This window comes from Castanea sativa, chromosome 1 (genome assembly GCF_040712315.1).
Source record: "Castanea sativa cultivar Marrone di Chiusa Pesio chromosome 1, ASM4071231v1".
NCBI lineage: Eukaryota > Viridiplantae > Streptophyta > Magnoliopsida > Fagales > Fagaceae > Castanea > Castanea sativa.
In genome coordinates, this window is record NC_134013.1 from 28,796,637 (window position 1) to 28,864,504 (window position 67,868).

General features: G+C 33.5%; 9 protein-coding genes across 14 annotated transcripts in view; 5 read left to right on the forward strand and 4 right to left on the reverse strand.

Moving 5' to 3' along the window:
• The first annotated feature begins 6,821 nt into the window (after positions 1-6,821).
• LOC142613408 (protein KINESIN LIGHT CHAIN-RELATED 1-like) lies at positions 6,822-11,307 on the forward strand. The gene is made up of 3 exons (XM_075785774.1): positions 6,822-7,872; positions 8,759-9,667; positions 10,822-11,307. Exons 2-3 carry the CDS (start codon positions 8,787-8,789, stop codon positions 11,051-11,053), a joined length of 1,113 nt encoding a protein of 370 aa, XP_075641889.1. The 5' UTR covers positions 6,822-7,872; positions 8,759-8,786; the 3' UTR covers positions 11,054-11,307.
• LOC142624295 (protein KINESIN LIGHT CHAIN-RELATED 1-like) lies at positions 7,178-7,780 on the forward strand. Its single transcript, XM_075797825.1, has one exon. The coding sequence runs from the start codon at positions 7,178-7,180 to the stop codon at positions 7,778-7,780; it is 603 nt and encodes a 200-aa protein (XP_075653940.1).
• Positions 11,308-22,517: 11,210 nt separating the features above from the next.
• LOC142617634 (bidirectional sugar transporter SWEET7) lies at positions 22,518-26,815 on the forward strand. The gene is made up of 5 exons (XM_075790581.1): positions 22,518-22,661; positions 22,854-22,890; positions 23,832-24,210; positions 25,200-25,319; positions 25,622-26,815. Exons 1-5 carry the CDS (start codon positions 22,619-22,621, stop codon positions 25,808-25,810), a joined length of 768 nt encoding a protein of 255 aa, XP_075646696.1. The 5' UTR covers positions 22,518-22,618; the 3' UTR covers positions 25,811-26,815.
• Positions 26,354-30,662, reverse strand: LOC142617624 (protein NLP6-like). Of its 4 annotated transcripts, none has more exons than XM_075790545.1 (6): positions 30,305-30,662; positions 29,780-29,905; positions 29,113-29,678; positions 28,867-28,914; positions 27,751-28,693; positions 26,354-27,601 (listed from the first exon to the last, which is right to left on the reverse strand). In XM_075790545.1, the coding sequence occupies exons 1-6, from the start codon at positions 30,591-30,593 to the stop codon at positions 26,517-26,519; spliced, it is 3,057 nt and encodes a 1,018-aa protein (XP_075646660.1). In that variant the 5' UTR covers positions 30,594-30,662; the 3' UTR covers positions 26,354-26,516. The 4 variants fall into 4 exon arrangements, with proteins under 4 accessions (XP_075646660.1, XP_075646683.1, XP_075646688.1 ...); XM_075790568.1 differs by having other exon boundaries at positions 29,780-29,900; positions 30,305-30,444; XM_075790573.1 differs by having other exon boundaries at positions 29,780-29,880; positions 30,305-30,426.
• Positions 30,663-36,371: 5,709 nt separating this feature from the next.
• LOC142643704 (uncharacterized) lies at positions 36,372-38,924 on the reverse strand. Its single transcript, XM_075818415.1, has 5 exons — positions 38,844-38,924; positions 38,669-38,727; positions 38,467-38,573; positions 37,233-37,267; positions 36,372-36,664 (listed from the first exon to the last, which is right to left on the reverse strand). Exons 2-5 carry the CDS (start codon positions 38,669-38,671, stop codon positions 36,597-36,599), a joined length of 213 nt encoding a protein of 70 aa, XP_075674530.1. The 5' UTR covers positions 38,672-38,727; positions 38,844-38,924; the 3' UTR covers positions 36,372-36,596.
• A 1,141-nt stretch (positions 38,925-40,065) lies between these two features.
• On the forward strand, positions 40,066-48,335 carry LOC142609156 (uncharacterized). Of its 2 annotated transcripts, none has more exons than XM_075780776.1 (15): positions 40,066-40,345; positions 41,062-41,299; positions 41,399-41,467; positions 42,132-42,206; positions 42,603-42,700; positions 42,885-43,128; positions 43,465-43,539; positions 44,332-44,429; positions 44,698-44,950; positions 45,631-45,728; positions 45,845-45,980; positions 46,210-46,326; positions 46,959-47,246; positions 47,342-47,403; positions 47,915-48,335. In XM_075780776.1, exons 1-15 carry the CDS (start codon positions 40,241-40,243, stop codon positions 48,092-48,094), a joined length of 2,136 nt encoding a protein of 711 aa, XP_075636891.1. In that variant the 5' UTR covers positions 40,066-40,240; the 3' UTR covers positions 48,095-48,335. The 2 variants fall into 2 exon arrangements, with proteins under 2 accessions (XP_075636891.1, XP_075636897.1); XM_075780782.1 differs by having other exon boundaries at positions 47,925-48,335.
• A 1,404-nt stretch (positions 48,336-49,739) lies between these two features.
• Positions 49,740-53,414, reverse strand: LOC142641341 (protein ABIL2-like). Of its 2 annotated transcripts, none has more exons than XM_075815766.1 (10): positions 53,221-53,414; positions 52,125-52,247; positions 51,723-51,820; positions 51,452-51,602; positions 51,165-51,264; positions 50,951-51,031; positions 50,672-50,714; positions 50,498-50,586; positions 50,273-50,370; positions 49,740-50,125 (listed from the first exon to the last, which is right to left on the reverse strand). In XM_075815766.1, the coding sequence occupies exons 1-10, from the start codon at positions 53,227-53,229 to the stop codon at positions 49,955-49,957; spliced, it is 963 nt and encodes a 320-aa protein (XP_075671881.1). In that variant the 5' UTR covers positions 53,230-53,414; the 3' UTR covers positions 49,740-49,954. The 2 variants fall into 2 exon arrangements, with proteins under 2 accessions (XP_075671881.1, XP_075671875.1); XM_075815760.1 differs by having other exon boundaries at positions 52,125-52,250; positions 53,221-53,394.
• A 1,924-nt stretch (positions 53,415-55,338) lies between these two features.
• LOC142612903 (26S proteasome non-ATPase regulatory subunit 8 homolog A-like) lies at positions 55,339-60,662 on the reverse strand. The gene is made up of 6 exons (XM_075785081.1): positions 60,464-60,662; positions 59,758-59,836; positions 56,903-57,005; positions 56,252-56,515; positions 55,853-55,964; positions 55,339-55,713 (listed from the first exon to the last, which is right to left on the reverse strand). The coding sequence occupies exons 1-6, from the start codon at positions 60,566-60,568 to the stop codon at positions 55,573-55,575; spliced, it is 804 nt and encodes a 267-aa protein (XP_075641196.1). The 5' UTR covers positions 60,569-60,662; the 3' UTR covers positions 55,339-55,572.
• Positions 60,663-65,700: 5,038 nt separating this feature from the next.
• The window catches only part of LOC142621733 (small ribosomal subunit protein bS6c), a 3,379-nt gene continuing 1,211 nt past the window's right edge, over positions 65,701-67,868 (forward strand). Inside the window, exon 1 of the mRNA XM_075795084.1 lies at positions 65,701-66,184. Coding sequence (XP_075651199.1) covers positions 65,780-66,184 — 405 coding nt within the window. The 5' untranslated portion in view covers positions 65,701-65,779. The remainder of the gene's footprint in view (positions 66,185-67,868) is intronic.

The window sequence follows — 67,868 nt, forward strand, 5'->3', positions numbered from 1 at the left end:
GGCAAAATCAGTGCACCCATGGTGACTTTGATTATCATTATTGGTTCTTAAGAATTATACTTTAAAAAGAAAGATCTGGTGCAAATACCATTGAAAAAGGTTAATTTTTGAACAGTTATGTTAGTGTGTGCTTTATTTATGTACTACTTATCTCTTGTTATTTTATTTTGGTTGGCTTTTAAGTTTTAATTACCCTTTCCTTTGTGAAGGTGATAATCCAAATGAAGATAAGAAAGCTTATTGGAGCTGATGCAATGTTAGATTATACAGACCCAGGACCCAATCCTATACATGAGCCGCCAAAGAAAGGAAGCCCTGGTGGTAAAGTCTAAAGGAGGCAACAATCTTTGAGCAACTTAGAACTCATCTTATAGCCTTTGAGCTTCTGTGAGATCAATGTCACTTAGAGAGAGATAGAGAGGCATGCTGAGTTAAATCCTCATATAAGTTTGTCACAAATTTTAGCTGTGAATTGTATATATGTAACTTCCCTTGTGTTTAAAGTTGGCCTTAGAAGATTAATTGAGGATGTATGTTTAAATGTTCTACCACAAAAAAAGTGAATAAATAAAGAGGAAGAGAGTAAAAAGAAAAAAGAAAAAAGAAACAATAAGACAAGAGGATAAATGAGGGAAGCAACAATTCAAATCCTAATCCATATGCTTTTCTAAAAATTAAATAATAATAATTACTAAATTTCAGCAATCCTCTCAAAGTACACGAGAAATCAGGGCACATCCATAAGCCTGTCTAAAAAATCATTTTGTATCCTGAATTCACATGCAGTTTGGCCCACAAAGATAGAAGAACTGTGATGAGAGAAGCACAATATTGGTTTGTCAATGCTTTAAGCTTGTTTCACCATTAAGCAGTAAAAGCTACTGTCCTGTAAATAAATAAAAAAAATAAAAAGAAGAAGAAAGAAGCAAGGCCTCTCTTTTGGCCAAATTATCCTCTTTTCACTTCGTTTTTACTAGAGACATGACCACATTATAAGGGGTGTCGCTAAACATGGATAAGGCCAAGTTTTTCTTTCATGGTTAATTTAGAGGGTGGTTGCCAAAAGATAAGCATTAGCGTTCTTTCCAATGAAGAGCTGGGTAATTAGACACAACTTTGGAAAAATTATCCCCGTAAGCTACACTCTCCCTTGATATAAATGGGAGTTTCATGTGGAAAACTCAAATGTGAGGTCCACTTTTATATGAGAAGAGGACATAATATACCGAGAGCACTGAATAATTTCATTCTAATTTGAGCACAACGTGACACAAACTCAATCATTGAATAATAAATTTTGTTTATCCATGGTTGGAAATTCTTGAAGATTCCCCACTATTAGTCTAACCTATAATTTTTTTTTCTTTTGTTAAAGATAGGAATGACAATTTAAACCAACCCACCTTGCCCTGTATAGTAAATGGGGTTGGAACCAGGGTTAAGTCTTTCCCTCAAAGTTTGGATATATATATAATACTTTGTTTTATAAAGGCATGTATATGCACCTTAGTCTTCAAACTTTAAATTTATGATGTCTTTTAATGTTTTATTATTGAATTTATGTTGTAATCTTCTAAGTTTTGAATTATTTATAATTTTAAAATTGTTGTTTTGTTATATTTAGCTTGTTTTTTAGTTTTCTAATACTTAAAATTCTGTATTATCAAGCTTCGGGAATGTTTTGTAACGTTAAAATATGTTTTTTTAATGTGTTTTAATTTAATGTAGAATTCTAATCAATTATAAAAATATGAATTATATTGAGTGGGCAGGACGGGTACCCGCAAGCTAAACTAGGCGTGGAGGTGGGACAAGAGTAGGGTTGGGAGTAGGGCATCGGGTAGTAGCGGGGAATAAGAAACTCATCAGTCATCATGTTGCCATCTTCTACATTCTAGTCTAACATATCATACTTACAAAAAATAGTGAAACATGTATCAAACAATATTAGGATAGACTTCATTATTCCTCCTAAATGTCGCAGAAAATTTAGTTCACATTCCATCCTATGTTTCTATGGAGGGAGATGAGGGAAAGGAGGAACGGTGACTAGAGTGTACTAAATTTTAGCATGTTTCTCATCTTCCCCTTTTCTTTCCTCTCCTCTCCTCTCCTCTCCTCAATGTCAAATATACCCTAAGAGTAGAATCCCTATTTGGACATGCATGATAAATTAGCCCAAAACTATTTTTAGAGACATGTTTATTAATGATGATCACTCATGCAATGAGTTATGTTACATCCTAAAACTGCTAAGTATCAAAGCCTAGACTCTGTTCGTCTTCACTGTCAACAACATCACTCAGTGGGATCACTCGAGTCCTATAAAAAAACCATAAATAGTAACTTGGTCAAAGACCCATTTTGTTTTGGTTGACATCGGTCACAAAATTCGGAACCTAATTGGTCATCTAGGTTGTTGGTCTTCAATCTAACACCCAACCCATGACCACCCCTATCATTTGTTGTTTCACAGGTTACAATTGGAGGTGTCTATACATGATAAATATATATATATATATATATATATATATATATATATATATATATATATAGTAGACCTGTACCCTATTTAATGCACATTCTCTTCGCTTTTTTGGGGGAGGGAGGGGGGGGGGGAGTGCTAACCACCTGTTAAGGTGGTAAACTTTTATGTGTTCGCTACTAACATCTGATTTATTATAAGTCAAACATAAAAAGTCATATTATTAACTGTTAAAAAATATTATGAAAAAAATTAAGTAAAAAATCAAAAAGAATCCTTATAATTTTATATTGATGGAAAATTTAGGGGCTATTAGGTTTTTAAAAAACTATCACTCATCACTTTTAACTCAATTTTCGTCACTCATCACTTAAAATACCCTAATTTCCTAAACCCCAAACGTTTGGCACTGTTTTCAGTTTCTCATCACTCAAATATTTCTACTATTTGTGACACCCATACCTGAGCACTTGGTCAAATATTTCCTAATGTTCATGTTATTAATAAAAAAAGCTTATCTCTTTCCTAGTTTCCTTCTCCAAGGACCTCTCTCTCCCTCTACATCTCTGCTACCCATTGTTCTTGTTTTCATCTTTGCTCTTTGGACTGATTTTGCGATTGGGTAACCCCAATTTGGGTTTTGAAGTTTGTCGATTTTGGGTTTGGGGTTTGTAAAATGAAGGTCTTTTGGGTATGATTGTTTGGCCGTGGGTTTGGGGTTGCTAGTGGTCTGGTGGTGTAGCTTCTCTCCCTGTTTGACTCTGTCTCTCTTTCTTCTCTTTCGTGCTTCCGATGTTGGTGGTGGTGCACGGTGGATTGACATGGTTCGATGTACTCGTAGATTGGAATTTATGGGTTAATTCTGGGTTGATTTGTTTCATTTGGATTGATATTTGTGCAGTTGGGGTTGTGTTTGTTTTGGGTTGAGGATTGTTTATGGGAATTCGACATCTGCAGACGCCATTGATGAAAAATCTGAAACTGAAAGAGAGAAAAACAGAGTGGTGGGTCAGAGATTTTGGAGATTGTTTGAATTGAAAAGTTTGTGGGTATTTTTTGAATTGAAAAGTTTGTTTCGCTGGAGTCGGAAAAAATGAAAGAAAGAATGAAGAAATGGAGGCTCTGTATTGAAGAAAAAATTCGGAATGAAGAGATGAGGAGAATAGAAAGAAAGAAAACTAAAAAGAGAGAAAAGAGACTCTGAGAAAGAGAGAGCCGTTAGGTGCAAGCTGACATGACATGACAAGGCAAATCTGTGAGTCCCATAAGTGGAATGAAATTACCATATTACCATTATAACTCTGTTTCCATAACTTGAAAACACCTGAAATATGTTTTTAGTTTCTATAACTCATCACTCAAAAATCAGAGAATTAAGTGATGGAAACAAAAACTGAGAACAAATCCAAATGAACCCTTCTGCCGTGGGACCCACTAGTTTTGAGTTATGGGTGATGAAAATAGAGTGATAGGTGATAGAAAACAACAAATTCAAACAGCCCCTAAGTCATTAATTATACTTTTTTTTTTGGGTAGAAATATTATACTTTTAATTTTTCTAATTTAAACTCAACAATCACATTAATGTAGCAACCAAAAAACCCTCAGCCCCACTCGGTTAAACTTTTGCTTAACAACAAAATTTTTTTGTACCAATATCACAAAAAAACAACCATTTTGTTTTCTATAGACAGTGATGGTGTTCCCTATAGAACTCTGAGAAAGAAAAAACGATAATTGCTTTTAGATAAGTTTTTGTCTTTTTGATAAAGCTTTCCCTCTCCATCAAATATGAAGAAATAAAATAGTAATCACTATTAGTGTTAGATTTCTGAATGCAAACGAAGTGGGATATGATTTTGATGGTCATGTATAACAAAATTGTAGCAGTATTTAAATCGAAATAATAATAATAATAATACTTTTTTTTTTTGGGGGTAGTTTGATAGTTATCTATAGTTCTATACTTTTATCTAAGGGATTTTCAAGCCATTTAAGTCATAAACTTTAAGTGGTGGACTCTAAATAAAACTTCTAAATTATAGGTAAATATAAAAAGAAATTTTTTTTTTCACTATGTTTCTCCATATCCCATAAAATTAGGCACTACTTTTTACACTTTTTAACATTTTTTTTTTTTGAGATTATATTAACTTGTGTATTTTTGATAGAGTTGAACAAGTACAAAAAAGGGAAAAATGTGAGAGAGAGAAAAAAAGGACATATACTTTAAAAAAAATTTAATATAGCAACTTTTTTTTTTTTTTGTTAGAAAATTGATATGAATATTATTTCAAAAATAAAAGAGACACTGAGCATGCTTACAAGTGAATAAACAATAAAAGAAGTATTTGTTATATTATAAAACTCTTAGACTAAGTTTAGTTTAACAGTAAGCGTGTACTCAGAATCTAGTAAACAATAAAATAAGTATTTGTTAAATTATAAGATTCTTAGCCTTTGATGTTTCAACTCATGGAGAGCAGTCCATGTCCGCAAAAATGGCAATCGAGCAGCTCACCTCTTGGCTAGGAATGCAAGTCTGTCCTAGGCAGTGTTATTTGGGTGGAGAAAACTCCTCCCATTATTGCAGAGCAAGTTCTCAATGATGTAATCCATTTGAATCATGATTCTGGTTAATGATAGTTAATGCAAAGTTTCTTATCAAAAAAAAAAAGGGGGGGGGGGGGGGGGAATTTCTGTGGGTAGTATGAGATTTTTGTTTTTCTGATTTTCTCCAAAAATTTGATCAAACTGGAATTATTGGACTACGTTTTGGGCTTGGAGTCTTCCCCTTTAGGGGAGCTCTCTTAACCGTCCGATCAATTTGCCTCGAGATTTTAAAACTTTTATTTCTTTAGAGGGAAGCATCTGATTTTTGTAACTCACATTTTGACCATATGCAAAGAAAACAGTTGGCTGGTTTAACTACCCTTCATCTACCAAAATCATCTGGGTAAGTATCTTCTGGTAAAGTTACACTGCAAATTTCAGCACCCAAAATTATATAAAAAAATAAAGATAAAGATATAGTAATAATGTAATGTAATACTTTAACAACTCCAGGAAATTAGGACCAGTCTTTATTCTTTTTTAATTTAATTTTCAATTGGCAACAATTAACAAGGTGGAATCTTAAGTTAGAACTCGCATCAAAGTCCACAGTACCACACTACACACGCCAGCCAGCTTTCAAGTCAATTCTCTTACCCAAAAACGAAAAACTTTAGAAAAAAAAAGAAAAGAAAAAGAAAAAGGTTAAGTTAATCATTTCCTTGGAACCCACCATGGGAGAATTAAAAATAATATTCTAAACGTACTTTTAATATGATTTTATAATTTTTAAATAAACCATGTAATATATTTATTTACATAACTTTTTTGTTTGATTTATTTATATAACTTATCCACCATGTAATGAATGGGAAGGCTAGATTTAATGCAACTTTTTATAAATTTTATGGGAGGGATTCTATATCTCTTTTAGAAAAACTAAAAAATATCATTAAGTTTTTTTTATAAAATATTTAATTCAATATGTTGTACATAATGATTAATCATTTAAATAATTATATAATAGAAATTTATTTATTTATTTATAAAAAGTATATTAAATCATGTACTAATATACTTAAATAAATTGCTTGTGTTAATGGAAAAATTATTAGATACTCTCACATATAGTATTCTATTTTCTTACAATTACAATAAATCTCACAATAAATTTAATTAGTGAGACTTGTCATGAATATGAGATAAATGGGCATCATATCACCATATTTTAAAAACACTTAATAATTACTCAAGTTAACGTGTGTCGTTAGATATGTACTAAGAAAGTATTGATTGGATCACACTTTTATTGGGAAGTGGAGTAGTAAAAAGAACAAGAGTTAATCAAAATAGGAAGTTAAAAAAAAAAAATTAAAACTGGATTAATTACAGTAAAAAGTAACTTCATTGCATAAAGTTTTTCGTTTTTTTTTTTTTATACAAGATAGAATTCTACTATCACATCATCTAAGTGTATAAGTTTTCCATTCTTAATAAACAAGACCCTAAATCCCAAACTAAAGCGTTGTTTAATAATTTTTAAGTCTTAAATTCCAAATTTTAAGGTTAAAGTAGTTTTTAAGATTTTATAATATTTACGAGATTCTAAATTTAAAAACTTTAGTCATGGAGATTGTGTACACAAAAAAACAGTAGTAAGGTATTCAAAGAGAGGTTTACCTTTGGAAAAAAAAAAAACCCAAATATCTAAAGGAGAATCTTTCTTTTCTTTTAATAATCTAAAGGGGTTATAAATTTATAATTATTCAATTGAGTCGGAAGAAAGAAAATGTCAAAATAGACGTAAATTAAGAGGAGGGAGAAAAATGACGAAAATGTCCTCAAAGACAACACTGAATCAGAAGCAAAACCAAACTGGAAACTGAAACCTCCATCACACTTGTGCCAGCCTAGGAGAGACATCCTATCTGCAAACTCATACTGCAATCAATCAATCAATTAAAATCCCAAACACACCAAGTTGAGTTTGGTACCAAGTTCTAATCAAACTCCATTAATCTCAACTTAATCCCCACACCTTCATTACTCTCTCTCTCTCTCTCTCTCTCTTGTATTTATCATTTACTGTACCTTGAATTTCACAACTTTCACCTTTCCACTCTCTTTCTCCAATCCCAAATGCTCGATCCCACGAAAAAAAGAACGACAGGCCTTGTCTCTGTTAAAACTCCACCTGAAACTCCACCACTCCAAATCTCCGTCCTCGAAACTCCGACCCAAGACCAAGCCCAAACTCCGACCCAACGAAGATCCGAACCCGTAAACTCTGTTTTGAACTCCAAACTCGCCTCTCCGCTTCCGAGACGGCCGCCTTCCCCGTCTCCGTCGCGATCCAAATTCTCGCCGAGAAAACCGCCGCCCGATAACCCTAACTCCGAAGCGGCTCTCGACAACCCGGATCTCGGCCCGTTCCTCCTCAAGCTCGCTCGCGACACTATCGCCTCCGGCGAGGGACCGAACAAGGCTCTCGACTATGCGCTCCAAGCTTCAAAGTCGTTTGAGCGGTGCTCCGGTGGAGCTGAAGGCGAGCCAAGTTTGGACTTGGCGATGAGCCTTCATGTTTTGGCGGCGATCTACTCGAGTTTAGGGCGGTTCGAGGAGGCGATTCCGATTCTAGAGAGGGTCATTCAGGTTCTGGATCCTCCGAGAGGCGCCGATCACTCGCTCGCGGTGTTTTCCGGTCACATGCAACTCGGAGACACGTTTTCGATGCTTGGATAGGTGGATCGCTCAATCACTTGCTATGAAGAAGGGCTTAAGATCCAGATCGAAGCCTTGGGCGACACCGATCCACGCGTCGGTGAAACTTGCAGGTCTGAATTTTCGTGCTTTTGATTTGCTAAATGTAGATCGGATTGCTATAGAGAAATGTGTTAGAATTTGAATCAATTCGATAGTGGCATTGCTGTTGCATTTGCCAATTTTGGTAGCTAATTTTTAGGAGATTGAAGCATTAACAATTTCTTATAAATTTGATATTGTTTTGCTTGGTTTTATTTGATATTTTGATGTGTGAAGAAAATGACTGTGCAATTAAAGGAAGGTGGGAATTTCTAATTTTGGTATGGTGGTTAATTTTTAGGATTTTGAAGCATTGGAACTTTTTAATAAATTTAAAAAACTGAAATTTGTTGGGTAATTATTAGAAATAGAAGATCGGCTTCTCTATGATTAATTCCATGCAACTATTGAAAATTTTTGTTGCATGTGCGCATGTCAATGTTGTACAAGAATTTTTGTTTTATTTTGATAATTGAAGAAAATAAATCCACTTGTGTCATTGTGTCCCAAATCCAAAAAACAGTAAGTGGGGTTGTGATGGGTTGACGATCAATATAAAATTTTGTCACTTTATTATGAATGGACCACTTTTGTCTATTGAGGATCCATAGGTGATCTCAAAATCTTGGGATTAAGATTTAGTTGTTGTTATTGATTTGTTTAATAGGTGCAATAAAGAATGTGCAATTAAAGGCATGGAGTCATTTCAAAGAATTTAGGTAGATTTTCAATGGTAGATTTCCTTGTCAATTGTGGCTTTTTCCAAGTGCAAATCACATTTATGAGTTCTTTTTAGGTTTAAGTACCTGCAAATTTTTAGTATATCTCATTATGTTTGTTAATAATATTAGTTAATGATCTAATTCCTTTGGATTAGCAGATGAACTCTCTTTTAGTTTGTTGTTATTGAAAATGCAGGTACTTAGCTGAGGCCCATGTTCAAGCAATGCAGTTTGATAGAGCAGAAGAGTTGTGCAAGAAAACTCTTGAAATTCATCGTGCACACAGTGAGCCAGCATCTCTTGAGGAAGCATCCGACCGCCGGCTGATGGCTCTCGTATGTGAGGCAAAGGGAGATTATGAATCAGCCCTTGAACATCTTGTCCTTGCCAGCATGGCAATGATTGCAAATGCACAAGACACTGAGGTTGCAGCTATTGATGTCAGCATTGGCAATATTTACATGTCTCTCTGTCGTTATGACGAGGCTCTCTTTTCCTACCAGAAGGCACTTACTGTCTTCAAATCCTCAAAGGGTGACAACCACCCTTCGGTTGCCTCTGTCTTTGTACGCCTTGCTGACCTCTATCACAGAACCGGAAAGCTCCGTGACTCCAAGTCCTATTGTGAAAATGCCCTGAGGATATATGCGAAGCCTGTGCCTGGCACCACAGTTGAAGAGATTGCTGGTGGGTTGACTGAAATATCAGCCATTTATGAATCTGTAGATGAGCCTGAGGAGGCACTGAAGCTTTTGCAGAAGGCAATAAAAATGTTGGAGGATAAACCAGGACAGCAAAGCACGATTGCAGGAATTGAAGCACGAATGGGAGTGATGTTTTATGTGGTTGGGAGGTATGATGAAGCGAGGAGCTCTTTTGAGAGTGCCATAACAAAACTTAGAGCAAGTGGGGAGAGGAAGTCTGCCTTCTTTGGCGTTGTGTTGAACCAAATGGGATTGGCTTGTGTACAGTTGTTCAAGATAGACGAGGCAGCTGAATTGTTTGAAGAAGCAAGGGGCATTCTGGAACAGGAGTGTGGCCCATGCCATCAAGATACCCTTGGATTATATAGCAATCTTGCTGCTACTTATGATGCCATGGGGAGGTAATATATCATTTCAATTTATTTTTCCTGCATTTTGGTGCCAGCTGCTGCCCTTTGTTCCCTAGGCCAAAAGTTGAGTTTCAAATTTTGGCTTGAACCCTGCCTTACAGGGTTCATCTCTATAAAGCTGAGAAATTGTCCTCACAATTCAAAGGCTGTAATTAACATTAATAACATCATGGTAAGGATTGTGTTCTGCCACCTATGATGTCCAGAAGTGGTGATCCTGGATATTTGAGTAGCCCATATATCCAAAAAAAAAAAACATGGTCCCTACTATGAAGTTATCATGTTGTCATGGCAGACTAGCTTTCTTGTGATGTACAGAACACAAAGACAATTTTATTTTTATTTAATTTTAGAAATCAATTGTATTAGTATTAGTATTAGTATTAGTATTGGCCCATTAGATTTTATTTTAAGTCTTGGCTAAATAAGTTATTAATATTTTATTTAATTTCCTTGAGTCAAATGTTATTTTTGTTATTCAATAATTGGGCTTTTGGCCGAAGTCAATTAAAATTAGGTTTTAATAAAATTTCAGCTGGGTGTTGATTAACAGATTTTATATCCTGCCATGGAGCTTATTACAAGCGACAATTAGTGTAGATTCTTAGGTAATTTTTATTTTTATTTGTTCTTTTTGATTCTCAAACCCCCTTTGAGAATTTGTTATCATTTTAAAGGAGTTGAACCCAGCATTTAATCTTATTTCTTCCTGTGTTCTTACTTTTTGAGTTTAATTGCTGTTTTAACAGTTGGAGTAATTCAACAGTATATATATTCTTAAACCTTTATTGAGTTGTAATTGACATTATTATTATTATTATTATTATTATTATTATTATCTTCTGTTTTTTTTTTTTGGGTGATTTGCTTCCTCATATCATTGGAGTGACTTCTGCATATGTCCAACCTTTCACCATTCTTTTTTATGCTATTAAGAGATTAATCTATTTAGATAGGGTGTTGCAGCTCAATCTCTGAGTGGATTCTCTTTGGTTCTCATGGTTAATGATTCATAAACAAGACATTCAACAGTAATATAATTTGTTATGTTGTCTCAGCGCTTCTGTTAATGCTTAAAGCAAGAGTGCGAATATTTTCTCCTATGTGATCCTTCTATTTTAACATATTCTATTAATATATTTCAGAGTTGATGATGCAATTGAAATCTTGGAGTATGTTCTTAAATTAAGAGAAGAAAAGCTTGGAATTGCAAATCCGGACTTTGAAGATGAGAAGAGAAGGCTAGCTGAGCTCCTGAAAGAAGCAGGCAGGACCCGAGACAGAAAAGCAAAATCACTGGAAAATCTCATTGATCCCAGCTCAAAGAAGAAGAAAGAGGTGACAAAGAGGTGGCCTGGCTTGGGTTTTAGAATTTGAAAAAAAAAAAAAAAAATTGTGCTTCAATGTCATGCAACTCTCCTACACGTACACATTCTGTAGCATAGAAAATCATGTATAGGATTGAAGTTATAATTTGGCGAGGTTGTGTGTTTCTTGAGCTTTGAATTCCCCGATTATTTTGATATGTTAATTGCTTTTCGTTGAATGTCGGTGTTGTGAGCTTGTTGAAGTTGTTCACTAAAAGGAAATGCCCATTTGAGTGAATAAATTTTATTTCCACGTTTGTTCCTCGTCATTTGTGCTTTATCTCTTGCTCAAACCTCTCTGGACAAATCAGTTTTCATTTTTCAATGGTTTTTTTTTCTTTGCCAAGGATTTTTCAATGGGTTGTGCCTGACTTCCTTCTTCAATCTTGATACTTCTAAGATCAATCTGCACATACAACATTATTCTTTGGATCCAGTTTAGGATGATTAAGGGGGTGTTTGGGAGAAGAGTTTGAGTTATATTGTTTGAGTGTTTTTGATATACGTGTGGGTGAAAAAATGTGTAAAAAAGTATGTAATGTTGGCTTTAACTAATTCATAACAAAAAGGAAGAACTTCCAAGCTTGCCTATACACATATTAAACTTAATATTCAGGTAGTACTCTTGTGATCTCTAGACAGCTAGGTAGCAATTGCAAGTTTATTTGTTTAAAGATGAGATAAAAAATGACTTAAGTAAATAAGATAACTTATTTATTTAAAGCTAGTGTATATGTTTAATGTCACTTTTTGACTAGCATTTTAAACAAATAAGTCAGTGTATTTATAGTTTTTTAAAACTTTTTTTTTTTCTTACTTTTTAAAAGTACAAATATATTTTAGCTCATTTTCAATAAATAAAAAAATAGCAAAAATTTAAATAAGTTAATCTCAAACAAACACGCCTCTTTGAGAGAGGTTTGAGAAGCAGCTACCGTCTCATATTTGCTAGATGTGTATAAGTGTAATGTTATTCTCGCCATGGAGCAAATTCATCACCCTTTTAAACAATGATTACTCTATGTTAATAGGAGGTGGGAGAAAGAAGGGAAGTGATATCTTATTCCAAATAGTTTACTAAACAACTAATCTACCGTGTATGTTTTGCAAATAGTACCTTCAAGTTCAAACCAATAATATTAAAAATAAAAACAAATAAGAAAGGAAAACAAAAATTAATCAACAAGCACAAAATATAAATAATACTTTGAATTTTAATTTGAATATATCCCGAACTCCATGAGCGACAATAAAAAAAAACTTTCACGATAAAATTAAAGAATGTACAATAGTAACACAAAGGTTCTTTCACGTAATCCAAACCCCAAATACGTGCTCCCTCTCAATTATCAAATATCATATTAGCACTCCCCTTTTTTATTTTGATTTTGACCAGAAGATAAAACACAATCTTTTGTGCCACTCTAACAAAATGGCATTATTGTGATTGCACTCTTTTGTCTCACAACTTACAATAAGAAAACTTTTGTCTTTGTCTGAATTCTAAACAATTTTCATGACTTACCATCACTCTTAAAACAAAGATAAGATTGACAATGTATACACACACTCGCACTCACTTATTTTTACAAATCCTCCACGCATGCAAAATTTCAAAATCTTGGGAGATCAACAACCATTTCATCTATAAAATATTTAAATTTCAAGTTTTTTTTTTAAAATTTTAAAAAAATTATGTATAAAAGATTATTTTATAGATAAAATAGAAAAAAAAATCCAATTTACACAAAACTAGTATTTTTAAAGAAAAATGTTTACTCATATATGTCTTATTTTGATGTAATAATTGTAGTAGTTGGCATAGATACATCAAAGCACATATATTCATTAATTACCTCTACAAATTTATCCCAAAGGGTAATAATCCTTCAGAAACACTTTTTATTAGACAATAGGAGTATAAAATATCATATCTAAATAGAATGTTCCAAATCTTAAATAATATTGGGTTGTGTTCTAACTCTCGTTTGTAAAATATTAGAGAGAGAGAGAGAGAGAGAGAGAGAGAGCTCCATTGGAATTAAGAAAGCGACATTTGAGCCTTGGAGATTCATAAATTGTGGTGAGTTTTACTTCAGAAAAAAAAAGGATATATAAACTTGGAAGAACTACATTAGATGAAGAATTTCAAATTGTGATATGTTAAGATTTTATTATAAACAAAAAATTTAGGATTTTATAAGAGAAGGAGCACAGCTAATTGTAAGTGCACAATTGCACCTGGACCCAAAGACAATCATGGGCTCAGGCCCAATGAGCCTTAAACAATAAAATTTGTAGAGTGTGGGCTTGAAACCTAGGTTAGAAGTACTGGGAGCTTGATAATAGGCTTTTATAAACAAGTACAGGTAAATAACGAACGATAATTGCAAATGGATCTCCTCGGACTCGAGCCGAGGACTACTTCTTTATTATTTCTCTTTCTTCCTTAAAGATTACAATTTCTTAATTTCTTTCTTTGTTCCCAATCCCCCTCCTCTCTAGCCTCCATCCCCCTTAAATACTTCCTTTTGTCACACTTTTTGGACAGTGACTAGAAGTTTCAGCCCTACTGTTCAGGAGTCACTTCCCCATTAATGCGGCCAGGGAGGTAGGTGCAGAGCCTTTAATGCGGAGGTGGCAGCCTTTGCACTTGATATTTTCTTTAACACTGGTGCATCTAGAAGGTTCAGGGTGCCCCCCTTTAACCATTAGTCTTTCCAGAGTTGTGCCTTGACCTTCATAATGAAATCTTGAGTTCTCTTGGGTCGATCCGAGGAGGAATTCACCCTCGGTTGTATCCTCAGAACCTCGGCATATGGGCCGATTCATAGAGTTTAATTCTGGAGCAGGTCGGCCCTTCATGCTACAGTCCAAAGGCCCATATGCCCATTTGGGTCCTTTTACTCCCCACACTAATATTTCTTAAAATGAAAGAATTAAAATAAAAGCCTGAACATAGTATTTCCGCAATTGGAAGAGCATGAAGACAATTGAAGCAACGACTTCACATACATGCCTTAGATGTAGAGTTACTTCCTTGACTCTAATATTTGTATATTTAAGAATTTAACATATTGTGTAGGATCTAGCGTGGTTCCATTTATTGTGAGAGCTTCTGTGTCTTGCTTATTCGAAATACATTATCAATTCTGAGCATATCCCATGCCTTAATTAAGAGTCCATCTTCCTCAGGTTGTGTAAACGGTGTCTCTAAACTCTCCACTTGGTTAAGTCATTTGGCACAACTACGACTTCTAAGTCCAATTTTTATAAAGAGTATATAATTTGACATGCATAGAACATAGAGAGCACTAAGATTTTCTAAATATTGATTTAATAAAAAACTAATTAATTAGTGTAAAATTAAGAAAAAATTACATGAAGTAATTACTTAATCCTGACCCTATATGCGTGTGGAGCAACCAAGCTGGTTTTGACTTCAATAAAACTGCTGGGACAAGAAAGTTTAAATTGAAGCTAACAAAGGTCGGCTAGATTATCAAAAAGAAAAAGGAAAAAAGAAAAACAAAGGTCGGCTAGAGCAAAGGGGTTTTATTCTAAAGTGCTACGTGTGCGGACTGTGGTGTAGCAATGCTCCATTTTTTAATTCAAGTCACCTCAACAGTGTAGATAGGAGGACCTCCCCAAAAATAGAAAGAAAAGAAAGCCTAGATAGGGAAAAGAGGGAGATCTCCCATCTCCCCTTTTTGGGAAGGATGAGGTGAATCCGACATTGATAGCATAAAGATGGAAGAGAAAAGTGAGAGATAATGATAAATATAAGAGAGCCGAGTGTTTTAAGGAATAAAAATAAAATGCGTATAAAAATATTCAAGTTGAGAGAGGACCTCCCCAAAAATAAAAAGAAAAGAAAGCCTAGATAGGAGGAAAAGAGGAAGATCTCCCAACTCCCCTTTTTGGGACGGGTGGACTGGAATAAGAATATTTTGTCAATTTATAATAAGGTGAATCCGACATTGATAACATAAAGATGGAAGAGAAAAGTGAGAGCTAATGGTGAATATAAGAGAGTCAAGTGATTTAAGGAATAATAATAAAATGTGTATAAAAATATTCAAGTTGAGAAAAATCCATGTGAAAAGTGGAATAGGGCACCTTGTAGCTGTAGGGTAAATCATCTTTTACATCCCTAGCCAAAAGGAATGTATCCTCTCCTCTCTCCTCTTCTTTCACGTATCTCCACCCAAAGATATCCTAAATCTATCTTTATCCCATTGATAACTTACTAAACTTCAATTGGTTTTCCATTGATGTGCTTGGTATATTATATTTTTAGGTTTAATTAATAATTATACATCTAGTACTTTTCGATATTTTAAAACAGTCCATGTCCTTTAAAATGTTCCTTTTAGTCCTTTTAAGTTTGCGTCAAAAACACCCATGTCATTAACTCTTGTTTTATTTTTAGTTGAGGTTGTTAAACAAAATTCTATGGATGGTAGTAAAGGAGGGAAGGGATTAGGTATTCGAATAATTTGTTTCGTACTTAGATATACGGATCTTTTTGACACAAATTTAAGGACTAAGATGAAACATTTCAAAGGATAAGTACCATTTTAAACATAGGGTAGAGGTTATTGACTAAGTGTATTAATTAAACCTATATTTTATCTTAATTATAGTGTCCTTCCTTTTACCACTTCAATTCATATTCTTCCATCATCTCTACCCTCTTTTGCAAAACCGCTGTACCTTAATTGTAGATAGTGTGTAGTCAATGTCATTAATCTTCATCTAGCTGGACCATCTTCTTAATTACATCATTTTCTTTCTGTTTTGTTGATGAAAGTGTTTCTTTTCTACCAAAAAAAAAAAACATCATTTTGATAGAGGATGTGGCTCGATTTCTGATAACCATATATTCAACATGGAAATTAATCATTAATGGGATAAAAAAAAATATATCATTGTTCATTTACTTCATTGAGGTCAAGCCGGCACTTCTAAGTCATTACTCATTGGTTCAAACTTTCGGCATCGATTTTCTTTGTCATCTCAAAATGGAGAGGCACAAGCCAAACAGAACTGTTTTGCATTATGATTTATATCCACACAACTTTCCATGAAATAGGTCAGGTATTGGAGAGAAAAGTTCTCCCAATTCAGAAAAAAATAAGAAGATAGTCAAGAACACAGCACTTAGTGTTTAGCGTGTTTTAGCTTGAAACATTAAGACCAAACGTTGACAACAATAATGCACTATATAGTGGAGTTACTTTGTACCTTGACCTTTGTCCTTGCCCATACATGTTCTATATTTTCCTATTCTACGTTTGACAAAAGAAAAGCACATGCGTCTAAATTCAGTCCAGGCTACACATAATTGTCCCATCGTTCTCTTAATCTCAATAATTAATTTCAGTTGTGGAATTAAAGCAAAAGTCTCATCAGCATTTCTGCATTTGATTCATCATTGAGCAAATTAATGTGATTCCTTAGGTAAGGTATATGTTCATGTACATCGTTAGGCTTTTGTGTTTGATTTGAACAACGCCTATAATTCGATAGGGACTGAATTCTTCTTCCACTAGTTAGTGTCGAGAGTGAGTTGGAGGGACAAGTACGCTAGGAACTGTTTAGTGTTAATGCATAGATGGATGGTGTTTGATTGTTTGGAATAATATCAATAAATAGTGATTTTGGATATTATAATGGTGCATATATATGGATTATGGAATGTCAAAAATAGAAGATTTGGGATGTTATAATGGTGACATGCATGCACTTCTGAAAAGAAGAATCCCCAAGTAAAATGGGTATTTGCTCTTTAATTATCCAAAAGTTAAACAAAGATTATAAAGATAACTAGGTTCATATACTTTGAAAACAACAAATTACTGTTTGTGAAAATGATTAGTGAATGTCCAAGTCAGCCACCACTCCAAAAATTGTAATTAGCTAGGGTGAACAGGATTAAGATCTTGTAGTCAACAATTAGGGATCAAAAGCCAATTTTGCTCACAATGGTACTCATACAGCGCACACTAACAAGTTCCATAAAATATATATTTTTTAGTTTTGATCTTATGGTGGGAAAACTTTTGACAAATTAATTACAGTAATTTATTAATGGATCTTCACTTTATGCTCCATAATAATGTTCGCAAAAATTCATATAAATGCACAAAAGTTTCAAAAACATTCACCAGAAGAATATATGGTTATATATGATTGGGTTGAGATCCTCTGGAATTTTTAGAATAATTTCATCTTAAAGTTCTTACAAACCTATATATGTCTATTTTGAAATGACTAAATTAGACTTTGTCACGTAATTAGTTAAAAAATAATATTAATCAATTCAAAATTAATGAATAAGATTTTAAGAATATATTGAATGATATAATTACTCTAAGAGGGCGTTTGGATTCAACGTCCAGCGTCCAGCGTCTATGTTTTGAATTTTTTTTTTTTCAGCGTGCCTGTCACTGTTCATTGGCCAAGAACAGTAATTTTAGGCCAATGAACAGTAATTTTTACACATTTAAAAATTATTTTGCTACAGTATTTTCAGTTTTCAGTTTTCAGTTTTCAGTTTTCAGCAATAAGTTCTATCTAAACAGATTCTAAGAACTCTAGGATTATAATCCATTATTACTAATTAGAGGAGAAAATACCTCAAATATACATGATTAATGAAATCAATGAATCTGACACATTGTACACTAATCATCAATATATATATATATAAGCAGAGACCTCATTGTGTGAGGGTCTAAGCTTTTGCCAAGTGGTACCTCCTATAAAGTTTCTCTACAATCATCCAACTCTCTCATTAATTGATTGAGTTTACACCACAACTCTCTCTCTTCTTCATGTCTTTTAGTATACCAAATGTTTCATTTTTTTTTTTAAACAAAAAATGACACTAATAACTAATGAGATTGAGATAGATAATCCTCTAGCATTTCTGTTGCCTAAATTACACAAATCCATATCTTTTATTTACTATAATCATTATTATTTTATTTTATTCTATGGGAATCCTTATTATTTTATGGTGATGAATTTACATACAAACATCTCATAAACAAAGTCTCCCTCCTCTGTTAGTCTTTTTTTTTTTTGTGGGTATGGCAAGTTTTTGCGTTAGTTATATAAAAAGTTTCTGTTTTTATGATTGTATAGATGCATTAATCACAGCTTACCTCTAAATTGACATTTTGGTTTTTGCCTTTTTGTTTTCACATTATGTACATTATCAATACTCTGCTATAATGATTAATGTAGGATTTTCTAAACCTTTGACTCCCCAACCTCTCTCTCACGCTTTGCCTTCCCTTCTCAACTTTGACCATATGCCTCCATTCTCTTTCTTTCTCTCTTAAAAAAACTTTCTTTCTCTTCAAAAAAAAAAACATTTAATAGTTAAATTTCCTAAACTATTGCTACTCTCAAATTTTGTTTCCATACTCACAATTTTTTAAAACACCAGGCCAATGGAAGAAACCTATTGCTTTTGTGATCTTTTGTTGTAGCTAGTGGCTATCCATCACACATGAAGTGGCCTTGACATGTATGAGTTCAAGCTATCTTTTGTTACTTTCAAAAATTCATTTCTTCACTTATAATCGGTAGGGTTAAAATCGTGAGATTCTGTGTTTTGCTATTTTCTTTTATAGGTTGTATTATTGTGTATATCAATTTCCAAAAGATGCTTGAAGTCTAGAACTGAGAAGTTGATAATTGTTTATTTAGTGTAATAGTCTCATTGTCATTGTCCTTTCAAGATTGTTTAATCTTAGCACATGACTTGAGTAGATTGGTCTTTTCAAAATAAACAAAAGCTAAACATGTTGTAAATCATAAATTGGGTTATAGGGATGAAGCAATTATCATCTAGGGTGGAGGTTTTTTTTTAAAATTTTTTTTATACAAAATAGAAATTCTACTCTAGCCAAATCTAAGTGTATATGTGTGTGAAATTCTCTTTTGGTGATTTGAACTCCCGCCCTTGCCCCCCATACCCTACAAGCACTTATACTTATAGAGTGACCATCACACTAAGAGTGTGCGGTGGTAGGGTGGAGGGGATTTAGGCCTTGACATGTATGAGTTCAAGCTATCTTTTGTTACTTTCAAAAATTCATTTCTTCACTTATAATCCGTAGGGTTAAGATCGTGAGATTCTATGTTTTGCTATTTTCTTTTATAGGTTGTGTTATTGTGTATATCGATTTCCAAAAGATGCTTGAAGTCTAGAACTGAGAAGTTGATAATTGTTTATTTAGTGTAATAGTCTCATTGTCATTGTCCTTTCAAGATTGTTTAATCTTAGCACATGACTTGAGTAGATTGGTCTTTTCAAAATAAACAAAAGCTAAACATGTTGTAAATCATAAATTGGGTTATAGGGATGAAGCAATTATCATCTAGGGTGGAGGTTTTTTTTTAAAATTTTTTTTATACAAAATAGAAATTCTACTCTAGCCAAATCTAAGTGTATATGTGTGTGAAATTCTCTTTTGGTGATTTGAACTCCCGCCCTTGCCCCCCATACCCTACAAGCACTTATTTTTATAGAGTGACCATCACACTAAGGGTGTGCGGTGGTAGGGTGGAGGGGATTTAGTCAATGGCAATTGAATTTGCAGAGAAAAAACAACACGACTATTCAATCCGTATTCTTTAGACTCTAAAGCTTCTTTCTTGAGTAAGTCTCTTGATATTTCAATAAAGAAATACATATTGACTTTTTTCCTACAATAAATTGAGTTTTGGGTTAATGGTTTTTTTTTGAGCTTTGGTTTAATGATGATTGTATAATGATCTATTGTTGTGTGTGCTTTCTTTTCTATGAATTTCAATAATGTATGAATTGAGGATTTTAGCATTTGGTTCATTAAGGTTTTTTTTTTTTTTTTTAAATTCTAAATTTCATCTGTATTTCATTATTTTGTTTAGTTTTTGTTACTTCTTATAATGAACTCATTACTAACAAAGTTTTATGACAAATTTTATAATATATATACAATGTTCTCCAAACTTATCTTACATAAAACATTATAATATTATCCGTGCATCGCATGAGCAACTTACTAGTTAAAGATAATGATATAGTCAAGTAAACAAACATAATTAGACAAGTTTTAATCAATCTATGTGGATCTATATAAGATCATTTTCCTTCTTACAAGCAGGACACTTTTTTTTTTTTTTTTATGCATGCGAAATCAAAAATTTCAAATATTATTTTTTGGTTAGAATCACGATTATAATGTCTCTGTTAGATTCTCTAGATGAATTACAGTTCTGAATGAAAACATAGTTTTGCGACTTATCCCTAGAATCATAAGACATTTAAAGATTTTTGAACTCATTCGAGTGTTCAACGTGGTTATTGTCATTTAGCCAACAAACAAGATGAGATTAATTTACTACCATGGAGCGGCTTTTTACAAAAAGATACAAAGGTCACGTAATCTATAAGATGTCAGATAAGCGAACCGACCATCTAACTGTTTTTTGTTTTGTTGCTTTTAATCCTATTCTTTTCCGGCTCAGAAATTATACAATCCTCTAGTGGACTATGTCATTTGTTCACTATTCCACTAAAAGACTCTCATTTGTTTAAAATTGCTGAATCAATAATAAGTTTCTGTTTAAAAAAAATTTCTAACTCAGCAATTTTAAACAAGTGTGAGTCTTTTAATAGAATGGTAGACTACGTCACTTGTCCACTATGTGAACCTTATAATTTCTCGCCTCTTTAGCCCTTAATTCCTTTCCAACATACTCGGAGTTCATGTAACAGGACAAAAAGTAGTTTATTTATTATTATGCCCTTCTATGGTCATTACAAATTTTATTATACCCGTCTTATGTGTCAACAAAATAAAAAAGTAATTATGAACTTTATTATATTATTTATATGACATCAATTATATTAATTCTAAGATAGTATGTAAATTTTTTTAAAATAAATTTTTTAATAATTAAAAATATTATTCAAATTAAAAAGAAAGAAGAAAGAATAAGTAACCTGTCTTTGAAAGAGTTTGGTTAGCATAATGTCAATTATCTAATTAATTAGTCTTTCTTCTCGTGTGGAAGATATACGCATTTTCATTTGGACACAAATCTCCTTAATTTTTTGACAAACTGATATAAAATGCAAACTGAAATGCTAGATGCATGCTCAACTCACATTCTAACCACTTAAAAAAAATAAATTAATTAAAAAAAAAAAAAAAAAACTCACATTCTAACCATGACAAACCTGTCCACTCTCACGATGATCGCAATCAACGGAATCAGGCTCGTATCAACTCTCATTGCCAGTGTGCGAATCATGAAATAGGATCCCATAATCCCATTAGAGATATCATCAAAAGCCATATGGGGATTGATCTGTACATGTTGTACATTTGTACCATACAAGTGCAAACATTTGCACCATGCATATGTGTCTTCTCTAGCTCATGTTTGATATATGAGCAATCCTTATTGACATGAATAAAAACCCAATGTTGCCCTTCACAAAACCACCATTCTCTTTGAGTTCTTAATTTCTCAGTGCAATAGAGGTGAATTTTGTCAATTTGTGTTTATATTAAGAGGGGGCACCACAATTCTGAAAACTGAATCCAAAAAATTTCACATTTCATGGCTTTTTAGATAGGATCATATTTGAATTGAGGAAAAGTGACAAAAAAAAAAGTTACTTTTTTTTTTTTTTTTGGTTGCCCACAGTGTATCCTCAAGGCTTTCAACCAGAGACTAATCACTGTTCGTGCCGGGAGAGCCCTGCGAAGGGGTAAAGCACTGGCCCAGGAAATTCGTTTCAAAGTGCAGGTAGCAAGACTCGAACTGGGGAGCACACCCAGTCGAGCCCAGTACAAGCACCCTGAGACTGAGAGCTCTACCAACTCAGCCAACCCCCTGGGTTAAAAAAAAAGTTACTTTATCCAAAGAGAAGCCCCTTTCTGATACCTGTAACGTTAGGAGGACTGAGAATCTTGAAGGCAGTGCCAACTCTTAGCTCTCTCTCTCTCTCTCACTATTTCTTTCAGTGAAAACAGCGAAAATGCCAATTATCTCCTCCTTCATTTAAGGCATTCCTTTCCATGTGTTGCTTTATGTTGCACAAGCCAATACATGTCATGCAAGTCACTCATGACCCATCAGTTTCTTGATACCCTCTATGGCTCTATACTCTATAGCATAGGCTTATGAGTGATGTTAAGACTTAAAAAAGACACAATGCTTTTTATAATTATTGACATATTTTTATTTAATTAATTAGAATAACATCAATTTTATCTAAGTTTAACATAACTTTTATTATACGTTAATTATAGGTGATTATTTAAACTAAGTTCACACAGTTAACATTACTTTTATTACGCATGCAACAAGTTATTTCAAGGATGGTAAAAAAATATGAGGCCTATATGAGACACACCCTCACCAAACAACCACCATCTTAGTTTCTTACCCCTACGTGAATATAAATATATAGCATTCTATGTACGTACGTCTCTCTTCAACTTGTCTCTGAAAATAAACTTTTACTTCAGCTCTCTCTTTCCATTCTTCTTCAGCTATAGCCATGGTTTCTGCAGATACTGCTCGAACAATCCTTGGTGTTCTAGGTGAGTTTTAGTTTAGTTTGATTTCAAAGAAAAAGATATCATGTTTTAGCTTTCTCTGTTCCCCCATCATAGTTTTTGAGTACTTTAAGCTTGGTAGAGTATTACTATTTAGAACTCATTACCCATTTCTTGTTCAAGCTGCAGCTAGCTTGATCTGAAACTGATCATGTGGTTTCTATTGCTTGTTTTCAGGAAACATTATCGCACTCTGTATGTTCCTATCCCCAGTGTAAGCTAACCTCGATCATATCTACTAGTACTAGTAGCATTGATTTGATTTTGGTACTCCCTATATTTTTCAACATGACAAAAACTTTTGGAGAAAAAGGAAATAGAAGATGAAAAAAGAAAACTTTTCCCACCACTATCACTTTTTTTTTTTTTTTTGGGTGGCTTGAAGGGCATTTTTTGTTTTCCATTACCATTAATCAAGAGGTTTTAATTACCTAAATAGAAGCATTAATCGACATCTTCTTAATTTTTATTTCTTTTTTCCTTTTTTTTTCCCCACTAACAATAATGGTCTGTTTAGATTGAGAGGGAAAGAAGAGGAGTAGAATAGAGTATAGTAGATTTAGTCCAATATTAAGCTTTTTTGAGTTAACTCTACTCTGTTTCCCTCCAATTTCTCTTTTTTCTCCCTCAATTCAAACAAACCCTAAGTAATAGAGAGGGTAGATGAAATAGGATTACCTTTGTTTTATGATTAAGATTTTATTTCTTAGATTTAAGTATGTGCAATGTCATGATATTTAAAATTTTAGTTGATACTATTATATTAAGTACACCTATAAATTTTTAATATTTTATTTGAATTATATAGAACATATCCATTTCAAATAAAAGAAAATTATTTTCGAAATTAGAGTGTGAGTTACAATATTCTTGAAGACATTAATTATTGTATTATTTTCTTCCTCTCGCTTTTCAAATGAATCCAACTGGAACATTTTTATTTATTTATTAAGAATAATTTGATTTGGATATAAAGATTAATTGAAGGGCATTTGGCTCCACTAGTAGTTAAAAATAATTAAAAGGGTTACCTTTTTCTCGAATAATAAATTAAAAAAAGGGTTACCTAATTGGGAAAATTCATTAGTATCATTACTAATAACCAAACTAAAATTTTTTTATTTATTATTTATTTTTGAATGACATTTTCTCCAGGCCAACTTTTATTCAAATATGGAAGAAAAAGGCAGTGGAGCAATACTCACCAGTACCATATCTTGCAACCCTAGTGAACTGCATGGTGTGGGCCTTGTATGGGCTGCCCATGGTGCACCCAGATAGCTTTCTGGTCTTGACCATTAATGGGGCAGGCACTGGAATCGAGATAGTGTACATAATCATCTTCTTAATCTACACTGAGAGGCAAAAGAGGCCCAGAGTTTTGCTTGTGCTGCTTATTGAAGCCATATTCATTACCGTTCTCACAGTTTTAGTTCTAACTGTAGCCCGTACTCTCAAGGAGCGGAGTATGATTGTCGGCATCATTTGCATTATGTTCAACATCATGATGTATGCTTCACCACTGGCTGTTATGGTTAGTCTCTAGTCTCTATTACTATTATCGTGAAAATTTATATACGGTGTTAATTTTGGTTTTTTTTTTTTAATAATCCCCGATTTGATCTCATTAAATTTACAAATTAACTTGTACACATTTTGCAATCCAATTTAAAGGAATATTCTCCAACGCTTTACGTGTGGAGACTTATAAAACTATTTATATATATTATTTAAATAAGTTACATGACTATTAAATAAATCATGTGATTAAAAATAGGAAAAAGTTTCTCTCCAAACTAGTTTGGAGAGAAACCCTTCAAACTTATCAAATATTTTTATATTGAGTTTGAAATTTAAAAATCTAACCGTTGGATTGCATGTTTTTATTATATTATTCATGCTTGCAAAATTTCAAGAAAATCAAAAATCAATTGCTATGTCATCAAACAAATGTTAAAATTTCAAGTTTTTGTAATCTAAAATTGTGTATAAAAAATAAGTTCATTGATAAAATAGTAAATAAAATCCGATTTGAACGAAATTTGATATGCATGTTAAGAACATAAGGAACATGAAATTCAACGGTTAGATTTTCAAAATTCATACCTAAAAAAAATATATATGATAAGTTTGAAGGGTTTCTCTCCAAACTAGTTTGGAGATAAACTTTGTTCTTAAAAATATATGTAGATAGTTTTATCAATCATCACGTTCTGATTTGAAAAATTTTTCCTCCAAATAAACTTTTTTCAACATATATTACATGTTAGACTTTGCAATATTTGATTATTTGTAAGTAAACTTAGTATATTTGACCACTTAAAAAAGAGTTTTGTGGTTTAGTATCGTTACCCAATTTGTTAATAAAAAAGAACTAATATTGGAATCTTCATCTCTCAGTTGTAAAAATAAAAAGAAACTAAGCTTACTATTTATTCTTCTCCTTCTTTTTATTATTATTATTTTAATGAATTTATTTCTGTAACTTATTTAGCTAAGGGTGATTTTTTTTTTTGGGTGCAGAAATTGGTTCTTGCCACAAAAAGTGTGGAGTATATGCCCTTTTTCCTCTCCCTTGCTTGCTTTGCCAATGGTGTTATCTGGGTTGCTTATGCTCTTATCCGATTTGACCCCTTTATTGTTGTAATTCACATATTCCTCTCTCTCTCTCTCTCTCTCTCTCTCTCTCAAATTTAACCATATCATTACATACATGAAAAATAATGATTTCCATATGAAATTCAATTTCATATATAATTTTTATTAAATATAACAATTTTTATTTTTAAAGTGTATCTAATGTCATTGTTTAAAGTTTTAAATGACATGACACAATGCATGCATACCTTTAATTACAATAATCAAAATCTTAATAATCATACGTACTCTCTTCATTTTATTTGAAATATTGGTCTCACATAAACGGGCCTGTGGGTTTGTCTCAGGTACCAAATGGGATAGGAACATTGTTTGGTATGGCCCAGCTGATTCTCTATGCATCATTCTACAAATCAACAAAGAGACAGATTGCAGAAAGGAAAAGCAAAGGAGAGGTGGACTTGTCTGGGGTGACGGTGGTAGGTAGAGAGGACTCTAGGAAGGTAGGCAGTGCACTTCAGAATGGTCGTCCATGAGAGATTCTCCCATCACCAACCATTGCTGGATTGGATGAAATGACCCCAGAAATATAAGCCTAGCTATTCCCATAATAATATCAAACTAAAAATTAAAAAAAAAAAAAAAAAAATATATATATATATATATATATATATATATATATATATATATATTTCTATGTTCAGTGCTCACTATCATGTAGTTCACATGTTACACTGAGTGGCATGTCAACCAACTATCATACTTCCTTACAAGCTAATCATATTTTGTTATTTTCCCTCTGATTTTTTTTTTTTTTTGAGCAATTAATATTTAAGGTTCCAACTTGGGGTATATTAGTTTTATGATATCAGATCTTTACCCACCTTTCAAGCACAGAATTTTAGATGTTTTAAGTTTTGACTTGTATGTTAATTTTACAAGTTCCAATGTGAAGAATCTTACATATGTTGAGGTGGTTTCATGGAAGAATAGTCTTTGGAGGAAAACTTTGTACATATTATGAGGGTTGCTACTTCCTAGTTGTGAAGAGTTTCTATCAGTACATATATGAATAGAAATGATTCTCAACCACTAGCAATATCTTCCACTTCTTTAATTTGATGGAAAATTTCTTACAACTTTAGCATACTCAAAACCAATATCTACAACTAACCCAGCATCCTATCACTACAAGAATGGGGCTTTAAACTTGACTAATATGTACAATCTAATCCTCACTCCTCAGTCCCCAGAGCTCTCCCAGGAGCTACCCAGATTGGGCATTACATCTTGAACCAAAAGCCTGATCATATTGCTGCCCGCTGATCTTGAAATATCCATGCACTCCTGCAGGTCAGCATCACAGGCTATCAATATCCACTCATGATCATCATCCAGATACTTGATTTCAAATGTACCCACCTCCAATTTCAACCTTTTCGCCACTTCTTCTTTCAATTCCAACATACCAGAATTCAAAGAGATCCGAAACCTAATAATATCCTCTCCATATGTTGCCTTTATTATCACACTCTTCATCTCATTTCTAGCTGTAACATGAGGCATTTTGTGAACAAAAGGAATAGGTTGGTTGGAAGCCATACTGGGACATGGAGGGTTTGTCGAACAAAATTCTGGGACCTGCTCATTCACCATAGCATCTGCTACTGAAGGACACAAATTTCTCAAGTCTTTTGAACTTCCAGAATCCTCAATCAGAATTCCTCCAAATAATTCTTGAGGTTCTGTCATGAAAAAAGCATCAGGTATTGAATTCGTAGGTGATATATTTGGTGCTGCTGTGAGTTGATATGGCGATCCAGGAGAGCCCTCCACCTTAACATATTGCTCATTGACGGCAGAAACATATGGATGCTCCGCCAGTGTGCTTTCATTTGGGGGACTACCCTGGCATGAACCTTGGGAATTGGGGGTCCCAGCACTCTCTTCACATGAACGGCTCCTCGTTTTGGAACTGTTTGGGCTTTTACCATGCTCTGGTGGAGATCTACTTTGATCATCAATTGCTGCCTGTTCATCAAGCATTTTACAAGTGGATGATCCATTCTTTTCCTGAGGTTCAGAGACTTTAAAGCTTGGTGATGTTTGTTTATTGGACCTGTTCAAACTGGAAGGATGAGAGCCAACAGCTACAGGCATTTGACTTGTGGTGAGAGAACCTAAACCAAATGTTCCTTCAGCACATTGAACAGAATCTATTACACGCTGTAGCTTAGATAGGGAACGGTTGACCTTGTTGATCTTGCGAGATGGCCATCGGGAGATCCCATGCTGCCTACAAATGCGCTTCATTGTAGTCGGGCAAACTGCAAAGCAAGAATATTTCTAAGAACAATACATTTTAATTGCTATTACAGACATATAATCCAATTTTTATGCATAGCAAAATCAGCATCACCTGAATCATATAAGAAAAATTGCAAGCAACAATTTTTTAGTGTAGAAGTATACATACCACCAAGGCTCTTTGCAGCTTCTTTAAGACTCCCAGAAAAATATTGTTGGAGAACCTCTAGACTAATTGATTTCTCAGATTTTCTGCGTCTCCTCTCTGACATCTTTTTCATGTCTTCATTCTCTAAAGAAGAAAATTGATCAAGTCTTCCACCCGCATTGCTAGCAACAATCCCTTTATTATTTATGTCATTTAAGCGAACCATTAACTGCTGCTGTGATGAATCTAGCTGCACCATATCTTCCACAATGAGCAAGCCATCAGGACCAGGTGGTGATTTCATAGATTGGTTTATTCGTACAGATTCAAGTCTTGAATCCACTATCCCATCTTTAGAAACTTGAATAATTTCGACAGATACTTCCCCTTCAAGTTCAATACCAGAAGCAATCTTAAGACTCTGGAAATGCTGCTTCATCATTTCCAATAGGGAGCCCAATAAAATCTGTTGTTCATGCAAGTCTGTGATGCTAGGGGGCAGAAAAAATTCTAGAATGTAATCATCATCTCCAGTATGAGTGCTCCGTAAGCAGATTGCAAAACAGCTGGTTAACCCAAACATACGTGCATAGTGTACTAAGGGGTACTCAGTTTTGCAGAATTGGGTAATGTTTCTGCAGAAGCATGAGTTATGGGATAAAAATGCTCTCCCAGCAACCCCCTGGCCCTTTTGTAAGTGATGCTCAATGCAGGCCTCCCGGAAACCACACATGTGAGGGTCTACAACATAGACTGCCACATCAGTTGTAGACATGCAGACTTGTCCCATGCAACTACCATCTAAGCTAGCACAGCTCTTCTTCAGAGCATCACCATGGGCCAGAACACTGCGATTCTCACATGGAACCCAGGTCTGAGCCAAAGGCAATTTGTGTGCTTCACACACTACTGCCAATATCTCCAAAATTTCAGCTAGTGCATTCTGGCGACCTTCATTGTAAATCTGGTTTAAAAGGATTGCCAAATATGTTTGTATATATATATATATATATATATGTATATATATATATATATATCAGTCAGAAAAGGAAACAGAATGAAATAAGAACACCGTATTTTAATTTTTTTTGTTCTCCAAAATATACAAATTTGACATGCATGATAGTTGCAGATCACCTGTGTGTTTGGATGATCCAATATCTCAGAACTTCTCAGATTGACTGCCTGCAGAAGAATTGAAATTATGTGACTGATGAATCTTGAAATGTTTGAAGTTATAATATTTTGCAAGGTGAACAGTCTCATAGGCAAAACAACATTTTCCAAACGAATCTCATATACAGTAGAATCATCATCTAGCAATCACAAAGAAGAACATAGTATGAAATCTGACATGAACAAGAAGGGGAAAAGAGACCCAACCTCTAGTGCTTTGCACACTTTATCAACCTCAGGTGCATAGTTGATCTTTGATGAGGTCATGATGAGCTCAACTACACCAACACAGGACTGGCCAGAAGGCTCAAACACAGGCAATGCCAAGCTTCCCTGAACATTAAAGCACTGGGCATGAACACGACGTGGATACTCTTTGCAGGAGTAATACTGCACATTTGGAGTCCATTCCGGAAACTTTTGCCGGAACACACGGCCAGGAAGCCCAAGCGCTCCGTCTTCACTGACAGCAAATTTATACAATACAGAAGCCGCCCTAAACTGATGAAGTCCATTGCCAAGTGTACCAATAAGAAAAGGTTGCCCTGAAGTTGTGAGCACATACCGATTCCCATCCTTTACAGGTGCCCAAATCTGAGCTAGAACATTTTGTTCTGTCATATCTTTGAAGTGCCGAAGAGCTTGCATCATCCTCTCCTTGAATACAAAATACCCATCGGGGTTATCCAGGGGCAACTGTCCTACATGTGGAGATGGAAACCTCATGGTATCATCTTTCTCCATTGGCTTTTCAGTCTCTAAATACGGAGTACCTTCAATCAATAAAACTTCAAAGTCAGAACTCACATGAGTAAACCTCTTTAATTTACACAGAAACTGCAAAACTATTGAGTTTCTTCAATATGCAAGTTACCATCCCATCCAGTAGTTTCATTTGATTTTCCTTCTATTGGTAAATTATCAACGCACCAAGTGAATCTTGAATCCATCACCTCACCCTCCACCCCCTTCTTTCTGAAGCGAGAAAGTGCTATCTGAGCTAGAACTTATTATCAACTATTGCATTTTTATAATTGAACAATGCAAACCAATTTAATCCAATCAATTCAAAACAATTGCAGAGGATTAAAAAGTCTCTGAGTTAAATTCCCCGGGTGACCGAGCAGATCATCAAACATCATCCAATTCACTAATTCAGATTATTATACAATTTGTTCAAAAAATATCTTTTCCACATATTCAACAAATACCCAAATCTGAAAATTGAAGTTAAAGTAACACTAACACACAACCACACACAAAGAACGAAACTTTTACACACCCAAATCTGAAAATTGAAGCTAAAACTAAAAAACAAGCAACACCCACAGCATAACTTTTCAAGCACAACATTTCCCATTATAAATAACCAAACAAAAAGGCAAACTCAGAAACTCACAGGAGAGCTCCAGGGGAGCTGAGCTGGGTTGCGCTACATCTTCGTTTTCATCAGCCAAAGCCCAGAGAGAAGAGTAGCTATGGTCAGAGTTCGAGATTAAGAGCGGTGACAAAGGCTGGAGCTGGTAGTTATTGTCACCGTTAATGTCGTTGAAGAAGGAGATTTGATCCAACGGCCAGGAACCAATATCAAGATCTTCGAAGTCCATGAACGGTTCTATGTTTTGGTGATCCGTTGACTTTTGAGTGGTTGGGAAGATCGAGTTCTTCTCTTCCTCCGCTTCGGCCATTTTGGTTTCCTTTACTCTCCAACTGTTACTGTCGTTGGTGTTTTTGTATATGTATTTGTGTTTGTGTTTTGTTTTTACTTTGGCTCTTTATTAAAAGCTGGGATTGTTTCTCGGAAATGACACTGTTGAAAAAGTTGTTGAACGTCAGAAAGAGTTTAGTTACTTATGTAATCCACATAGAACGTGTAAGAATGTTTCTCAAAAAAAAAAAAAAACAAAAAAGAATGTGTGAGAATATCCACTTACAGTGAGATTACTGACATGGTTCACTTTGAGTAAGGAGATTACTGACATGGTTCACTTTGAGTGAGAAAACTGATGGTGTATAAATGTTAGCCAGTACTTACGAAATTTATTTCTATAGATGTTGTATATGTACCATTATTATTTTTTTTTGGTGTGGAGGAAATATATGTACCATTATTGGGTGTAAATTTGTTTTACATATGTTATGAACTTGGGGTGGGTTCTAGTTTTTTTTTTTTTTTTTTGAGAGATACTGTGAGTGAGAAAGCTGATGGTGTATAAATGTTAGCCAGTACTTATGAAATTTATTTCTAAATATGTTGTATATGTACCATTATTATTTTTTTGTGTGGAGGAAATATATGTACCATTATTGGGTGTAAAAAAAAATTATATTAGTTATGACTTATGAACTTGAGGTGGGTTCTAGTTTTTTTTTTTTTTTGAGAGAAAATTACAACATGCTGTTAACTTCATAGCTCGAACTTTTTTCCCCTTAGCACCCCAAGCACTTTATACATAGGGAGATATTAATTCAACTACAAGGCCTTTGGCTTCTAGTTAATTTAGTTGATAGAGTTTGTTGGGATTTGAGTTAGAATCCCACTTACACCAAAATCAAATAATGTTTTGCTTGATAATAAAAAAAAAAAATTATCATAGATCTACATGTTCAAATCTTATTGTATCTATTAAAAATAAATAAATTTTAAACCCGAGTAAAAGTAATATGAAATTCATTACAAATTACCATCATGAGAAAGTTCGTATGTAGAGTATAATTTGAGCCCATTTTGAGAGTGAATCTCTTTGGAAGCCCAGAATCATCTAAATTGTACGGCTTATTACTTCAACAAGTTATGAAAAAGTATATGTCCATGGCATAGTACGAGCTAAGCTCGAGGAACAAGCTAATAGTTCTTCCAAACATTGTGTTAAGGAAGTTTTGGTCATCTAAATTGTGGTAATGTGGCAGATTTCTTAGACTCATGTTGACATAGCTCTCTTGGATGATCTTCTCCTAGGAAATATGTATTGGAATAAAGTTACAAATATAATATTTTTACAACAAAGTCTAAGTAATAAGTTGTAAATACTAGGTAAAAAAGTAATATTAATGATAAGCTCATATGAAAATCAATAACAACTTGTCAAATAAATTTTGTTGTGAAAATTTTATGCCCGTAGCACTACTCTTTATTTTATTAATTTTTTTTTATATTGGGAGGTCAAGTAAAGGTCATGTTCAAAGTTGTTCTAGTCTTCTACGCTTCTTGTTAGTGGATCGGATATCTTTAGCGGTCTTCTTTGACCAGACTTATTAGTGGTCTTCTTTGCATTCAATAGGAATACTGGATAAGGTATTGGCAGAAGGTGGATTCATTTTCATGCTTTTAAGCTCTATGTCTATATGCATTGGATTGAGAACTCGTGATGCCCTTTTATCCCTCAAGGCTCATTCATTGGCGGAGGATAGATTTCTATTTCTATTTCTATTAACTATATAAAAAGAGCCTATGCCTATATAGGTAGGCTCTTTTTACTGTGCTTCACTGTTTTGGCTTTTTTTTTTTTTTTTCCCAGCCGATTTTATTTGTGCTTTTTGTTTTTATCTTTTCTTTTATATATTTATTATTTATATGTACATGTACGTATTCAATTATACCGTTTTAACAAATTTTTATAATATTTTCAAAATTATTTGACAATCTGCACCATTCATGACCCTTTTTTTTTTTCCCACCGTATGCCGGTTTTGCTTATGCTCTTTTTGTTTTTTCTTTTAAATATTTATATGTGCATGCATGGTTATACTGACACAACACATTATTACAATATTTTCACAATTATTGATGTGTCAATTTTTTAAAAACCAAAGTAAAATAATAAAATAAGAGAATGAGAATTACTACCATGAAGAAAATTTTAGGATGATAAAATTTAGTGGGTGCATTTTAGACATTTATTCCTATGCGCAAACAGTGTTTTGCACGGTGCATGTGGTTTGTTCAACCCGCTTTGGCCTTTTTTTTTTTTTTTTTTTCAGCTGGTTTCATTTGTGCTTATTGCTTTTTGTCTTTTCTTTTAAATATTTATTATTTATATGTACATATTCAATTACACTGACTTAACAAATTCTTACAATATTTTCATTTGACAATCTGCACCGTTCATGGGCCTCTTTTTTTTTTTTTTCTTTTTTCCACCATATGCCGATTTTGCTTGTGCTCTTTTTGTCTTTTCTTTTAAATATTTATATGTGCATACATAGTCACACAACACATTCTTACAATATTTTCACAATTATTGAGGTGTCAATTTTTTTTAAATCAAAATAAAATAATAAAATAAGAGACTGAGAATTACTACCATCTAAAACTCAAAATACATGAAGAAAATTTTGGGGATGTTAAAATTTTGTGGGAGTATTTTAGACATTACACAATAAATATTTTAAGAATCATAAGCTTTTATTAAAGTTTAATTGAGAGAATAACAATATGACATATTTGCCATTTTTCAAAATATTATGAGAAAAATTGTTTTTTTTTTAAATATTTAAGGAGTAATGCTATGTCCACAACATTTTCACAATAATTTCACAACAAAATTTATGTGGCAAGATATTTTTGATGGATAACAAAGTGATATCAGTAGTGGGCTCAATTTATAACCAATAACAACTTGTCATTTAAAATTTGTTCAAAAAATATTATGGATGTAGCATTTCTCTCCAAAAAAAAAAAATCTCTTCGGCTCCTAAAAATGAAGGTATTGTGAAAATATTGTAATATTTTATTCTAAAACTTCTATTTTAATATAGTCAAATTGGATGAACCAAAATTCACGGTTTCACACAATTTTCTTGTGTTGTTTTTTTTGTTTTTAATGTATTATTTTAAAACCAGTAATAATTTTTCACCTAAGATTTATTGTGAAAATATTATGGATGTAAAAAATAAAGTAATAATATCAAACTGAGACCTACCATAGCTGGGAATAAAAAAAATTGCGAAAATGTTATGACATTTTGTTGTGTTCCTAGGATTCTTTTTTGGGTAACATTTTGTTTTCTTCCTAGACTTCTTTTTTTGTTTAGTCAAATTTGGTAAGCCAAAATTCATTGTTTTAGGCACAATTTTCTTCAATTGGCTTTTTCTTTGTTTTTTTTTTTTAATGCAACATCAAAAGTGGTTAGCCTAATTTAGAACCAGTAACAATTTACTACCTAGGATTTATTATGAAAATGTTGTGGATGTAACATTACTCTAAAATAAAATAATAAAATATCAGGCCAAAACCCATCATAACAAGAAATGAAGGTATTGTAAAAATATCATGACATTTGGTTTAGTCAATTTGTTGAACCAAAATTCATTATTTTATGCATAATTTTTTTAAAACATTGTTTCAAGTTAAAAAAAACACACACACACATTGTTTTACATGCACACTCACAAATTGACGAAGTAACACTTTTCTCCTTTATGTTTGGAGTATTTTCATTCCCCCTTAAATTAAAGTTGAATAATTTCCTCCTTTATATTTTGTAAATGAGCATATACTCCTACTGTTACTCTCTTAGTTAAACCCTAACGAAATCTTATAATTCCTAAAATTTTCATTATGCAATGTCTAAAATACTCCTACTAAGTTTTAATATCCCAAAAATTTCTTCTTGTATTTTGAATATTATGTGGTAGATTGGTAGTCATGTTTGGAAAGTTAGAATGATGATATATGGTGTTCTATTTGTAACCTAGAGAACACTAATTTGTTAGGTTTAAATCTTCTATGCTTATAATTTTATTTAATAGAAACTTTGATGACAGATATCTTTTGTTATTTTGTTATTTTTTTTTTTTAATTTCTTTCCTACTTAAAATGGTGTTCATTAAAAATAAGTAAGCTAAACATCGTAGTTAGACTCATAAAATAAGATGATAAAGAATGAAGTATGAATAACAAAATCTTCATTGTAGATGGTTGCAAGTATTTAATTTGATGAAGATCTTAAAAAAAACTATAGCATATATCATCATTCATTGCGAAAATTTAAATATTGTGGAAAGATGATAACACTCATTATCATTCTTTGTAGCATTTTTTGGTGAGTGGATATTACATTTAGTAAATAGGTTCTATGAAATTGTCATAGAAAATACTAAATAGAAATTCAAATAGCCATTTTAAATTTGAGTACATGATTTCATACTTTTTCAACAAACAAAAAAAATCTATATTAATTCTCTCACTAAAGGGCAGCACGTGACTTGTACGTGCAACTCACACTAGTTAATGACAAAAACTATCAAACTTGTCTTAGTCGCGGTTTGTTGTTTGTGGCTAAACTCAATGTTGTGTGTGTATGGACCGAATTATGATTTATGAGCAAAGTTTTTCCAAGACCATTGTCTTTTTTTTTTTTTGGTAAACAGAGCTGAATATTAAAAACTAAACCATAGGGGCAGCTAAAGAAATGCTGCGATCATACAAAGTCCCTACAGCATCTGAATATTAAAAACTAAACCATAGGGGCAGCTAAAGAAATGCTGCGATCATACAAAGTCCCTACAGCATCTAAGCTCAGCAACAAAGAAACATCAGAGGGGGGTTCAAGATTGTCTTACATTATGCCCAGTACCTTAATTTCCAAATAGATTTTAATACCTTCTGGAATAAAAATCCTCTATTCCTCACATTTAAAAAAAAAAAAAAAACCTATTTTTGAATGTTCCAATTTATGCTCTATCAATCTTATCTTATCACAGATTCTTTTTCCCTTATAAAATAATTAGAGTTTAAAATGAGAAAAAAATATTAAACACTTGACAAGCCATGATTGGTGAAGTATAAGGTAAAACACTAAAGGTGGAATATTAAGAGCAAGACAGAGAATTTCTATTCATCCTGTTTGTCATGCTTTAATTTGGGCCTTTTTTTTAGGAGTTCAACTATCCCGGCTGAATAGAGTAGCAATTGGACAGAATTTTTAATATAAAATTCCTCCTACTTCTTGTAACTTTTTGAACAAAATATCAAGTTTGGTTGACAGAAAGGTATAAGTTAGTAAATGCATCAGAACCTTATTTCTTTTCATCAATTTCCTTCAAAATAAATGCTAATTTTTAATCAACTCATGTTCATCTGGGAATTCAATAACCTCTGATTACTTCGAGAAGGTTCATTTCAAATCACAATGAAGAAATTTAGGAAACCAACCAATAATTTTACAATTACCTAACATGAGCTAAGTGATTTCTTAAGGCATTTCTTTAGACAAAGACTGTTTTTCCTCTTTTTGGATGGTAAATATTTCTTACGACATTGTATATGGTTCATACAATATTTTTTTATTGATAATTCAATAGTTATAACGGGTAAGTAGGGATTTGAACCCTAGATGTCTTGGAAATTCTAAAAAGTACCGACTAATTGAGTACAAGGCTCTTTGCGGTTAATATATAATGCATAATTACATACATGCTTTCATCACCAAAAAAAGAAAAAGAAATCACACAAGTGCCAACAAACATGAAATGATAACAATATCCCATTCAAAGATGATGACTGCTCAAGATCAAGCAAAAAGTCGCCATATACTTGTCTATTACAGATGACATGTCAAAATCATTGAAACCAGAATGTCTTATCATATAAAAGCAAACAACAGCACCAAATGGATCAAAAGGTCGACCGTATGAACCAAAAAATGGGATTACTTCCACATGTACAAGAGAGGTCCCTAATCCCTATTCAGAAAAATATGATTGAAACACCCATAGTGAAGCATCCTGCAGCTACCCAAGGGCTCAAGCGTTCACCTGTTTTAAGAAGATAGCACAGGTCATCTACTGGACAATTAGACCATCTAATGCCGGCTAAAGAACAACATCTAATGTTAAAGGGTTGACCAGGTATATCAGGTACTCCGAACTTTTTTTATATTTTTTGATAGGCATCAGATACTCAGAACATTAGTAGCAGATTTGACATGTAGTATCTGAAAGATAGAAGACTACAAGAGTAGGCAGATATAGTGTTTGAAGGTATGTAGCTGGCTCAAAAATCATCAGCCAAGCATTTATAAAAGTAGATCCATTTATTTGTGTCAAATGTTGATAGTTGATACTCGATCTAAAAGCATTGACCACTAGTTATTTTGTCTATTCTTCAGCTCTTCTCCCAGGTTGTGGGGTTCTGCAGTTGGGACTATGGGTTTCTATCCTCATCATGGACAAGACCTAATGCATGGAATGAATCAGCATTACTAAAAGACTTAATAAGTAGAGTAGCATTGCTAGAAGATCCAACCAACGTTTCAATGTCAGTCTATGCCTTATCCATGTATAGTAATAGCAAACATGCATGAAAAGAACTTGATAAACCTACCAATTCTAGCTGCCTTCCAAAAGAATCCCCGAAACCTGCCAGTAGAAGACACACTATAAGGGAAATTTTAATTTGTACATTACCAAATCTTATACACAAAGGCACACATGAACAAAGTTTAATACAAATGAAGAGCATTTCTTTAGAAGATAAAAGTGATCAAATAAACAGAACAGACGCTACTAGAAACAATGTTAAAGAATAACTAATTGGGGAGAGAACCCTCATACACTGACTAGGATGGGAATAACAGGCTAGTAAAATACTTATCCACAACACTTAAAAGAGTCAAGTATTAGAATTCATGACCTAGCATTTTCACAACATGCATACATGTGTCCACGCCTATTATCCACAAAAAACAAGCAGCCAAGCAGAATAACTATACATCTTATAAATGTCACTCTATACAATCTCAACAAAATAGCTGCCCAAGCTCCAAACAATGCAAAATAAACTCAAAAATTTCCCCCCCAAAAAAAATCACGTTTTAACATAAAAATACTATATCTCAGCCTAAACAGTAAACTCGTGCTGATAAGGACTGTCTTTAAGCATTTCTTAGTACAATGCTCGAACTATACTAAGAATTGCTGCAGAAGGATGAAATTAGACATACTAGTTACGATAGAACTGTTTTAGGGACTTAATGCCCCCAGAATCCCAATGAGCTCTACCTCAAAAAACATACCATCCTCTAATAATGGGATGGACAGTGAGATCAAGAGACCATTTGGTTAGGCAATTTGGGAGCATAAAAGTGTGTTTTCAAAATCCAAAACGCTGTTCCCTAACAGCAACTCCTTGTAACTTTTTTACAAAGGCTCATTGTAAACTCAAAATGCCGTTTTGCAACCATTTATACAAACGCACCCCAAGACCCACCAGATAAGTGTGTAACTAACTGTTAAAAAAAAAAAAAAGAAGACAATGCCCCACAAAATCCATGGATTTATGTAGTGGATGGTATTAGAAAAAATAAGACCATTGAACATCCATAGGAAAATCACAAATACTTAAAATGCTTGCAACATTACAGCTAAACCCAGACAATGTAGAAAATAATTAGGCCACTCAAAAGTCAAAACCCATAAAATATTAATTATAATTAACAGATCAAGGAAAAACTTGCACCCAAAACAAAATTACAATTGCACACTATAAATAAATTGCCAATTTTTTGTATGCCCAACTAATAAAACGAATTAAAAAAAAAGATAAAGCAAAAACGAACCCGGTTTTCTGTTCAAGAAAGGTTGGGAACTGCATCTTCAGAAAAGTGCACGTGCAAATCACGAGCAGCACCACCGTCAAAAACGAATGGAAATTAAAAAGCGCTGACTGCACCCATCAGGAATTTAATTAATAAAAAAAAAATGAACACAGAAAAACCCAGTTCTGATTTGAATCAAATAAGGATGAGAAAGTTTCATTACCATATCTGGGGTCTCCTTGAATTAATTAATTTTTATAAACAAAATCCAGATTTTTGAATCTACGATTAAAGTGGAAAATAGAGGATTAGAAAAGTAAATCAAAATAATAAATAGCGTATAATTTTGAAGAGAATAAGAATTGGATTGACTCGGGATTGGAGAGTGTTAAACTTACAGTTTCTGAGAGCTCCTTTTTTAATGAAAGTAAGAAGAACAAGAAAGAATGAGTTTTGGTTTTTTTTTTTTTTCGTTTTTCTTGTTTGTTGTTTTAAACCCTTTAAGTTAAACGACTTCGTTTGGACAACAGTCAATTCCACACAAAAGTCAAAACAGCCTTCATGCGGCCAGTAGCAATCATGGATCGGTTGGGTTGGAATTGTGGTATTTTTCAAGGCCTTATTTGGGTTGATGAATTTTCAATCCAGCCCAATCCATATTACCTTTACAAGTTTAAAACCCAACTCATGAGTTACTTTGATTTTTATTTTTATTTTTTTTATATAAGATAAATGCTACAACTACAAAATTCAGTTTTCACAAATCTATACTTATAATTAAGAACTAAATTATAATTGAAATTATTGTTTTTGAGTTAATTAGATAGATTATTTTTGCTTATGAAATTATGAAAATGAGATTCACCAAATAATTTTTACTACAAAACTAACTTATTATATCATAACAAAATTTATAAATAATAATATAATTTATTTGTGAAATTTTTTTACTGAGATAATTCAAGCTCTTGCAAAATGCACACATGTCAAGTGGCCATTTGGTGAAGGATTCAATCTTGACAATGAAGTTTTAATTTAAATATAAGTCTAGACAGGTATTTATTTAAGGCATTGATATGTGTGCATTTTTACAAAAATTGTTGCAACTTAGTTTGTAGCAAATCTTTTTCCATAATTCAATATCAATTATATATAAGCATGTTTTTATAAATGTCTATGTGTGAATATATAATGTTTTATATGCGGTGAATTAGGGTTCAAATTTTCCTCCTTCCTTGTTGTAATTGTAATTATTAAATTGTAAACAAATAAAAATAGAAATCAAGTCTCGTGATTTTGAGTTTATTCACAAACACATTATAATGTTTAAACTTCGCTCATTTAATAGTGAAATTTCCATTTGGGTTTAAATTTGTCTTGTTTGTTAAATAAATAAAGGTTTAACACTCTAAAGTTTAAAAATTTAAATTTTACCTTATATTTTGCTTTCATTGTTAGCCATCAACTTATCACATGTGCTAGTTGGCCCAATCAAGTGATGACACATGGATTTATTTATTATTTGTAATAAAATAACTGATTTTTTTTTTCAAAGACTATTTAAAAAAAAAAATTCCGGATTAAAATTTAAAATAGATTGTTTGAGAGTTGGGAGTTGAGGCCAAGTAAGCCAAATGTATATTTTCAAACCCCTTCCAAAAGAAGAAAAAAAGAAAAAAAAGAGCAATTCATAAACAAACTCACTCCCGCCACTGGCATATTTTCACTGTATCTTCGAGACTAGGCTTCAGGGCTCCATTCGCTGGTGACGATTTGACAGTCCGTGACTCTGAAAATGGCGGAGGTGAAGCGGTGGAGCGTGACATACACAAAGCACGTGAGGCAGAAGCGCAAGGTTTACCAAGACGGTTTCTTAGACCTCCACTTCTCCACCAACAAGGTCTTCTTCTTCTTCTTCTTCTTCTTCTTCTTCTATTCTCTTTTTCTATTTCCGGCCCTAATATTGACGAGAAATTTTAATTTTACTTGGATTTTTCAGTTAAGCAAATATTATTGAAATTTCGTGTTAAGCACTCTCTAAATTTGACAAACGAAACGGAAATGTTGCAAAATTCTGAGCTCGAACGATCAAATTTGTATATAAATTCGTAATTTATGTACTTATAAATTCAACATAATGTGACTGTTATTTTTATTTTTAATAATTACCGGCTTGTTCATTTTCTAGATCAAAATTTAGTGCCAGAATTGATTTACTCAAGGGGTTTATGTCGCATTAGACTCGCTTCACTAGAAGTTTATGCTTTTACCTTTCATGAAAATTTTAATTTTAGTAAATTATAAAGTTATTCATGTTAAGCAGAAAATAAAAACTATGTGGATTTAAATTAGACAAATTAAATGGAAGTAATTCAAAATTCTGAGCTGAAGCGATAAAATTTTTATTAAATTCATAATTTATGTACTTGTTTATTTTTAAATTTTTTTTATAAAAGTTCAGATTGTGCATTTTCTGGATCAAAATTAAGATCTGAAATTGATTTACTCGAGGTGTTTATGTTGTATTAGACTTGCTTTATTTATGAAAAAAATTTAGCAAATTATAAAGTAATTAGAAATTTAGAATATGATACCGGATTGATGTTTGGTACACAGGTCATGCTCTACGATGATTGCGAGAAGCTATTGGAATGCAGGATCTTGAAGAAGGAGGAAGCAGTTAGCTGTGGTGAAACACTGACATTCAATGCATATCTCATTGATGTTGGCGAACCCGAGGGTGATCATAAGCCTACAATATCTGGTTTGAATTGTCAAGGAAGAGATGAGAAAATCACTGAGAAACCGAGTCATTGGCATGGACAAAAGTTCAGGAATCATTCGGTTTCTTTTGGTATATAGCCTTATGATGTTTTGCTTAAGAACTTTTCAGTTGATGAGTTTTCAGTCACGTTTTCAGTTTTGTTTATTTCTTTTGCTTTCTGTGCCGAAGATAGAAAGAACAATGTGGAGATGAACAAAGCAAGGCCAACTTTGAGCCCGTCACAGAAGATTATTAGAGGTTAGGATGATGACAGATAAATTGATTTGTAGTTTCATACAACATTGGCAATGTCAATTTATATATCTTTTCTTTTTCTTTCTTTTTTTCCTCTCGAGGCTAGTTGTTATTTGTTAGATTAATGGTTAAGTGATTAAATTCACACTTTTCTATCAACTTAACATATTGGTATAAGTGGTACTTTATCATGGTATTAGAGTAGAGCAGGTAGTCTAGGATTTGAAGCCTGTTTCCACTCTATCTCATATTTAAAGTTAAAAATTTCACTTGTTAGGCCTCACTTATTGGGGGGAAGTCTCAGCCCACATGTGGGGTGGAGTCTCAGATTAATGGTTATTTGATTAAACTCACCATTTACTATTTTGGGACAAGCGGTAATTTATCTAGAATAAGAGGATATTGGGTTTTTGACACAAAGTAATGGATCATATTTAAGCTGGTGTAGACTAATGCTACTGGGCAACCTAAATTTTTGGTGAAAATATCCAGTTCAGATGTAATTAGCTTTACTGTCTACTTTTCATTAAAGGCAACAATTGTTTGAGTCAATCAGCATTCAAGGATTTCCCCACAAAAGAAGTGCATTTTTCCTAACATTGGTGTAGTGCATGTATGGCCTTATCACCTGGTCCTGGTGAGCTTCTAAAAGTTTCTTGCATTTCAGAGTTTAAGAAGAGAGAACTGCACAAGTATAAATCACCACAGAGTAGTCCAGATACAAAAAAACCAAGCGCAACAGGTTAGATTGTTAATTTGCTGCTGTGCCTTTGATGGACACAAGTTTTTTACTGCATTGTGAATATGAATTTTTTCTTTCGGGCAACATGTCTTATGAAATGCTGAAGCATTACAGAACTGTCATTGTTATACTGACAAAGGTTTGGTTAATTTTCAAATTGATACTTGTTGCTTCCTGTTGCTTCAGCTCCGGGGGATTTATTGCATTCTTCTCTGTTAATTATTTGTTCCTAGTTTTGCTTTAGCTGTTTAATTTGTTCCCCTTTGCAAGCTTTGCTTTATAATATTTTTGGCTCTTTGTGTTCATCATGGTGAACATAAAGTGTTTTTATTTTAAATAAAGCAATTCTACTTACTCATTTTTTTTTAAAAAAAAGTGTTCCCCTTTGCAATATAGAATGGCAGGTTCTGTACACTACACAAGTAACTCAAAAGGCCAAAAAGTATCATGATGGATTTCTACGACTTCCAACAGGCGGAACTGTTGGGAAGCAGGTTGACTTTGCTAGTTTCATTGAATTTATTTTTTACAAGGCCATTCATCTTGTTTGTTGATCTGAATAAAATAAAAATCCAAAAACCAGTCAATAACTCACTCATTCTTTATATCCTTTTCCAAGCTAATTTATTTTGATCGCATACCTGACTTTAACACTCAGCTTTTTGGGTCTCTATTCAGGTGATGCTATTTGATGCAAGCAGAAAACTATTAGATAGCAGGTTCCTTAAGAAAGATGAAGTAATAAGATCTGGTGAATCAGTAGCTTTTGATGGTCATTTGGTTGAAGTTGGAGAACTTGATGGAGACCATAAACCTCTCATGGATTTGAATGTTCAAGGAAACAATCTCAATGTTGTTAAGAAAAATGGGATAATGTATGGACAAGAGAACTGTATTAACCTCAATAAACCTGTTGGCCAAGGTTGTTTCCTATATTTATCAACATTAATTCTTCAAATTTTTGCTTTCTCTCAGTGATTGTTTAATTTATCCTACCTCCTTAGCCGCTTTGAAGTATTTTCACCTTTTTTTTTTTTTTCTCTCCCTTAGTCTTCTATGCTGTTACAATTGATATATTGCTTTAGTTTTGGGATTTGGAAGCATTTGCATACTTTTGTGTTTCAAATATCTGTGCTCCAATGGCCTTCCAGCCCCCCTTTCTTTTGCCTTGTTTTGGGAGTTGAAATGGAGTTTTGTCCCTGACATATGATTGCTAGCATGATACTCCATCCTCAAAATGTTACTGATTTCATTTCAGAGTTCAAGAAGAGTGAACTGGACAAGTATGGAGCACCGAAGAGTAGTCAAGATACCGAAAATACTAGTTTAACAGGTCAGTTTGTAAGTTTGCCACTGCTTTAATACCATTTCGTGACCCTTATTAGCTCACAAGCTGAAGTTTTGGTCCTAAAAATGGCTGAGAAACTCAAATGTCATTGCTACATTTTCAACCGTACCTTGGATCAGGTTGTAAGGGGAATTGTGGGATGAGCCTTAAGTTCAAATCTTATTATTAAAATATAGAAGTTAAAATAAGATAAATATTTTACCTAGCATGTCCCCATATGTGTTTCAGATTGTATGTTATGTATATATTTTCTTTTGGAATGCTTTATGAATAAAAAAATGCTATGTAATTGAGCTGTTTATATTCATCAAATGCAATAGTTTTTATTTATAAGGCCATTGGAATTTCAATAATTATGATATGCTTGAAGCTTACAGCTGTTTCTATGCTGTCATGTTTGAAGACCATATTCTGATACAGGCATAATTGTGAATGTCAAGCATTGGCATTGCAGCATGTCAAAGATCGATATGAATGAGAATAATGCAACAAAACTGGTTTTTTTAGTCTCCATGTTTATAATTCTATAGCAACTCGTGTGCATTTACAGAAACTTGATTCACCTAGTTTCATCAATTAGTTCAACAATCAACACAGTCAAAATAACAGAACAAAAATTGATTGTTGTTTCTTGCCTAGGATTCTTTTATTATTATTATTATTTTTACATTGCAGTGGAATCTCGGATCTCCCTTGTGATCTATTGCATATTGTCCTAGTTGTTTTTTCTTCTTTCTTTTTTTTCCCAGGTTAATATGTTCTCTTTTTTACATATAGAATGGCAGGTCCTGTACACTACACAATTAACTCAAAAAGCCAAGAAGTATCATGACGGTTTCTTGGGACTTGCAATTTCCGGCTCCCTGGGGAGGCAGGTTGATTTCAGAACTATATTTGTCTCAATCTCAAGATAATTATCTTGTTTGTTGGCCTTGGTGGAGACCCGTTCAATTAATTTTTTCTTATCATTGATTTTTTAGTTTTCCCTGTCACCCACTGCATAACTGACTGACTAACAATGTAATTAAGCATCCCCTGTTAAGTGAAATATTTAGTTTCTAGATTGACTTGATTTTATTTTCTTCTTTCTCTGGTGTTCTGCCCAAGTTGATGCTTAAGCTTCCTTTTTGGGTCCCTTTTCAGGTGTTGCTATATGATGCAAGTAGGAAACTTATAGATAGCAGGTTTCTGAAGAAAGGTGAAGCTATAAGATCTGGTGAATCAATAGCATTTGATGCTCATTTGATTGACATTGGAGAACCTGAAGGAAACCATAAATCTCCAGCAGATTTGATTCATTTGAATATTCAAGGGAAAGATGGAAATGTCATTAAAAAATCAGGGTTAATGCAGGGGCAACAGGATTGTCATAAAGACAGAAAATCCATTGTAAAGGGTTAGTGTAATTGTTTGTTATCAACTTGATACTCTTCTAATTGTTATTATCTGTTTTAAAAACGTTTTTGAAAAAGCTTGATACTCTTCTAAATAAAAGTCATCTCCTGGAATAAATCAAATATGTACAAAATAAAGATAAATCTACTCCCAGTATCTCTTTTACTCTCATCTGATTACTTGTACGTTATCCACCTTGCCTGTAATGGCTTACCATCAGTTATTATAAATGTAGCAAATATTTTCTCATCTCTTATAATTGTTTTAATTAAAAATATCTGTTTGGACACCTGTATTACTCCTTATTTGCCTTCTTGTGATTTTTCAGATGGTGAGCATTCACCTTCTGACATGGCCCATGGCCCTAGAACTGAATTTCGTACACTGTTGGTTTATTGCTGCTACAAAACAAAACTTAAATGGTTAGGGTCTAAAATAATAATCTTGATTTTTTTGTAATAGTCTGGAAGACAGGTCTTTGTCAATCTACAAATTAGAAATTCAGCATCATATGGTTCAGGAAATTAGGTTACTGATACAGGCAATGGTGGGCAAATTTTGTTTGTTTGTTTTATTTTACAGGGATAGTTGGGTGGCACCTGCATTTAAATTTGCACTTTTAGAAAATTCCTTTTGATTGTCTTGTGAGTGCTATCCAACCACTTTTCCTTTGCCGTGTAGAATGGCATGCTCTATATACTAGTCAGATAACTCAAAAGGCCAAGAAATATCACAATGGAATCCTCAAAATTGCCTTTTGTGGCTCTTTCCGGATGCAGGTTTGTTTAAACTTGATTTAAGCTCCTTTCATAGGTGTGTAGGGATGCAGGTTATACTTTAGATGGTAATTAGAGGCTATCATCCCTTTAAAAAGTAATACTGTTAAGTATCACAGGTTACCTTACTGAATGAAGATAAAACCATCCTGAGCAGTAAATTCCTCAGTTTATCAGAAGATGTGAGAATGGGAAGTTTGCTGGAACTACCAAAATATTTGGTGGAGGTTGGTGAGCCATATGTAAGTCCTGAAGGTATGATTCTGTTTTAGGAAGCTAATTTTTGAGTTCTCATATATCATGATGTTGGGCTGTCAATTGTCAATGGGAAAATTAACTGGTTTCAGCAGTATCTATGTCATGTGATGAAGAGATTCATTTGAGATTTGCTGTTGGCTCTAGTCCTGTTTCATTGTATTTTCATTTCGATGTTTGCACAGGTCTTGATTTTCCCTCATGAAAATATTTTGGACTGAATGTACAGGGGCACAGCAAATCAATGCACATTTAGAAAAAGATTTAGATTCAAAATTTGGCATCTCTAGTGTAGATGAGATCAAATTAAGCAGCAGAGTACCTACAGACAAGCCTTTGCGTGATGGTGAGTTAAAGGTTACACTGCATCACGGAAAGCAACATTATAAACTTTAAAAAGTTTTCTTCTCTTTTTTATCATTTGTTTCTTTTTGGTAGCACATTAACTTTGTTTACATAATACAAGTTTCCTTATATCTTCCCATTGTACATAATATAAAGTTTTAGAAGGTAAAAAATGGTGAATGTGCTGCCACCAGGTCCAAGGCTAGATGTATGATTTTCAATGTAACTAATGTTGGCCGAGTCACAGTTCGTAGATTTTATGCAAAATGGTACTCTTTTGGATGTCCCATTTAACTTTTTGGACACCTCTAGTTTTCTTTAATGCTTTTGGAAGTTTGTGAGGGAATGAATGTGCTAGTAAAATATGAGTTCCTAACGCTTCTGTTTCTGCCTTTCACTTCTTAAATAGCCATTAGTTATGTTATACACTCAACAGAATTGCGGATTGGTCTGCGTATCTCCTACCATCAAACGTCTGACGGCATCAGTCCTAGAGACTTTCAGTTCATCTGTCATGTTAAGCTTTGGTCTGCTTTAAAGATAACTAAATAGTCTAATAAACTGCATTTCTGATCTCAACTCATTGCTGTATTAAATCTATCTGCCAGTGATTCATGGTTTTCAATTGTGCAGCCCATAAAATCTTGTCTTTCCTCCAAAAACCTACGGCTTGGGAAAGCAATGTTGTAGGCAATATGGATGACTGCAAAATTGAACCAGCTTCCTCTACTAAGGGACATCGAGTTTCAGATGCTATTGTACTGGATTCTCCTGAAGATGGTGAAATCGTGAGACCATCTTGGCAATGTCATGAATCAACTCAAAATGCAGGTGTCGTGGAATCAAGTCAAAATTTAGGCATGGGAGAATCAAGTAAAAATATTGGCATTGGGAATTCCCCTGATCTTATGTCTTGGGAAGGCAAGTTTTAATATAATATCGTGCATCTACGTTTCTGTATTTTTTAATTTTAATATTTAACTAGATAGAAAGCTTGACCCGAATGAATTTTGCAGCAATATCTAGTTGTAATGGCAGTGAATTGTCCAAGGGTGTCAACCATGGAAACTCCCACCAGGTCTGGCTATAATTCTCTCTATTATCTTTATCCGCCACTTTTCAACTTCCATTTAGATCCTAGATCATCACTAAGCCTACTCTCTGCAGAAACTTGTGTATACATATCCTGTCCTAAGACAGTTTTGTTGTCTTTTTTGTACAATTGAGATGTCAGCACAAAATACCAGTTGTTACAATAGGTGAAGCCCAGCATTAATAGGGCACTAGATCTTTAAGAATATGAAGTCTGAACTCTTAATGGTGGAAAAAGATTAATGGAACCAAACACAGTTGGGTTTTTTTTTTTTTTTTTTTTATTGTTTTTATTGTAGAGTATTGGCTGGAATCCAAATAGTTAAGCTATTTGTCAGTTATGCTTTCATCATACTACATAAATGTTTATCTGGTGTACAGTTATTCTTTCTTTTTCTGTTATGTCTTTTATGTGTTTCATTTTTATAGTTCTTGTTTGTGAAACCTTAAGCTTGGTTTAAAATTGATGTATTTTTGTTGCAAATGGTTTGTTTTAGCCTCGTTCAGACAAAGTTGAAGCTGACGCCAAGTGGTGTGATGGAGATTTTGCTTTTGGTAAATCAAGCTTCACTGCTTCTGCTTCTCATGGTCTTATTGATGATGTAAGGAAGACTTCTATGGAGCATACATGTACAAGGGAAATAGATGAATGTCCTAGTTTTGATCTAGGATTTTGAAAATTATCTGATACATAAAAATGTGCCATATATCTGTCTTTGAATACTACTATCTGTGATGTGCAGTTATCTTGAATGAGCTAATCACTCACATAGAGCCTACTTAATATATTGTCACATAATGGCACACAATTGTACATGCATGGGAGGCAGAATCAAGACCAAAAATAACCCTTACTGTTGTGTTTCCAACCATCTGATACACTTTATTTTATAAAAATCTGATTATTCAGCTTGAATGTCATGATAATTAAAACAATTAGCACGAAAGATTGAATGTCTTGCTACATGCTTGTTGCAATTTTCTTTGGTTGGTTACATCTCTGAAGGGGAAATCCCAATGAATCTGAGGGAAATCTCATTGTATTGTGGCAAGACAGTTTCGAGAAGTTGATGATGGTATGATACCTTTGTAAATGCATAGTTTGCAGCAGTATTCACTATTCACAAGTCCAAACGGGTTTGAATCAAGTATTAAGCTGTTGAGCTTGGACTGGCTAAACAAGGTTGTGTCAAAGTGCAACTGAAGGTTGAGTTTGGCTTATCATGGTTTGCAGTTGGTGAAAATTAGCCACACCCAATATGAGTAATGGTTTAAGTCTGAACCTTATGATAATGTAATGATTTTTTCTTCTTGATTTAACATTTATCATGTCAACACCCAAAAAAAAAAAAAAAAATTATGGAGAACATTCGTTGAGACTTATTATGTTGCATGAAGAGTTCACATGGTGAGAAGCTCCTTGCAAGGCACAATTGGAAGGGTAAGAACTCACGCTCTCCATGAGTTGATTATTTTTTGACCTGCTAAAATAATTAAAACCAAGGTGAACTTCAAAAATCAGTTTGGACTGTCTTGACCCCTAAAACCAGAATAAAATAGTCATCCAAATTTCTTAAATCATGAGCAAGATTCAACTGCTACTGGAAAGTCCAGAACTCCAGATGATGATTCTCGGAATTCAACTGAGGATAGTGCCAGGTTTGGTCGAGTTCAAAAATATACATGCAAAACAGTACTGGACGTTTTATTGCTCTTTAGCTCTCAGTATTGGTGCTTATTTTTTCTCTATATGTTCTACAGTGAATTCCATCTTACTTTACCTGTTGCAAGTTCTTTGCCTTGGTTTAGGAACAATGCCTGCTGCAAATTGTTTAGTGTAACCTAATTCAGATAATGTGGAAGCTGACACTACATGGCCTTTATAGCTTCTTATGCAATTTAATGATAATTTTAGAAAGACTCCTGAGGAGCATACATGTGCAAGGGAAGTAAATCACTGCACTGGTTTTGATCTGGGATTTCAAACAGTGGCTGATACATAGCAATGTGTCATATTACTCGTACATTTGTTATTCCAAATGCAATAATGGTGATGCCTTGTTATCTTGAATCAGTAAATATATTGTACATGCAACCATCTAACATACTGCATTTCTTCTAATCATTCAGCTTGAACGTCATGATCATCAAAAGATTCAAAACATGAACATGGAAAATTGAATGTCTTGCCTGTAAGATTGCCCTTATTAATCTTTAAACTAGCTGAAGAGGAATCTCAATGAAACGTGATGTTAGCCCAATTGTATCATTGCCATGTAGTGATACCCACTGAGACTATATTTGCTATATTGTACGATATGATACGATCTCAAAGTTCTCATGAACTAAAGTTTATACATGCAGTCCCTCAAAATGTACATTTAATATTTTATCAATGTAAGACTTGAACAGAAAGGAAAATGCCTTGTACAATTTACAAAAGAGAAGCACTAGTGGCAAGACATGCAGGGCAAGAACCATCAATTATACATTGTTAAGTCATTCTACTTCCTAACATGTTGCTCTTCATCCCTTTTTCAATTCTCATCCAAGTATTTGTACAGTACACCTTCCCTTTTAGACTTGTTCATGCTAAGCAAGGCCTTAAACAGCCGATTGGTTTTTCCAGAATGTTGTCCAATATCTTTAGTCCCAACTTGTTCAACATGAACAGGCAATGAAATTTGTCTCCGGGGCTCTGATGGGAACTGCAAAGAACATATATATTTTTAAAAAGTTTAGAACTTAATTGCTTTTTAACAGTGAATGAGAACCATGAATGCTGTCATATGATGCGGTCTACTTTTATTGCTGCCAGCACCCTCTATTCAGCATTCATGGTTTTATATGCTTACCCGTTGATTGGCAGTATATGAGTTTATAGCACTTGATTTCTTAACAAGTGATCCAGAACGTAAGAAAGAAAAGCGATATGGTGAGACTGCTCGATTCTCTGTTTTAGTAGGACAACAAATAATTATGATCAATACAGAATATATAACAAGTGCACCAATAAACTTGTGAGGTGATAGTGGTAATAACGTTCTTCCCATAATATAACAAAACACATTTGTACAAACCGAGTGCTTTCTTGGATGCAACTTTTGTGAATTGGAAAGTTCCAGGTCTTGAGGAAGATTGTGCAGACCTTATCACAGAGTGCCCTTTTCTGTAGTAGAATTTTATTTTATAATTAGAGTGTGAGCTTGTGTATGTTTAGGCACAAGTAAATCCACCATAGTGCCGACATTTACCTGACTGCTGTTGGAGAGATCTCACTGGTTGTTTCCTGAGCAGCTTTGCCAAAATCCACAAAGACAAATATTAGCCTTTTCCTAGTATAGCTTCTATGATGGGCACCAGTAATGCTAGCTCTCAAATTGTTGAGACGTTTTTAGGCCATAAATAATGAGGCTTTAATCTTGAATTTCAATATGTTGTTCTAATAATTAAAATGTCAACTAAGCATCAAATGTAAGGATGTCATGCTTATTAACACCACATGCATCATTAGGGTAGATGAAATATAATACCACTTCTAAACTGACAGAAGTCCTCTTTAGCAATGTGATGCATAGCTTGAGACTGGTCAACAGCATCCGTGGTTGCCCCAGCTGAACAAAACAATGGGGTGACCAAGTAAATTAAACACACACGTTTGTAAATTTTCCAAATAGGTAAGAATGAAGTTCTCATTGCTTGCTTTAAATTAAGGCAACAATAAATAGCAGAGAAGAACATATTTGCCTGGTAGGATGTACCGCTTATGATGCTTTGGAAATCTTAGTGCTAATGATTGTTGGAAAAGGCCCCCATGATCAATGAAGCATTGGCATGTTCCGATTCTCTAAGATTTCCAACAAACATTTTTTTTTAAGTTAAAATAAATTCAGGAAATAGGTAGAAAATCCTGCATTCTGAAATTGTTACAAGTAGGTTTATATAATACACATTTTTTTTGGTAAAGGAAATGCTGTTCAATTCTCAACCGATATGCATATGCTGAATGATAGTAATCTGAACAGAAGGAATACCTGTTCATTGCAAGACAACCTAAGCTCAGTTCTAGATAGCTCACAGATACTTGCATCCAAAAATCCATTAACCTTGTATGCCAAAGAACCCATGTGGTCCACGGTATTCACCAAAGCTTTAATGACATAATCTTTCAAGCTTTCCACAACTCTACGCAAATTTATTTTTAATAAAAGTTAAGATAAAAAGAGAAGTTCCCCAACTCTCAAATAGAGCATTAACTTGCTATTTGGTAAACAGAAACAAAAACAAAACCAAAAACCAAAAAACCTTGGGGTGATTTGCATGTAATTTTGATCTTCTTTACTGTAAGATACTTCAAAATGCTCTGCTGCTGAGTACAACTGTTTCCTCAGATTCTTCAAGTCCTAAACATATTTGTGAGAAATGAACTTTTGTAATCCAATTTGCAGGAAAATTTTAAATAAATCTGTTTTTTGTTTCATATGTTTGCCTAAAATTAAAGGATCGCTAACTCAAATCCAAACACAATATATTAACATGGGGCCATCACAGTTCATAAAAATAAAGTCATGAGAATGCTAACATAATACCTGAACTCAATGAGTAAACAATGATATTAGTAAGGAGATTTCTTCACATACCCATTAAAATATTTGCTTAGTTCATGAATAAAGAAAAAGAAAAAAAGAAGAAGTTAGAGAACAGTACCTTGAGACTATCTGAAAAGTGCAATCTTTGCTGCATGAAGAGTTCATCATGATGGGAAGATTCTGGCTTTGCAGAAACATAAGAGGAAGAATCCACACTTTCCATGAAAAGAGTATTTTTGGCCTGCTAAAATAATAAATACCAAAACAAAGCTCTACAATCAGTTTGACATGCCTTGAACTCTTTAACCAGAATAAAACCTGCAGCCACCCTATTCTCATTGACAAGATCCAACTGCTCCTATAAAGTCCATGTTATGATTCCCAGACTTCCATTTGGTTGTTGAGATTGAATTCAACAATTAGAGGCAAGTATGATAAATAAAGAACGATTTTATTTTTCACTATAAAAATCTAAATAATATGAAATCACCATAGATAGCTTGTCTCTTCTATTGATATTATATTAGAAACTATATTTTGTTAATCAATGTAATGAGACAACATCTTTACATACTAAGATAGTTACTAAAATCATTACTACTTTTGATAAAATTAAAATGTCTCTCTAAATATTTGTATAAAAATTGGTAACATCATACTAAATGTCAACTTAGAATGTTGCATAATAAGTAAATTTTATGGATAAATCTTATGCATGTCACTCCTAATTTCATGATCATTACCAATATAACATCTAGAACCGATACCATATTTAACACTGTTGAATTATACATGCATATAATAAGGTCTAAAATATAGATAGTATAAAAAGTTCATATTTAGATGAGAGCAGGGCTCAAGGGTAAATTAGAAGTGCGTCGACAGAATAAGAATGGTCTGTTCTCAACTGGGCCTCATAATAATTTTTGGAATAATTAAGGTATTTTTTCTCTTTCACTTTGTATAAACCAAAGCAGCAAAAACATAAAACTTTAATTTATTTTATTTTATTTTTTCTGATCAACCAGATTAGAAGTCATCTCACAAAACAGAAAAAAAGGAAAAAAACACAAACACTCATTTTCAACAGTTTGGGTTACCATCTTTTGCTTGTGTTTTTAATTCAAAAGACAGAGATGAGAAGTCTATATTAATCAAATGAATACAACAGAGAACCCAAAAGAAGTGATGTAAAGAAGAAAAAGAGTAAACACCTGAGTCATCTTAGTTTGTGATCTGGGACTGCAATCCGAACCCCATCTCACAGTGAAGCTCAAGAGTCAAGACTCTAAATAAGCATCCAAATGCTCAAGGAGACCACAACAGAAGTTATGGGGCTTCGTTTATAGTATAAAGTTTTTTTTTGACATAGAACTCTCAGCATGAATGAAAAAGATATAATGAACCTTTTTTTCTATGCTGCAGTGTGTGTGTGTGTGTGTGTGTGTGTGTGTGCGCGTGCGAGAGAGAGAGAGAGAGTTAGTGAATTATTGGAAGTGACAACGATCAGTAACAGGTCGAGGATAAGGCAGGTAAATGAAAACCTTTGGCTATTGGTGCACATGATGTGAAAGCAAAATAACTATACCTGCATACTAGTAGTTATTTTTGTTGAACTGCAGAGAATGACTTTTCTTCAAAACCTGGGGAAAGAAAAGCCTCTACACATGTCCAAAGCCTACTGAATTTGAGACTTGCCATCCTTGTGATTATTTTCAAAACCGGGACCCGCCACTTGAAGGAAAAGAAATTAAGTCTTAATTGTTGGTTACATCATTCATGAAATCATTGTGGGGTTTATCAAAAACTTGGCCTGCACATGCAAAAATACTTGGAACATTAATGGATAGCTCTAAAACACAGTATCTTATGACTGAAATAATAAATTATACAGTCCATTGAATTTTGAGTATTGTTTTATGGGAATAACAAACCCACCTGTGAAATTAAATTACAAAAATGAGTTATAGGGCTTAAGAGGTATGGAGGGGTGGATGAACTTAGGTTGAGAGATTGCTTTTTCAAGCTAGCTGAGTGGTGCAAACTTCATGTCATTTATTATAAGTCCAATTGTTTTGGTTGAAAAGATGGGAACCGTTGTTGTAAAAGCAAAAGTAAGTGGAACCGACATAATTAATTAAGAAATCATAATAATGGGGTAGCTGAGATTCTCTATCTGAAGGTTGGATTTACATGATATAATAAATATTTAAGTTCACTTTTTAGTATTTGGCTGAGTCGTACGCCTTTGTCTGCATTGTAGCTGGGAGGGAGGTCTAAGCAAGAGGTCATTTCCGCTAGAAAATATCTTCTGACTTAATAAGGCATGTCACTATGGGTGTACCTTCTCTGCGGGTATCTTATAAGGACATAAATTACCCAAACTTGGGCCTTCTCTTCAGAAGTACTTCTACTGTTCTACGTAGATAAAGAAGTGAATTAGAGATAAAGTAAAACTTAAATACAGTAATTATGTATTGTTTCTTAAATTTTCTTTTTGAAATTCAACTTAGTAGCTGTAATTAAGTAAAGATACATAAGAAAAAATAACTTCATGGCTGAATCCTTAAGAAGAAAATCTTAAAACAACACTTAAGTATTGTATCTAAATTTTGTCCTTATAAATTTTACTACATTACAAACTTATGTATTAACAATCATAATTTTTTTAATTAAAAAAATAACATTTATTTAATATATTATTAAAATGATATCACATTCATTCACGTTATTTTGTACTTGTTTAAAAATATATAATTAGCAAGAATTTTAGCATTTGTCTAGATAAAATATGACAGCATTATTGTCTTTATGAACTAGAGATGAAGGGCAGAAGGGATGTTTGGTTGTGTTGTTTAAACAACAATTTTCGTTGTTTAAATAACATAATATGTATTTTCATAATACTTTTTCACCCACATATATTTCCACAACGCTTAGACAATATTACTACAATAATACCTAAGTTTTGTCCTTACAAATTTTACTGCATTACAATTACCAATCATAATTTTTTTTTTAAAAAAAATCAACATTTATTTAATACATTATTAAAATGATATCTCATTCATTCACATTATTTTGTACTCGTTTAAAAATATATAATTAGTAAAAATTTTAGCATTTTTCTAGATAAAATATGACAGCATTGTTGTCTGAATGAACTAGAGATGAGGGGCCGGAGGAAATGTTTGGTTGTGTTGTTTAAACAATAATTTCCGTTGTTTAAATAACATAAATGTGTTTCCATAGTAATTTTTCACCCACATATATTTCCACAACACTTAAACAAATGTTACTAGAAGAACGTTACCTAAGGCCGAAATCATCCATGATCTCCAATTCAGCAGTGTGATTCCCATTTTTCCTAGCGACTAATAAATGCAAGTTCAGAAAATAATAGTACAATACACTTAAGAATTGAAAATGTACTGAAAGCTATTCATTATGCAATAATGAATGGCAATGCAAAGCCTAGATAACTGAAATATGAAGAGGTTTAAAATACAGACGCGAAAATTTTTTTTAGCTAATGACCATGACCAGTTTCGCTCTCTGTTACACAATTACACAATCCGCTCCAATTCTCTCGCATAACTGAGTGTCTGGTTGATCAATTGCAGAGAAGGTATTTCCTTGCATGGTGTAGATTCTTTTGCCTTCTGGAGATACACGAAACCATTCTTTATCTCCCACTCAGAATGCTCCTGCATTCAAGCAACAGATTATCAGGAACATAATATGAAAGAATAAATGGAATGTTTATTTGCTGGTGGGTAGGGTGCCATTTTATTTTGGTGAAATCATCAATAATAGAACATATAAACAGTTGACAATAATGAGTACCTCCTTAATGTACTCCAATAGTTCTTGTTCAGAAGAGAACAACAACATTTTCTGCGCATCACTAATTGCAAGGAAATCATAAGCCTTTTCACTACAGCCAGATATTTCATCTCTGAAAGTGACAGAAGAGAAATCAATTCGTAAGAACACAAAATACATGCATGTAGAGAGTAAGTATGAACATACAAATTAAAATTTATGGAATATGATGAAAAGGCTTACTACTTCCACTACTCACATCAACCCAAGAGTCAAAGGATCAAACTTATATAACACTTTAGAGCTAAATACTCCATAATGAGCAAATCACTTGCTTGTTTGTAATTTTTTGTCACCTATCACTTAAAGTCTCATTTTTATCCATTAAAGTAATACCAAACATAGCAATTGACCAACTACCTGACTGTCTTTGCCAGAAGATCCATGAAGTAGACGTAAGTCTCATGTGGCACTGTCTGTCGAGCACTCAACACACGGTTGTAAGCCCCTTCCATGAAGGACTGCTCCAACTCCACTGCATGCTTAATGCAAGGATTCTCCAAAGCAGCAGAGGAAAGAAGTTCAAGTTCAGTATGGAATTCAGCTATTCTATTCTGAACAAGGAGCCTCAATAGGTTGAGTCCTAAGATTGGATGCTCCTGAGGAGATGGTGGAAGACGGTTGCTGCTCCAAAAGAAATGTAGATTCATTAACGTAGCTTCAAAACAAAAATAATATATGGAACTACCAAAAAAGTCTAAGAGACAAAGTAGCAGAAGAGACTCAGCAGCAAGTATGTTGTTTGATCCAAAAGCTTTTTATGGCTTTATGTTCAATTCTATGTTCTTGTAACCTCATGTTTAAATGCTTAATCCAAAGGAGGATCTGAGTGAATGGACACAGACATCAATATTTTACTTGAAAAAGCATGGCACTTAAATAAATATGTTTCCTCTTTTTATCATAAAAATATAGCTTGGCTTAACATGCATAGAGTGGATGCTAGACTGATAATTTCCAAATAAAAGTAAAACTTAAAAAATAGCTGAATTGAAGGCAACATGATGTTACCCAGCATCTGTGTAATAAGGCTTCAACTGAAAGAAATCCCTCTCAAATGCATCCTGGTCCTCCGTCTTCACACTGAGAACAACGGCATGCTCGTATATATCCCCTGAAAGTTCTCAGAAATAATAAATCACGAGAAAATAGCTTAGAAACAAAGAATCAAAAATGCAGATACAAGATGATGAGAGGTTTAATTAACAGTAGACAGAACACTTCAATAATATGGTGCCTTGATATGGTAGTAAAACTTTGGATCTTATTCTCATTTAAATCATTACTATTCCTTGTTCATTCCATTATATTTACCACATTTTAATACATTTGACTTCACGTTACTTACGATTAAAGATAGGGGGCCAGGCAGGCAGTGAGGGCACGTTTAGTAGACAGCAAGCGAGCAGCAAGCTACGGCTTTGCCTTTCTAAGTAAAGTAATGGTGACCTGCCCAAGACTGGAGCCTTGTAACATGTTGACAAAGACTATTGAACTGAGGGTTTGATTAGTAGAGGGGACGACTTTGCATCCCTGGAAAAAGAATAACTCCACTCTCTAGCCGATTGATGCCGTTGATAAGATAGGGAATGTCACATTAAGACTACCCGTAGGACTCTATCAAGTCATTAAACAGCAAATAGATACAAGTTATGACAACCCTCACACGAGCCAAAAAGAGGGCTTTCAGGATGACTCTAATTGTAGCAACTTCCAAAGAATAAGATTGAGTCTTTAACCTGATAACCGCTTTGCTTTCCATCTTCACAGCAAGTTATTGAAGGATATCACAAGTAGTTACTATCTTGTGCTCCCAAGCAACCAAATTAGCAGAACATCAAATGGAACCTAAGGAAGGACTGGACCACAAAGGGGGATATAATGAAAGTAAAAGACCCATTAGGTGGTGGTTCCTCTTCCTCTCATTTCTATTGAACCTCAAACAAAAAATCGATCTCACCATCAGCTTGACTAAGATTTCTGAATTGAACAAGTTTATTTTTAGATAATTCCATATTTTGTGGGGGGGAGGGGGGGGGGGATTTGAACCCTAGAAGTCTACGATGTAAACACTAGGAGGTGCTAGTTGAGCTAAAAGAAAAAGACTCTTGGCTCCAAACGGAATAAGTAAACTGAACTTGACTTAAGATGAATGAACCAGGTGCCGAAAAATCCAGTTTCTTTTCTTAAGGCTTCGAACTATTAGTCATTCATGGTCTATTTGGTTAGGAGGATGGAAAAGTGAGAGGATAGAAAATAGAGAGATGATATAAAAGTTTTTAGTTTTCCTCATTTGTGTTTGGTTGAGAGGGTGGAAAAGTGGAGGGATGAAAAACTTTTTGGTTTGGTTGAAAATAAGATTTGTATAAATTTAACATCATGTCCCTCTTAAATAAAACAAAAAGTAATACTTTATACTTTTTTTTAAATTGTGTATAAATGAAAGTGGACATTTCAAAAAATAGCATAAGAAATCATCCAAAAGTATTTTCTTAAAAAAATAATAAAAATTAAAATTAAGAATAAAAAGGAAAAGAAGAAGAACCCACCACCTGACAAAACCAAAGAAAAAAAAAAAAAAGCCAGCTTTTCAAAGGAAAAGTCCAAAGAAAAGAAAAAAAGAGAGCCAGAAACGTTAAAAGTAGGGGCAGTTTTGTCCAAATATTTTTCCCACTTTTCACTCTAATTTTCTCTCCAATTTGGAGAGATTATATTTTGAAGGAGGAGGAGAGAGAACTTGTGGGCCCCACCACTTTTCTCTCCCCCCTACCCCTCTCAACCAAACACCCTTCCCACTCATTTTCTCTCCTATTTTCCACTCTTTTTTTTCCATCCTTCCTAAAATCCACCCAACCAAATGGACCATAAGACAACTATGGAAGAAAAGAAAGAAAGTCCTTTTCTTGACTTGGCCTGCATTATACCTACCCTCTTTTTAAAGAACTTGATTTCAATCTCATATCATAATTGAATTTTTGATATATTAGATACATCTATGGTTTCTCTATCTATAAATTTGATTATCGTTCTCCCTTTTAACCATAATTTTGGAGCCCACCAGTTAGTGGGTTTAGTTTTTACCAATAATCAATATTATATATCCCACATATCGATACACACTTGAGGGTCTATTTCAATATCATTCTTGAATATTTGATATATTAGATACTTCTATGCTTTCTCTATTTATAAATTTGATTATTTTTCTCTCTTTTTTACCTTCGTTAAAATTACTTGTTCACTATAATTTTGGAGCCCGCCAGTCAGAATTTTCTCTATCTATAAATTTGATAATTGTTCTATCTATATCAGATGATAGGTAAATCAAATAACCTATGGTAACATTGATAAAGAGGTTACAACTCGTATTTCCAACCCACCTGTTCACTATAATTTTGGAGCCCACCAGTCAGAATTTTCTCTATCTTTAAATTTGATAATTGTTCTATCTATATCAGATGATAGGTAAATCAAATAACCTATGGTAACATTGATAAAGAGGTTACAACTCGTATTTCCAACCCACCGAATACACTGGTGGCTAAAAGAAAAAGAGTACCCATTCTTGGAGTCTTATTATAAGGAATTAAGATCTACTAGTTCATACCTCCTCCGGGATATCAAGATAATAGCCAAATAAACATGACATTTAATACATTTTAATGCATAACATATGCCCAAATCTACTGCAGATTAATTTTTTGCATACAGCACCAAAAATTAAAGTGAAGACACGCGTTGTTAATGATCAAGTAAAAAGAAATACTCATTTTGCCAAAATGTATAGGTAAGTGAAGCAACTGCAACTGCAACACCAATAACCAAATAATCATAAAATATTAACCAATACGAGCCAAGAGTGTTACTTGCTAAATTCAATTCATGAATTGCATTGGGCGTTGCTTCAAACAATGGCGGTAGGCTTCTGAATTGTGTCAGCAAGACCTGAAAAACAGAGAACAACAATATGACTAAATCTTTGGCCTTCAGCTCAACGCATTCGCTCACATAAATCACATTCAAAAGCTTTCCACAATCTCAAAACTAAGGCCTATTAGCCCCCCACCCATCAAGCACTCTACCAATAAGACAAAATTCCACACCTAAACCAAGTTGCCACAATACTTATTATCATCTCACAAAAAAATTTCTCAATGCCTCAACCCCCACTCGAACAACCATAAAACTTTGAAGAAAAAGTTCATATAAAATCCCAAATCCCAAATCCATTGTTAACAACTCCAACAAACAAGTTACAGAGAGTTTTTTTTCATACAATAGCAAAGCAAAGTACCAAAAGATCTTTCCTTTTCTAACCCTAAAGTAAAACCCATATTAAATCTCAAAAACCCAAATCTTCTTTTTGACGATTTCAGATACAGATTTAGCAAAAACCCAGTATCAATCACAACCCTTATGCCCCCAAAAACACAACAACAAAAAAAAAATTTGTGATTTATAGTAAAAAACAAGACAAACCCAGAAAATATTTCGTGGGAAATTTTACAATTAAAGAATATTTGGTTTGAGTAACGAGATTAATGTATGTGAAGAATCGGTAAAAAAGAAAACCTTGAGTTGTGAGAGGAGTCTAGTGCAGGTATCGAAGTCGTTCCTTAAAAACGCAGCTTTGAAGCGTTCGAAGAGCTGAGAGACCTCTGTGAGCTTGGGATCCATCGTTTGTTGTGTTAGTCTTCTTCTTCTTCTTCTTTCTTCTTCCCTCTCGTCTAGTTTCTACTTCCTACTTTTTTTTATTTTTTTGAGCTTGCTTGGTTGCGAAGACAGAATTTCATATTTATTTCAACGGGGACAAGCAATTTGGGCCTGGGCTTTCTATTGGGCCAAAATAATGTCATCTAGTATGATACGCTTGTAGGGTTGAGATAGGGTTGGGTCTAGTTTACATTCACCCAAATTAGAGCCGATATAAATGGGATTTTACTGTAGGAACCCGACCCAACCCAAGTATTAGGGACCGGTATTGAGTCGGTTCGAGCCATCGGGTATGGGGTCGGATCTCTTATCACTTTTTTAATAAAAAATTTTAATTTAAGTATATTCAGTCTTTGTTTCTAAACTTGCGGTTTAAAAGTTGTCATGTTTTTATTATTATTTTAAAACTTTCATATCTTGGAAGGGTCTCTGTGTCTTTTGGCTGAATATTGTAAAAAATCGAGTTTATTTGTGATATGGATACTATTCAAAGTTATTTGGAAAAATAAAGAGAGAAGCGAATTTCGGCAATGGTGTTGCCAAAATTCTGAGAAAAAGTAGGAGAGAGAAGAGAGAAATGATGTGACGGATGTGGGGGAGAGAAAAATGAATTTCGGCAATGAGATTGAAAAAAATAAATAATAAATAAATAAGTTGAATTTCGGCAATTAAATTGCCGAAATTGAAGGATTAAAAAAAGAAAACTTAACTGTGGTAAAAGTAATGCTACGGCCACAAACTATTTTACCATATTTTTACAAACTATTGTTATGACCAATTTCTTACTGGTTCTCATCAAGGCCCACCAATAACATCACTTTTTTATTTACTAATAATTACTCATCACATCAGCAGTTTATGAAAGTTTTTGTAAAAAAATTTGTATCTCTAGCATTTTGCCAAAAGTGCAGGATTAAAAAAAAAAAAAAACTCAATTGTGGCAATTGAATTGCCGAAATTGGGGGAGTAAAAAAAAAAAAAAAAGCTAGATTGTGGTTTTTTTATTAGATATAATTTTTTTTTTAAAGTTTATTGGGTAGAGTAGATATTTTATTTTATACATCCAAAAGTGTTGTTGTAACTATTTTTTTTTTCTTTTTAACTCCAATTGCCGCAATTGAGTTTTATTTTATTTTTTTAATCCTCCACTTTTAGCAAAATGCTAGAGACACAAATTTTTTACAAAAACTTTCATAAACTGCTGATGTAATGAGTGATTATTGGTAAATAAAAAAGTGATTTTATTGGTGGGCCTTGATAAAAACTGTAAGAAATTGATTATAACAACAGTTTGTAAAAATATGGTAAAATAGTTTGTGGTCGTAGCATTAATCTTACCACAGTTCAGTTTTCTTTTTTTCTTTTTTTTAATCCTTTAATTTCGGCAATTCAATTGCCGAAATTCATTTTTTTTTTTTTTGGTAATATGATTGCCGAAATTCATTTTTCTCTCTCCCATATCCGTCACATCATTTCTCTCTTCTCTCTCCTACTTTTTCTCAGAATTTCGGCAACACCATTGCCGAAATTCGCTTCTCTCTTCATTTCCCCAAATAAGTTTGAACGGTACCCATATCACAAATAAACTCAATTTTTTGCAATATTCAGCCAAAAGACTCCACCCCTTATGGTAAGATATATTATGTCTTTTTTCTTTATCAAGTTAATGCCTAATTCCCCCTCAAAACAAAAAAACAAAAACAAAAAACAAAAAAGTTAATGCCTAACTAGCAATTAGGATTTTTTTTTTTGTTGCTACTTTACTAATTTAGTGATTGACATTAATGAGAGAAACTAAATCTAATAATTAAAAATTAATGCTGGGTGCAAGACTTGGGGAGGAAGAAATAAAAATGCTACAAATATAAACTATTTTACAACATTTTTACAAACTGTTGATGTGAATTTTTTTTTTTTATATACCAGATAGAATTATACTATAACCTAATCCAAGTGTATATGTGTGTGAAGCTTCCTCCTAGAAACTTGAACCCCGGTTCTTACTCTCCCCACACCCCACAAGCATTTATACTTGTGGAGTGACCATTGCACAAAGGGTGTGCGGTAGTCTGATGTGGCAAATTCTTACTAGTTCTAATATAGGTCCACTACTAACATCACATTTATGCTTACCAATAATTATTTAGAAAATGTTAAAGCCACATCAACAGTTTGTAAAAATATTGTAAAATAGTTTGTGTCTGTGAATGTAGGGAATTGATTTTGAAAATAGGGGAAGGGGGAGTTTTGGGTAGGTACAAGTTTAAATTGCTTAATTTTCTTATTAACTAATAAATTTATGTTTGACTTGCACCTTGGCACTTTAATTTAACCAATTCAAAAAGAGATTTAAATTTGGAATTAAGATTTAATAGAGGAAGACATGACTCAAAAGGAAACATTAATTTTCAAAAGGTTTACAGCCGGCAAAAAATTGATGAAATGCTGTAAGTTAAGAAAGAAATCTATATTAGGGATAATCTTTTTACCATTTAATTTTGACAATTGTTTTAGATATTATTTTATTTTGATCAGTTTACTTAATCAATATGTGTTATTTGTACCTTTATAATAAATGGTGAAACTTGTGCACTAGACACGATATGATTTGGACATGTGTCCAGTTTTGGAAACATGTTTGTATTGTTTTGTGTCCAATACAAAAAAGTACTAAACATAAGTCGTAACCTACAGTAAAAATGTTATACCATACTTGTATGTTAGCACTTAGCTTACAATATAAATAATATGCTTATTAATTTATTATTAGAGCCTTGCAAGTGTACACCTAAATATTATTTTCACGTGAGTTCCAGTTAGTTCAACTGGTAAAGTTTATTGTCATTGAATAATAGATTTGGAGTTCAATCCCTACTTACACCAAAAGAGCAAGTGGTGTCTTAGTTTGATGATAAATAGTAATCATTAGGAGCGACTGTTATAGGATGAAACTATTTCTTAAAAAAAACATTGTTTTCATGTTATTGTGTTTAGGTTTAATGGTTGCGATTTCTTAACGAGGCTAAGAGGCAAAAAATCATATTTGTGGAATGACTCCTCTTTTATTTTATTTTATTTTTATTTTATGAGAGAGTTTCAACCTGTGGGGCGATTCTCTAAGTTACAATATGTGTCAATTTTGACTTGCATGCTAGTATAGTAAACCAATTAACAACTTTTCAAATTTCACTTATTTCTATATTAAATTGCTCTTTTTTTAATTGTTTGTTCAGGAAATTTTGTTACTATAAACCAATTAATGACTTTTTGAATTTTCACTTATTTTTATATTAAATTGCTCTCTTTTCAATTGTTCATTTGGGAATTTAAAGAGTTTTATAGTCATAATTAAATTTACTATATGCCATTTACATATCATGGATCTACCTCTTCATCTCCCACTTGTTCCTGGGATGCATTTGATCCACTTAATTAAAGTTTCACGAGAAAGTAAAGTAGAACACAAGAATTGGAGAAGGAAGAGGGAGAAGAACAAGGACTCTCTTCGTTCCATTTTGTGCTTTTTTCCTTAACAACTCTCTCTCTCTCTCTCTCTCTCTCTCTCTCTTGTTTTGTCTAAAAATCTTTTTACGATCCATGCATTGTGGTTGTTTTTGTTTTATATTTTTTTCAGGCGAGTCGGGCTGGATCCTAGATCAACTCGAGACTCGAAACAAGCTCAACCATTTGGCCTGTGCCCGACTTGAGCATCCTTCCAACTTGTCCAAGACTCCTAAGCCTCAACTTATGGGTTAAAATCTAACTCAATCCAACTTAATTTATAATCAATATTATCTCTCTATCTATTTCTCTATGTTTTTTTTCCCCTCAAATAAAATATAACCAAGAACCTAAAAAGAAAAGAAAAGAAATAAAATTATATTGTATTCCATAGTGCAGCTTAAATGTAATTAGTAAAATAGAGTTAAAATAAAAATTCCATCAATTTTCCATTATAGATTTTCATCGTGAAACATGTATAACAACATAATTAAAAAAAGAAGAAGAAAGGGTTAAGGTTATATAATGATGAATTTGAGTTGGAGTTCCAATTCCATCTCAACTACACATGTTTTCAAAAGGATGAAACGACAACCTATTATTGAGGTAATTTTGCAGAGTCGCATGATTTTGCCACATTATGTCGTTAGTTAGCACGTGTTAGAAAAATTTGAGGAGAGTAACATCTTGAGTCTTTGTGGCTCAAGTTCCATGTGGAAACTCGAGCCTTAAAGACTCAAGTTCTAACTGTTGAGGTGGAACAATTTATCCACGTGGAACTTAAGTTTCTTAGACTTGAGTTCTATAGAAGTAGATCTGCAGAAACCAGAAGAAGAATAACTAGTTATGAAGAAGACGAAGGAAGAAGAAAGACAATCTAGAAAATGCAGATCTGAAGAAGAACAGAGGAAGAGGAAGACGATTTGGAGTTTGGAAGAAAACGAAGGAAGAAAGACAATCTGGAAAACGCAAATCCAAAGAAGAACAAAGGAAAAGGAAGACGATCTGGAGAAGAGGAAGATGATCTGGGTAGAGAAGAGGAAGAACATGGGAAGAAGAAGAAGAAGAAAAACAGAACACGATTTCGCTAGAAAAGAGGAAGAATAAGAAGAAGAACAGAAGCGGGAAAAAAATAGTGGAACTTGAGTCTTACAAACTCAAGTTCTACGTGGATTATTTCCCGCATCAAATACTACCACTTGCAACTCGAGTCTTAGAAACTCAAGTGCTATCTTGGAATTTGAGTTTTAGACACTTAAGATGTTAATTTGCTAAATAGTTTTGCAAACTAGACAACTAACTAAATTGTTACAAAAATGATGTTAAAGGTTTGTTTGAGATCTGCTTATTTTGCTGAAATTGAAAACTTGTTGCTGAAAATATTGTAGATAAAGGTAAAAGTTAACTGAAATAGTATAGTGATACTCATGAATAGTATCAAAAAGTGCAATGGGCCTATGAATGGTAGCAAAAATAAGCAAAATAGTAAAATAAGTTGGCAAAAATAATTTTGGCAAACCTACACTAAAAAAAAAAAAAAAAAAAAATCACCTACTGCTCGTGTAAACAGCAAGAAGAGATTACCAGTTTTATAACAGGCACCCTTATCTATTCTCTCAACTCACATCACTGACTCATCCACTCTGTTCCAAAACAGAGCTCCACCCAGCAGCAATGGCTTCCACTTCCCTCACTTCCACTCTCACTCACTCTTCCTCAAATTCCCCATTTTTCCCCATCCCACTTTCCCAATTCCCATCTCCACCCCTCGTCTCCTTCTCCCATTCCCTTAGGCCATTCCCTTCAAACCCAAAACCCTTCACTTTCACACTCCAAAACAGAACCAATCTTGGATTGCCCATCAGAGCTCAGACTCTGGACTTCTCGGGCTCGTTCTTTGAAGGCGGGTTCGGGTCGGACGAGGACCCGCCTTCACCGCCTGGGCCGGGCTTGACGGCTGCGGAGGAGAAGGAGGCCCCACAGTGCCCACCTGGGCTTCGACAGTACGAGACCATGGCGGTTCTTAGGCCCGACATGTCCGAGGATGAGAGACTGACTCTGACCCAGAAGTACGAAGAGGTAAATTATGCTATAAAGTTTGAGGTTTGATGTTACTATTTGTTTGGTCGCTGAGAAATATTTGTGGGTTGAGATTCTTGAGAATTTTCCTAGTATTAGAATGTTTGTGCATGTGTGTGTTACTCTTTGTTTGGTTTCTGAGAAAATTGTGTTTGCTGAGGAGGATGGTTGGGAATTTTCTTAGTATTAGAATGTGAGAGAGAGAGAGATAGATATTTGGTTTTGTTTAAATTTAAAAAATAATTTTTGAGGGGGATGGTTGAGAATTTTCTTAGCATTTAAAATGTGTTTGCATGTGTGTGAAAAGGATAATGCTTAGTTCAGACAAAAGGGGAGAAAGAAAGATTTGGTTTTGTTTCAATGCAAGAAGGGAGGTTCAATTTTTGTATTGGGTTGTGTCTGGTTATATATATTGGTGAAAGAAAGACTTGGTTCTGTTTCAATACAAGGATGAAAGTTCAAATTTTGAATTGGGTTGTGTCTGGCTATGTATATTGACTTAGAAAGACTTGGTTTTGTTTCAAGTACAAGGAAGGAAGTTAATATATTTGTATTGGGTTGTGTCTGGTTATTTCTATTGGTGAAAGAAGACTTGGTTTTGTTTCAAATGCAAGAAAGGTAATTCAATTCTTGTATTGGGTTGTGCTGGTTATGTATATTGGTGAAAGAAGACTTGGTTTGATTCCATACAAGAAAGAAAGTTCGATTGTATTGGATTTTCTCTGGTCATGTATATTAATGAAAGTAAGACTTGGTTTTGTTTCAATACGATAGAAAGTTCAATGTTTACATTAAGTTGTGTCTGGTTATATATGTTGATGGTAGGTATCTTGGGTGCTTGTCAATATGGCTTCTGTTAATTCCCAATTCTGATTTAAAAGGTACCGATTTCATCTTCACCAATCTAAAAAAGGGTTTATGTTAATTATGTGAAGTTTACCATGTCTGGTGCCTCATTCCTCTGTAGGCACATTTTTGGGAAAGCTTTATATGTAATTTAGGTGTGAGAGTGAATTTCACATGTCTAAGAAGATGCTAAGGCATTGTTACTTAAGACTTGTTGCATGGTTGGAGCACATTTTTTATTTAATAAGCAATGGAGTAGAGGAAAAAGTGTGTAATTAAGGTGTACAAATGAGATGGACATTATGCAGTTAAGTTGGCGGCAGTGGCCGTCCAGCTCAATGGTTTGAAACTACACTTTTTCAACATATTGAGATGATTTGGTAATGTGCAGGGAGAGGAATTAATGCACCATTGAGGAAGAATGAGTTGATTGAAGCTGAGGGAATAAAAAAATGTTTGAGGAAGGCCTAGATAACATTAGTAGTAGTGAAAAAGGACATTTCAATTAAGGAATATGACTTCAGATAGAATAGAATGATGGAAAGGAATGGCTGAATCTTATTAGTCTGCTGAGGATCCATATTGGACTCCAAAATTTTGGGACTAAGGCTTGGTTGTTATTTTTGTCTATTTTTCTAGGTACAAAATTTTCAAACAACCCATTTTTAAAATGATAAAAACTAAGCTGTACCAAACATGCATGTAATAAGTTAACCTAGATTGGATATTGCATGCACACTTTATCTGTCTCAAGTTGGTCATTTTCATGTAATGACAATCTCTTTTGTTCCATTCTTTTCTATGTTTGGATATCCTATGTAACTTAATAGCTCCTTGT

Coding starts and splice junctions, on each gene's coding strand:
- LOC142624295 (XM_075797825.1), top strand. CDS start 7,178: ATGCTCGATCCCACGAAAAAAAGAACGACAGGCCTTGTCTCTGTTAAA.
- LOC142613408 (XM_075785774.1), top strand. CDS start 8,787: ATGCAGTTTGATAGAGCAGAAGAGTTGTGCAAGAAAACTCTTGAAATT. Junction 9,668..10,821: donor ACTTATGATGCCATGGGGAG/GTAATATATCAT, acceptor AATATATTTCAG/AGTTGATGATGCAATTGAAA.
- LOC142617634 (XM_075790581.1), top strand. CDS start 22,619: ATGGTTTCTGCAGATACTGCTCGAACAATCCTTGGTGTTCTAG. Junction 22,891..23,831: donor TGTATGTTCCTATCCCCAGT/GTAAGCTAACCT, acceptor CATTTTCTCCAG/GCCAACTTTTATTCAAATAT. Junction 24,211..25,199: donor CTTCACCACTGGCTGTTATG/GTTAGTCTCTAG, acceptor TTTTGGGTGCAG/AAATTGGTTCTTGCCACAAA.
- LOC142617624 (XM_075790545.1), bottom strand. CDS start 30,593: ATGGCCGAAGCGGAGGAAGAGAAGAACTCGATCTTCCCAACCACTCAA. Junction 29,906..30,304: donor AGCTCCCCTGGAGCTCTCCT/GTGAGTTTCTGA, acceptor AATAAGTTCTAG/CTCAGATAGCACTTTCTCGC. Junction 29,679..29,779: donor TGAAACTACTGGATGGGATG/GTAACTTGCATA, acceptor TATTGATTGAAG/GTACTCCGTATTTAGAGACT.
- LOC142643704 (XM_075818415.1), bottom strand. Junction 37,268..38,466: donor TTTCTTGAACAGAAAACCGG/GTTCGTTTTTGC, acceptor TTCTACTGGCAG/GTTTCGGGGATTCTTTTGGA. Junction 36,665..37,232: donor TTGGAAGGCAGCTAGAATTG/GTAGGTTTATCA, acceptor TTCTTAAAACAG/GTGAACGCTTGAGCCCTTGG.
- LOC142609156 (XM_075780776.1), top strand. CDS start 40,241: ATGGCGGAGGTGAAGCGGTGGAGCGTGACATACACAAAGCACGTGAGG. Junction 42,207..42,602: donor AAAAAAACCAAGCGCAACAG/GTTAGATTGTTA, acceptor TTTGCAATATAG/AATGGCAGGTTCTGTACACT. Junction 43,129..43,464: donor CAATAAACCTGTTGGCCAAG/GTTGTTTCCTAT, acceptor ATTTCATTTCAG/AGTTCAAGAAGAGTGAACTG.
- LOC142641341 (XM_075815760.1), bottom strand. Junction 51,265..51,451: donor GGTTGTCTTGCAATGAACAG/GTATTCCTTCTG, acceptor TGGAAATCTTAG/AGAATCGGAACATGCCAATG. Junction 50,126..50,272: donor CATATACTGCCAATCAACGG/GTAAGCATATAA, acceptor TGTTCTTTGCAG/TTCCCATCAGAGCCCCGGAG.
- LOC142612903 (XM_075785081.1), bottom strand. CDS start 60,568: ATGGATCCCAAGCTCACAGAGGTCTCTCAGCTCTTCGAACGCTTCAAA. Junction 57,006..59,757: donor TCATGAATTGAATTTAGCAA/GTAACACTCTTG, acceptor GAGAACTTTCAG/GGGATATATACGAGCATGCC. Junction 55,965..56,251: donor CTTCTGGCAAAGACAGTCAG/GTAGTTGGTCAA, acceptor TGTCACTTTCAG/AGATGAAATATCTGGCTGTA.